General features: G+C 35.4%; 1 protein-coding gene across 2 annotated transcripts; it reads left to right on the top strand.

Moving 5' to 3' along the window:
- LOC109838093 lies at positions 16,701–44,942 on the top strand. 2 transcript variants are annotated; one of them, XM_020406562.1, is made up of 9 exons: positions 16,701–16,939; positions 17,070–17,221; positions 17,341–17,428; positions 27,267–28,041; positions 28,133–28,186; positions 30,928–31,025; positions 36,933–37,049; positions 44,172–44,261; positions 44,384–44,942. In XM_020406562.1, exons 1-9 carry the CDS (start codon positions 16,874–16,876, stop codon positions 44,516–44,518), a joined length of 1,575 nt encoding a protein of 524 aa, XP_020262151.1. In that variant the 5' UTR covers positions 16,701–16,873; the 3' UTR covers positions 44,519–44,942. The 2 variants fall into 2 exon arrangements, with proteins under 2 accessions (XP_020262151.1, XP_020262152.1); XM_020406563.1 differs by having other exon boundaries at positions 16,872–16,939; positions 17,051–17,221.

Here is a 72,089-nt window from a genome sequence, read left to right as displayed (position 1 = left end):
TCCTTTAGAACAAATCGTGAGCTCCTGTTTTGCGGTCGCTCGCTTGTGTGGGTTCTTTGCCAACGCCGAGGTTAATCCGTGGACCACCGCGCGATCTAGATCCGGTCGGATCTACACGATTCGACGGGTATTATTTCACGAAGGAAATAATAGCCGGGGGGATTAGTTCACCAAGGAAATAATCGCCCTTAATTCTCGGGATCAAAGGCCAAGCTTTGATCCGGAGTATGATCTCGTGTAGATCTCAGATCTGATATTTACCTCTCTCGAACTCCTGCCTTTTGTGACGTGGACGCTCGCCGAGAACCAGATCTGAATCTTCAAGTCTTCAAAACTCTGAGCTCAATCTTCAATTCGGCAGAGTAACGGCTCTCAAAGTTCCAACCTTTTCAAATAAACAAAGGGGAGCCTATTTATAGGCTCTCTGAACTGTGCCCGTGCACAGATCTGGGTCGGCCACCCATGGGTGGCCGGCACTAGGCCGAGCCACCCATGGGTGGCTCGGCTTTGGCCGAGCCCCCCTTAGGCGTTTCTGTTTCGTCGTTTTGTCCGTGATTCGGCTGATTCGGACTCTGATTTGTTGATCTGATTTGGCCGTAGATCCGATTCCTAATTTGGCAGTAAATCCACTTCTGGGTTCGAGTCCGAAACTGATCTTGATTCGATCGTGATTCGTCCGATTCTGCCCTTGGTTGGATGACTCGTTGACTCCCCGAACCGTTGGCTTGATTCCGCACGCGAATGGATGTATTCCGTTACTTGCGTGCGATTCGTCAACCTCGTCACTTCGTTGGTTCGTTGGTTTGTGCCGAGCTATGCTAAGGGACCTATAAGCAATTTTATATGCCTACACATATTATTGCTTATTTCTTTCCCAATTAAGTGGGAGGCATTTGATGAATCTATATGAAAAGAGTTGAGGGTCCATAGCATCAATCATAAAAAATTATCATAATATATCAATTTGATGCTTTTGCTTTAAATATTCTATTTGCTTGCTTGAAGTAAAATCTAAGCCTCATAAAAAACTTGAAATTAACTTGTGGATTTTTAAAGCTCATGTTGACGTCCATAAGTGGTCTATTTTTTTATTACTAATTGCACTGATTCTTCTTCTCCACTGAAATTATGCAATATTAGTTTCTATCCAAAATTACATTGGTCGTGTTTTAAATCTGGCAACCTTGAGTTTAGAAGAAAGGATAGCACAAACTGGTTATGCCTTAGTTTAATTTCTACTTGCTTGAGTTTGTAATGGTCATTGATCGTCCGAGCATTAAAAATTTTGTGTAAATTTTAATATTAGACTAGTTGTCCAGAAGCAAACATTTGAAAGATAACATTTATGAAAATCTTTAGAAAAAGGAGCTTAATGATTTTGATAATTATGTGTGATCTTATTAAAAAGTGAATATTTCTAATTTCTCATGCACTAATCTTTCGTCCCTATAATTAGTGCACTATGATATATGTTAGTAATTATTACTTGTCTTTGGCCTCAAACGTTTATTTTTACTAGACACCCTTGTGATTTTTGCATGATTATATCTCTTGATTCTTTAAGTATCTTTTCTCAGAAGGCAAACACTTTAAATTTTCTCTCTATCAATTAAGACGTGAAAAATTAATGTCTCACTGAAAAAGTATTCACTTTCTGGGCAATCCCTAAAGGATCACTTTGATCTATTGAAGCCAATAATCTTCCCTCAAACACAAATGGCAGACTGAATGAGAACTTTTTGGATTTTAAATACATGACTAAACATGATTCAACCATGTGCCATATTGTCTAGCGGGTGAAGCTCACAGAATTGATCGAAATTTTTTTCCTCATTCCATGCAAGTAGTATTGTACTCCAGTAGCAGTACATGACCAAAAATTATGCCAAGCATTCTGCTTTAATATCTACATTTAGAGTTATAGAGAATCACAACAAATTGTTAATGAGAAATCACAATGATAGACTAGTTGGCTTACGAGTTGTTGATGCAGCATAATTATGTACCAAAATTACAATTGCACAATTTATCAAGTTATAGTATAAAAAATATCAATCCTACGAGGAAGGTGATTTTAAGAGATTATTAGAAATGGTTTTTATGTTTTGTGCATGACAATTAGGAATAAAGAATAAGTGTGGTTGTGATGAGTGATTGTTGTGAATATATGCAAAAATAATAAATTGAATTTTAGAGGAGAGAAGGAAGAATCAAAGAATAAATGAAATCACGAGGCAAGAAATATGAATTAATAAAATCAAGAAATAAAACTAAGAATGAAAAGAAAATTTAAGAAAGTCAAGATGAAGGATTCAAAAGAGGTAAGAAATCTAGAATATAATCCACTAACCAATTTCAATTATAAAATATAAACTATTCTCTTTTTATCATATTTTAACTTAGATTTATTAAGCATAGATTATCAAACCATTTAAAGAAAGTGTAACCTATCAAATTATCATCTAAATTTATTAAGCATAGATTATCAAACCATTTAAAGAAAGTGTAACCTATCAAATTATCATCTAAGTCAAATTTACTATTCATGATAAGAACAACAACATGATAATTAATAATCCTAGAATTCATAAGCATAACCTATCAAACCATTTAAGATAAGCATAGATTATCAAATTCTTCTTCTACCGATTAGTTCTCTAGTTGATTATCCTAAACATGAACATTTTAAGTACAAGAGAATAATTCATACAATATAAAAGAAATTAGACTAGCTTCATACAATAATTAAAGTGCAAAAAGAAATAAAAAGATAAGAAAATAAATCTACACTACAAGCATGAATTTAAATCTACACTACAAATTAAAGTGCAAAAAGAAATAAAAAGATAAGAAAATAAATCTACACTACAAGCATGAATTTAAATCTAACTAATAAGTAATAATAAAGAAATTACTAAAAAGAAATAAAAGAGAAAAGAAATGCAAACCTTCAAATTGCTCTTCATCTCTATCCTCATCATTCAACAAAGAGGAGAAAGAATAAATTTAAAGAGGAAAAAATTATTTTTATTAATTGCAACTAAAGTTACAATTTTTGGAAGGCCTTCTCAATTAAGAGTAGCCCTCCTCTCCAAAAGGAGTTTACAAAATTTTCACACCTCTAACCCCTCACTCTCTACCCCTATTTATAGTAATCTTCAATGAATATGAGCCATTGGATTTGTCTTGAGCCCCAAGCAACAATCTCCACCATTGAATTTGCTTTTTGTTCTTCTCTACCATAAGAGGCCCAATTGATTTATCAAAATCCAATTACAAAAACCAAGTCCGGTCCAATTTTGTAAAATGTCCGGCCCAATTCTCCATTAAATGATCTGCAGCAGCCCAATGAAGTCCGGTCCATGAAGCTTGTGATTAAAATTCAATAGCAGGTCCGGTTATGAAATTTGATTGCAAAATCTCCAAGTTGCAGCACACATCCGACCCACTTCATCATGTTTTTTTTTTGTGATTATCAAACTGCAGCACATAGGTCCGGCCCACTCTTTATTTGATTTTCCAAATCAAAAGTCCAAGCAAGTCCGACCCACTTGAGAGAACAATCCAAGTTGCATTCATGAAGTCCGGCCCAATTTGCTTTAATTCTGCAGCAAATCAAATTCGGTTTTGATTGGAGAACTTTTTTGCAACCAAGTCCAATTCATTCCACTCTTTGCATCCAAGTCCATTTCATTCCTTGGTGTAATCATTTTTCTTGATGGGCTTTGGGCCTTTGTGGCTTCTTCTTGAGCATGATGTGTAGGAGGATTTTTGGCCTTGCTTCATAGCATTCATTTGTGGGCTTTTGCTTGATGGACTTCTAAAATGCTACAAAATAGAGAATAGAGATTTTTAAGGGGTTTTTACATTTAATAATATTTATTTATATTTTCATTCATTTATGTGCAAACTAAGCTAACAATAATTATTAATGATATATTTATTCATGTAAAATAGATAATGAGGATATAAAATTGTAATAAAAATATGATTATCAGTTGTGTTTGGAGCACATGCTATAATTCAAGAAATTACTTATACGCGTGGACAAGGGGGAGGCTATGAACATAGTAGGAGATCTTATCCTATAGTCATTTTTGTATTTTAAACCTTCGACTGAATATAATTCAACAAGTAACCTTGTACTCTTATAATAGTACAACTAAAAGCATTATGAACTAATACTTGCATTAGTAGTTGTTAAAAATACAGCCAATTGTTGTGATAAACCATAATTTGGAAAATTTAAAATCTATCAATTTGATCAATTATTACTTAACTCTATTAATTTAGCAAGTGACAATATTTTTATAATTTTTTTTTATTTTTTAACAAAAAGAAAGAAAAATATAACTAAAAAGGTAAAATAAAGAGGAAAATATGTATTTCTCACCCCCACACCTAAATTTTGCATTGTCCTCAATGCAAATTCGCTGAAGCACAAAGTAAAGCAGATAAAATTGAAGAACTTACAGTTATTCGGTTGACAATGATGATAAGGATCTGTAATTACTTTTAGTATGAGGATGAAGAAATCAAATAAGAGGAAAATTGTAAGTAATTATTTTATTTTATTTTTTTATATTTTTTTATTTATTTTTTTTATTTTTTTAAGAAACAAAAGAACTTTCTTTTTTTTAAGAAACAAAAGAAAAATTATTTTTTTTAAAGATAATGAGGTTCATGAAGAACCAACACCTCTTCCTCTCCGAGCGTAGAAAATTCTAAAAATGGTTTCAGACGTTGACCATTTATTTTAAAAATATTACCATTTTTAGGATTTTCTATCTCAACAGCTCCATGTGGAAAAACTTGTTTAACAAAAAATGGACCAGTCCATCTTGATCTTAATTTTCCCAGAAAAAGATATAATTTTGAATTGTACAATAAAATTTTCTGTCCTGGAGAGAAATTTTTTCGCAAAATTGATTTGTCATGAAAATTTTTTGTTTTCTCTTTGTAAATTTTTGAGTTTATGTATGCATCATTTCTTATTTCTTCCAACTCATTTATTTGGAGCAATCTGTTTTTACCTGCCGAGTCTGAGTCAAAATTTAACTGTTTTATTGCCCACATTGCTCGATGTTCCAACTCCACTGTAAGTGACAAGCTTTTCCAAACACTAGTCTATATGGTGACATCCCCAAATTGGCCTTGAAAGCTGTTCTATACGCCCACAGAGCATCACACAATTTTACAGACCAATCTTTTCTGTTATGATTAACTGTTTTTTCTAAGATTTGTTTGATCTGCCTGTTTGTGACCTCTGCTTGCCCACTGGTTTGGGGGTGATAAGGAGTTGACAATTTGTGTGTGATTGAATATTTCCTCATCAAAGCCTCGAAAGAACGGTTACATAAATGTGTACCGTTATCACTGATGATCGCTCGAGGTACTCCAAACCGGGCAAAAATGTTCTCTTTCAAAAACTTGACAACGACCTTGTTGTCATTAGTTTTGCAAGCTACCGCCTCAACCCATTTTGACATGTATTCAATGGCTACTAGAATGTAGACATTTCCAAAGGAATTTGGAAATGGTACCATGAAATCGATACCCCACAGATCAAAAAGTTCAACGGATAAGATGGGTTGTAAGGGCATCATATTTCTTCTAGTGACCTTCCCTAAAAGCTGACAGCGGTTACAGGTTTTGCAAAACTCGAATGAATCCTTGAAGAGAGTGGGCCAATATAGCCCAGACTGGAGAACTTTTTCAGCTGTTTTTCTCGGGCCAAAGTGGCCCCCACAGGCTTGCTCATGACAAAATGATAGAACACTCCTAGTTTCTTCCGTGGGAACACACCTCCTAAAGATCTGATCAGGACAGTATTTGAACAGATATGGATCATCCCAGTAAAAGTATTTTACTTGGGAGAGAAAACGGGATCTATCCTGTTTGGACCAATGAGAAGGGATCTGGTTCATGACTATGTAGTTCACAATGTCGGCGAACCAGGGAACAGATTGGATTTCTAGGAGTTGTTCATCTGGAAAATGTTCATTGATTGGAACGGTTGATGTTGGTGCATTTGGGAGTCGAGAGAGGTGATCTGCTACGGGGTTCTCTGTTCCCCTTCTGCCAAGAATTTGAATGTCAAACTCTTGAAGAAGGAGAATCCATCTAATGAGCCGTGCTTTAGCATCCTTTTTGGTCAAAAGATACTTTAGTGCGGCATGATCAGTGAAAACTTTGGTTAAGGAACCGATGAGGTAGGACCTGAATTTTTCTAAGGCAAAGACTACAGCTAAAAACTCTTTCTCTGTGACAGAGTAGTTTTGCTGGGCATCATTCAGAGTCCTACTGGCGTAGTAGATCACATGCGGTTTTCCATCAAACCGTTGTCCTAAAACAGCACCAATCGCAGAATCAGATGCATCACACATCAGTTCGAAGGGTAAGGTCCAGTCCGGTGCATGAATGATAGGAGCTGTGGTTAGCTCCTTTTTCAGATATTCAAAAGCTTTGAGGCAGTCGGGAGAGAAGACAAATGATGTATCCTTGGCTAAAAGATTGGTCAAGGGTCTAGCAATTTTGCTGAAATCCTTGATGAAACGTCGGTAAAAACCAGCATGACCAAGAAACGATCTGACATCTTTGACAGTTTTGGGAGGAGGGAGATTGGAAATGAGATCTACCTTAGCTTTGTCCACTTCGATTCCCCTATTGGAAACTACATGTCCTAAGACAATGCCTTGTTTGACCATGAAATGACATTTCTCCCAATTGAGAGTCAGATTTTTCTCCCTACACCGTTCTAGGACCAGTTTAAGATGATGCAAACATTGGGAAAATGTGTCACCAAAAATGGAAAAGTCATCCATGAAAATTTCGAGAAATCGCTCTACCATGTCGGAAAAAATACTGATCATGCAACGTTGGAATGTGGCCGGTGCATTGCACAGGCCAAAAGGCATGCGTCGGTATGCGAATGTTCCATACGGGCAAGTGAATGTGGTTTTCTCCTGATCTTCGGGAGCGATATGGATTTGATTGTAACCTGAATATCCATCCAGGAAACAGTAGAACTCGTGTCCTGCTAAACGCTCTAACATTTGGTCAATGAAAGGAAGAGGGAAGTGATCTTTACGAGTGGCTAAGTTGAGCTTTCGGTAATCAATACAGACTCGCCATCCAGTTTGAATCCGAGTGGGAATCAGCTCATTAGCCTCATTTTGGATCACAGTGATCCCAGATTTCTTTGGAACAACTTGAACCGGACTCACCCATGAACTATCAGAAATGGGATAAATGATCCCATGATCAAGACATTTCAGAATGTCTTTCCTAACGGCTTCTTTCATCACTGAGTTTAACCTACGTTGAGCATCTCTAGTAGGTTTGGCATCATCTATCAAATGGATTCGGTGTTGAACAATGGTTGGACTAATCCCTTTGATATCAGCCATGGTCCATCCAATGGCTTCCCTATTCTCTCTTAAAACAGCTAAGAGAGCTTCCTTTTGACCGGTAGTCAACTCAGAAGAAATTATAACTGGTAAAGACTCGTTCTCCCCTAAGTAGGCATACTCTAGATTTTCGGGTAGAGGTTTGAGCTCTAACTTAGGGGGTTCCTCCACAGATGGGCGAAGCTGGACTCGGGGTTCTATCTCTAAAGGTTCTCGTTGCCAGCCAACAGCAAAAACATGATTGACCAGCGGTTCTATCTCAAGTTCGTCATCAGAAAGCTCCTCAATCATTAAATCAGATGCATTTGAATCAGACTCACACTCTCCCTCTTGTTGTTCACTGGATATTCCTTGAATGAAATTCACTTCCATGGGTTCATCAGATGGATCACTAGGCTGTCTCCCTAAGTTGAAAATATTAAGATCAACAGTCATATTCCCAAAAGATAGTTTTATCTAACCAGTTCTACAATTTATCAAAGCATTTGAGGTGGCTAAGAACGGTCTTCCTAGAATGACAGGGATTTGACTTAGCATTTGAGGTGGCTAAGAACGGTCTTCCTAGAATGACAGGGATTTGACTTTTGAGATTGGAAACGGGTTGCGTTTCCAAGACAATAAAATCAACAGGGAAAATGAACTCTCCAACTTTGATCAGAACATCCTCTACCTCTCCTTTGGGAATTTTTACAGATCTATCAGCTAACTGTAGAGTGCATCTTGTCGGTTTAAGTTCTCCTACACCTAGCTGTTGATAGACCGAATAAGGAAGGAGATTGACGCTGGCTCCCAAGTCTAGAAGTGCCTTATCAATGTGAGTGTTACCTATGACGCATGGAATTGTGGGACAACCAGGGTCCTTGTATTTCAACGGCATGGGTTTTGAAAAAAATTCACTGAGGTTGGCAGCTAAAAAGACTTTCTTGGGGATGTTGGTGGTTCTTTTCTTAGTGCATAAGTCCTTCAAGAACTTTGCATAAGAGGGAATTTGTTCGATTGCATCTAGGAGAGGGATGTTGATCTTGACATGTTTAAACGTTTCTAGGATTTTCTCAACCTGCGGGGAGTTTTTCCTAGGTTTTCTTGACATGTTTAAACGTTTCTAGGATTTTCTCAACCTGCGGGGAGTTTTTCCTAGGTTTGAGTCTATTTGAAAAGGGGGCAACGGGCCTATACCTATCTAGATCAGGCTTAATCTCAAGTTCAGCATTTTGGTCATCAGAAGGAATTGTTTCATCGGAAGAAGTGTTTTGAATGGGAGAAGGGGTTTGATCCGGTAGCATTCTAACCTGATTGTCTACTTGTTTTCCTGATCTCAGAGTGTGAATTGCATTCAACTGGGCCGGATTGTTGGAACTGGATCCAGTGTCTTTAGGGTTTGCAACAGGTTGACTTGGGAATTTTCCTTTTTCTCTCTCACTCATGGCAGCGGCTAGTTGCCCAAGTTGGGTTTCTAACCGGGCTATGGCTTGTGTGTTCGAGTTGAGCACTTGGCCGGTGGTTTGCATGAATGAATTTAGAGTTGTGGATGATTGGGTCAACATGTTGGTAGTTTATGTAGAAGCTTTGATCATAGCTTCTAAACCCTTTTCTAAGACACTTAAACGTTTGTCATGATCAGAATTTGAAGGGTTTGTAGGCTGGTGAGGATGAGGATGTTGGTTTGGAAAAGGTGGGTTAGAAAAATTGTTCGGTGCATTGAACAGGACAGTGTTTCCCCTCGGAAATTAGTGTTTCCCCTAGGGAATTGTTGGTTCGACGCGGGAATGAAGTTTTGGTTTCCATGAGAATTTCCTTGGTTCCAAGCAAAGTTGGGATGATTTCTCCAGCCTGGATTATAGGTTGGAGAAAATGGATCATTTTTAGGATGCTGGAATGCAGTGTTCATCTGTTCTAAAGCATGGTTGTTTCCTAGAAGAGGACATTCCTCTGAAACGTGGGTAGGAGACTGACAGTTATGACATCCCGGGGCAGAAATATGATTGATTTGAGCCGGAGCTCGTTCCTTAACTTCTAAGGCTTCTAACCTCCACAGAATCGTCGCCATCTTCGCTTCAGACGCAATGTTTGACTCCAGGGAAAGACCACTAGACTTAGATTGAGAAACAGATGAACCCCTGTCATCACAGTTTTCCCACTGCATTGTTTTCTCGGATAGACTCTCTAGGAATTCCCAAGCTTCATCGGTATTTTTTCTCATAAAATCTCCCTGACACATCGATTCTAAAGATGTTTTTGAAGAATAGTCCAATCCTTCATATATGACTTGGCACAATCGTCATTTTTCTAGACCGTGATGAGGACATTGAATTAAAAGATCTTTAAATCGGTCAAAATATTTCCAGAATGGCTCCCCTGGGATAATTTTAAAATTCTGAATGCTGTTCCTAAGCTTTACCGTTTTGTGAATAGGAAAAAAATTCTTGAGAAAAACGGTGACAAATTCCTCCCAAGTTGAGATGGAACTTGTCGGTAAGCTGTACAGCTATTTTTTAGCTTTGTCCTTAAGGGCAAATGGAATAAATCTAAGCTTAATCACATCTTCAGTTAATTCCCTCATTTTAATCATAATACATACTTCATCAAATTCCGAGATAAATATATATATATATATATATATATTACCTAGGAATTTGGGAAGCATGTTAATGAAATGCGGTCTAAGCTCGAAATTTGCTCCATTTACTTCGGGGAGTCTTATGCAAGATGGAATTGCATTTCTGGTGGGGTAACACATATCCTGAAGAACTGGTTGATTTGCCATTTCTTGGATTGGTTCAACACGGATTAAGCGATGAAAATTATCCCGAACCCAAATTTGCATACACCAAAACAAATATATTTTTTTTTAAGGAAAGAAAGAAAATTAGTTTTTTTAAAGGAAGAAAGAAAGAAAATTAGTTTTTTTTTTAAAGAAAATTATTTTTTTTTAAGGAAAGAAAGAAAGATAATTTTTTTTTCTTTTAAGGAAAGAAAGAAATTTAGTTTTTTTTATATAAAGGAAAGAAGAAAGAAAATTAGTTTTTTTTAAATATGAGAAGATAAAGAAAAAGAAAAATCCTAACTAAAACAAATCAAGGCAATCACTTTTCAATCAACTCTAACTCTAGGGTTTAGCCTAACTCCACTAGACCAGCTCCTAACCAAAAATTCCTACAGTGAAAAGATCAAAGTTTTACCCAGGTAGTTAGCCAGGTAAGGATAGTACTAGAGGGTGATCAAAGATCAATTAAGTACCTCTTTCCTTGCGGAGCGCTTTACGCAACCCCTAAACCTTGCCTTAGACACCAACTATTCTGAGAAAACTTAAACCGTTCACTTAAGGATTTCTTGTTCCTTATTGAGCTCGAATCCTTAGGGGCCAACGTCTAATGAGTTTTAGAAGGCTTGGGTTTGTGAAGTGAGGAATTAGTGATTTGTGGGCTAAGGAAAGGGTGATGAAATCCCTTACCTTATCTTGATTGGGGTTTTGCCCTTAAGAATGTTTTAAGTGTGTGCCAAATCAAGTGCTACAATCACTTTGGTGAATTCCTACACTATATGAAATGCAACCCTAGAAATTAAAAGCGACTAAAAAGGATGATAAAAAGAAAATCTTTTTTTTTTAATTATGGTCAACAACAAGCAAATGTGAGAAGATGATTCATGTTTGAATTTATTATCTTGTTAGTTAATGTCCAAGTGAAAGATGAATTTTATTATGGTCAACAAAAATAAATCTTTTTTTTTAAATCCTAATTGTCTCTAATTGTGAAGCTAGCTAAAGAGGGTGAAATTGAAAACTAGAAAGAAGACTTACCCAAAAGCAATGCTCCAAATTCTTGATCTTCAATCCGAGATTTTCAAGCTCCAAGTGGTTCCTTCACAAGAAAATTACACAAGTTAAAGAACCAAATTAATAAAATCCTATTTTAGCACCTTCCCCGGCAACGGCGCAAAAAACTTGATGCGACATAATTATGTACCAAAATTACAAGTGCACAATTTATCAAGTTATAGTATAAAAAATATCGATCCCACGAGGAAGGTGATTTTAAGAGATTATTAGAAATGGTTCTTATGTTTTGTGCATGACAATTAGGAATAAAGAATAAGTGTGGTTGTGATGAGTGATTGTTGTGAATATATGCAAAAATAATAAATTAAATTTTAGAGGAGAGAAAGAAGAATCAAAGAATAAATGAAATCACGAGGCAAGAAATATGAATTAATAAAATCAAGAAATAAAACTAAGAATGAAAAGAAAATTTAAGAAAGTCAAGATGAAGGATTCAAAAGAGGTAAGAAATCTAGAATATAATCCACTAACCAATTTCAATTATAAAATATAAACTATTCTCTTTTTATCATATTTTAACTTAGATTTATTAAGCATAGATTATCAAACCATTCAAGGAAAGTGTAACCTATCAAATCATCATCTAAGTCAAATTTACTATTCATGATAAGAACAACAACATGATAATAATCCTAGAATTCATAAGTATAACCTATCAAACCATTTAAGATAAGCATAGATTACCAAAATCTTCTTCTACCGATTAGTTCTCTAGTTGATTATCCTAAACATGAACATTTTAAATGCAAGAGAATAATTCATACAATATAAAGAAAATTAGACTAGTTTCATATAATTCTAAACTTCCTACAAGAATTAAATTCACATCTTTAAGAAATAAAAACAAGAAAAAGAACTAATTACAAAATTAAAAAGAAAAGAAAAAAAAATCTAAACTATGAACAAGAAATAAATCTAATTACAAAGAAAATAAAAATCTAAACTACAAAATAAATTGCAGAAATTAAATGCAAGAAAAATAAATCTACTCTACAAATTAAAGTGCAAAAAGAAATAAAAAGACAAGAAAATAAATCTACACTACAAGCATGAATTTAAATCTAACTAATAAGCAATAATAAAGAAATTACTAAAAAGAAATAAAAGAGAAAAGAAATGCAAACCTTCAAATTGCTCTTCATCTCCATCCTTATCATTTAACAAAGAAGAGAAAGAACAAATTTAAAGAGAAAAAAATTATTATTATTAATTGCAACTAAAGTTACAATTTTTGGAAGGCCTTCTCAATTAAGAGTAGCCCTCCTCTCCAAAAGGAGTTTACAAAATTTTCACACCTCTAACCCCTCACTCTCTACCCCTATTTATAGTAAACATCAGTGAATGAGAGCCATTGGATTCAAATCTTATCCAAAACCAACAAAAATCAGCCATTGGATTGTAACTGCCTGGACGTCCAAATAAAAATCCAGCCCATTGTAAAATGTCCGGCCCAATTCTCCATTAAATGATCTGCAGCAGCCCAATGAAGTCCGGTCCATGAAGCTTGTGATTAAAATTCAATAGCAGGTCCGGTTATGAAATTTGATTGCAAAATCTCCAAGTTGCAGCACACATCCGACCCACTTCATCATGTTATTATTATTTTTTTTGTGATTATCAAACTGCAGCACATAGGTCCGGCCCACTCTTTATTTGATTTTCCAAATCAAAAGTCCAAGCAAGTCCGGCCCACTTGAGAGAACAATCCAAGTTGCATTCATGAAGTCCGGCCCAATTTGCTTCAATTCTGCAGCAAATCAAATTCGGTTTTGATTGGAGAACTTTTTTGCAACCAAGTCCAATTCATTCCACTCTTTGCATCCAAGTCCATTTCATTCCTTGGTGTAATCATTTTTCTTGATGGGCTTTGGGCCTTTGTGGCTTCTTCTTGAGCATGATGTGCAGGAGGATTTTTGGCCTTGCTTCATAGCATTCATTTGTGGGCTTTTGCTTGATGGACTTCTAAAATGCTACAAAATAGAGAAGAGAGATTTTTAAGGGGTTTTTATATTTAATAATATTTATTTATATTTTCATTCATTTATGTGCAAACTAAGCTAACAACAATTATTAATAGTATATTTATTCATGTAAAATAGATAATGAGGATATAAAATTGTAATAAAAATATGATTATCAGTTGTGTTTGGAGCACATGCTATAATTCAAAAAATTACTTATACGCGTCGACAAGGGGGAGGCTATGAACATAGTAGGAGATCTTATCCTATAGTCATTTTTGTATTTTAAACCTTCGACTGAATATAATTCAACAAGTAACCTTGTACTCTTACAATAGTACAACTAAAAGCATTATGAACTAATCCTTGCATTAGTAGTTGTTAAAAACACAACCAACAGTTGTGATAAACCATAATGCAAGTTTAATTGGTTCAGTCGTAGTGCCTGAAGTACATGTCATAATTCAAACTAATATTCATAAACTTAGACGAGGGAATGTAGTGGACATTGAAGTGGATCTTATCGAGGTGGTCAAGGTAAACTATTTGGTTTTTCTATATTTGAATTATATGCATTTGTCAGACAATTTTGATTTAACTTGAGTTTTCTTTAAACTCTTATGAACCTATGTGGTTTTTATTTATACACTTTAGAATTTGTATGACCTAATATACACCATGTTGTGATGATTTTTTGAGATTTAGGGACCCAAATTCTTTTAAATTCTGGCATGAGCTATTGAGTCATCTTGGGCAAAATATGATTTGTCGGATTTTCTTAAATTAAATGGGGCATTCAAACCAAATTCGACCAACTGCATATCACAATTTTCTCCTTTTATCTAATACGTGGTGAAGAAGCGAAACATTTTCCATCTGCGTATTCTTTATTTACAGTCCATGTTTCTATATCACCACCATAGCGTACCTCTATGGGATCTCGGTGAACGTACATACATTATTTATAAAACTCCGTCAATAATTTAATACCTATGGCCCACATTAGGGAATCAATTTACAATTTGGTACGCTGGCTGTATTTTTATTGAAGATCAATTCTCGACATTAGGGGGGAGATTATTGCCCAAAGTACAAAATAATGTCAAGAAATTCCATTGATAAAAAAGATCTTTAATATTTTTATAGCATGTCTGTCCTTGTGTGTATAACCGACTGAGTGAGTTCCTCCTGAAGAGGAGATATGTGGTATAAAAATATTAAAGATATGCAAATAATGTCAAGTAATTTATGTGGTATAACCGACTGAGTGAGTTCCTCCTGAAGAGGAGATATGCAAATAATGATGTCTGTCCTTGTGTGTTTATAAAGAAATTCGAAAATGGCTTCTATATCATCTCATTCTATATTGATGATATAAATGTTATTGAAATGCACAAGGAGCTTACAGAAGCTAGCTCATGCCTAAAGACGGAGTTTAAAATGAAAGACTTGGGAAAAACAAAGTTTTTTCTCGGCCTACAGATCGAGCATTTCCCAGAAGAAATTTTTCTACACCAGTCGACCTACGTGAAAAAGGCTTTGGAAAGATTTTATATAGATAAATCTCATCCACTTAGCACACTAATGGTCGTCCAGTCCCTCGGAGTGGATAAAGACACATTTAGACCCAAAGAAGATAATGAAGAAATGTGAGGGAGAGAAGTTCCCTATCTGAGCGCCATTGGAGCACTTCTCTATCTCACAAATTACACCAGACCTGATATTGTATTTGCGGTGAACTTGCTAGCAAGGTATAGTGCTTCTCCTACAAGGAGGCATTGGAATGACGTTAAAACATATCCTTCACTATCTTCAAGGTACAAAAGATCTTGGACTATTTTATAAAAGAAACCAAGATATGATATTGGTGGGTTATTAGGACGCTGGCTACATGTCTGATCCCCATAACGTCAGATCCCAGACTGGTTATGTTTTTCTCTGTGGTGGTACTGTCGTTTCTTAGAAGTCTGTTAAGCAGACCATAGTGACTACTTCTTCTAACCACTCAGAGATTATCGCTTTATATGAGGCCTCACGAAAATGTGTATGATTAAGATCGTTGATACGACATATTCGTGGCTCGTGTGGTCTAGTGAAAGATGATATTACCCCCACTATCCTTTATGAGGATAATGCAACTTGTGTTGCACAAATGAGCAGTGGATATGTAAAAAGGAACCACGACAAAACATATTGCGCCAAAATTCTTTTATTCACATGAGCTCCAAAAGAATGATGAAATCACCATCGAAAAAGTTCACTCAAGTGACAATCTTGCAGATTTGTTCACTAAATCTTTGCCTACATTAACTTATGAGAAATATATTCACAATATTAGTATGCGCAGACTTGGAATACTACCGTCTTCAGGGGGAGCAAATTCTTAAAGAACAATCTTGAAGATTGGGCCCTGAAGGTCTATCATCATATTTTGCCCATTTTCGCTAAGTTTTGTCCCACTGGGTTTTTCTTAGCATAGACTCAGAAGATTGTCATCATCAGGGGGAGCGAAATTTCAATGCAATCCCGAAGATTATGGCTTGAAGGACTATAGTTGTACTCTTTTTTCCCTTTGCTAAGTTTTGTTCCACGAGGTTTTCTTAGCTAAAGGTTTTTAATGAGGCAACTAATGCAACACAAGAATCTACTTATGTCGTGTACTCTTTTCCTCGACTAGTTTTTCTCCCACTGAGTTTTTCTAGTGAGGTTTTTAACGAGGCATTGACATCTCGAAGTAATGTCCAATGGGAAGTGTTAAAATCTAAAAAATATTTTGTTGAAATCTAAAAGGCAAAATGTATGTGAGCATTACTTTGCATGTGGACTATTAACTTGATGTCCTTTTATATTCCATAATGTATCAATAAATTATATGATGTATGGAAATAGAATTGATGAAGAAATATTACAATTTCTCTTCTTCTCTTGTCTCTTGTCTCTTGTCTCTTGTTGCATTTCTTTAGTATATTACAACAGAAGTTAAGAATAGACTGATTATTTCTTCATCCATCTTAAAAAAGCCAGTGAGGAAACATGTCATCAATTAGTCTTAACTAAACTCATATTTACTCATTTGAATATGTTATGTTCTCTCTTTATTTTCATGTTTGACAGCTTAATCTTTTCACTCTATATTTATGTATCCTATTTTGTGTTGGTTTTAAAGGTTAAAAAATCGTTATTTTTTCTTAATTTCTCACGTAGTGTAGTCTCATACCCGCTTTAACGATCGAGCCCATCAAGCCGAGTCGCATCGGTATCACATGAGAAGTAGGCCATGGGTCGTGAGGCTCATTCTCTCCCGTTTCCTAGACCACGACATGGGCTCCTTCTTTTTGGGCCTCAATGCATTATTTATCTGTCGGAAGTGGCTCTCACGGGTAATTTTCTCCTCCTCTTTGATTTCTCCAACCAAACATAAAAAAATGGGTAACACCCATTATTAATTCGAGTTGGATTCGGGTCGGATCGTCAAAGTTTTATATTACCCTCTTTTCTCGTGGAAGGGGAGGTGACCGATTCCTAAACAGGGAATCAAACTATCTTCTTTGTTTTATCTCGAATTCTCTCTCTCAAAATCTCTTTTTGTCGTCTCTTTAAACCTTTTTAATTATTTTTCAAATCCCCGCCAGCTCCCATTCGAAACCCTAGCGAAAAAAGAAAAAATGATGAAGCGAGGAGCGAAGGTCGCTGCTCTCTTCGATTCCGATCCGGATCCCTCCGATTCCGCTGTAAGCCTTACTCCCCCCTTTCAAAACCCTATCTTTTTCACTTCAAAACAGTGATTTTGATACGTAGTAGGTCTTTTTTGACTCAAAATCGTGATTTGATTTGATCGGAAGCTATCATTTAATGGCGCAGTTGAGGAGCAAGAGAGTGATGGACGCGCCGTCTTTTGATGGTCACAGGGCGGAGTCGTCTCGTCAGAATCGGATGGAGGGGATCAAATTGGATGCGAAGCGGGCGGAGTCGGCTCGCCAGCATGTTAGGGCCCTCAATACCCAGTTTGCAAGGTTGCAATTTTAGTTCTCTTCAAAAGCTTCACTTGTTTTCGTTTGATAAATTACAGGTTGGCATGAAATACGGTAGTGTGTTCTTGCGTATGTTGTTGACGGTGTTTTATTTTATGCAGTTGGATCCAGTTACAATTGCAAAATCATCCAGATGAGCTTTGGGAGGATGGCGCAAAAGATTATTTATCTCATGCATCAAACATATTGGTAATGCTGGTGTTATATGTTCATCTATCTTGTCTTTGTTATCAGCTGATATATCTGCCTTTCCCTGATAATTTAAAATTTTATTTTCAGCTTGATATCTGAAAAAACTGTTAAGTAACTTAAGGTTCTACCTGGTAATTCATTCAAATAACGGGAACGGGGTTAGTAATTTTATGTTTTTTTGTCAAGGCTTCTTCTTTTGAAGGCTGTTATAATTACTGACTGTGTGACATGACATCATTGATGAACCAGAAATTGACACAGGAAATTTTATATTGAAAGTCACATGCCTCACTCATGTAGTACATGTATATGTGACTTATTTTACTATTCTTGAATCAACGGTGATATCGATAATGCTGAATGTCATATTGCTATAAAGTGATACTCTGATGGTGGTTGTTGGGTGGCATAAATTTAACTTTTTATATATAGATGATGTGCATGGAACTGTTAGCATGCTTTGCACTTCCATTTCATAATCACGTAACCATGGACTTCAGTTTGTACTGTAATGTATTTCTATCATCCATTGCTTTCATTCTTTGAGAATCTATTCAGGGGGGAAAAGATAAAGAAAAAAAAATTGATGCTTTCGGGTGATACCAAAAAAGTCCGGAAATAGACACTAAAGAATATAGCTTTCGGGTGATACCAGAAAAGTCTGGAGATAGACACTAAAGAATATAACTAACCTGATTTATTCGGTTGAATCAATGGAGAATATGATATTACTATTATAGTGTTGCTTTGGCTGTCTGCTTTATTTGTATCCTTCCCTTCCTATATGGCACACGGTGAAGATTTTATGGCATAAAGTCAGAGAATGTGTAATAAAAAAAATCTTGTGAAAGAAAAGGTTAGTTGAAGGATTTAGAAAGGGGTTGATTAGACTACATAGGTAAATCATTTTTGGGTTTGGGTTCTACCCTTTTATTGAATTGAACTGAAATTTAATTTTATCATCTTAAGGATGCAATTAACTTGATACCCCACTAAATGGCACATAATTAAAAAAATTTGTTTTTAAAGGCACATAATTTGTCAAAAAAGTTTCTTGTATAATGAAAAGGAAGGGTTTATGTTGGGCTTTGATTATATACTATTAAGAATCTAAGATAATATTATTTTTGGGTTTGGGTTTTGTCCTGCCGTCAAAGTGGACTGAAATCCAATTTATCAACTTAACTATCCAGTTGATACATCCTCACAAGGACTTCCAGGAGTACAAATCAAAGTGCTAAAAGTGCCTGAAAGCACTTGATAAGGAATTCTTCCTCAATTAATCTTTGCTCAGAATGTTAGCTACAATTCATTGAGTCATGAGGGCTCCAATACCAAACAATTTCCTAAACACATCAAATGTGAGACTCTTTACTCTAAAAAGTCAGGTAAATGGACTTTCAGCACATGCACATATGATAGCATATTGGTCTAACCTTGCAGCCCTATGTCATTATCCAAGCACATGCTAAGCTAGTAGGACAAGAAGCAGGAAGATGCAAGGGAGAAAACTTATGTGAATAAATATTTTTTTGTTAAAACATTATGAAATCTATATTTCTCTTATGGTTATAATTTTGACTGTTAAATGTTAGAACTGAGATGAAGCATTGCCCTCTTAAGCGACTGGTATTGCCCATACTGAAATTGGAACTGGAACCTGAACTTTAAAATGTCCTACGTCCAACTTAAGTAAAGGTACAAACCCATTAGTTAAGTTCAAGGAGCAGGAAGGTGCAAGAGGGAAACATTATGTTAAGAAATATTTTTTGTTAAACATTATAAAGTCCATATTTCTCTTATGGTTGTATTTTTTGATTGTTAAATGTTGAAATTGAGGTGAATCTAACTCTCCTAAGTGATTGATATTACCTTTATCGGAACTGGAGCTGGAACCTAAACTTTGCAGTGTCCGAGAAAAGCTCAAGTACAAACCCATTAGTTAAGGACATCAAACTATAGGAACATGTTTTCTGCAGTCATCTTCTAGTTATTTAAATTGGATCAATTCAGTGAACATGCATATCTAAGCTTCAAAGTTTTACCATGAACCCACAAATTACTGAATTCACAAGAACAATTGAACAAACTTTTCCTTTTTCGTTTTTTAAGGAAGTATGGGCTGAGCAAAATAAATTCATTTTTTATAATAGATATTATTATTATAAACCATTGGAAGTTCATAAAATTTTCAACTCTTATTTTTTGTCATAACATTACAAATTTAAGTTGCAGTATGACAAGTGAGTCCATGAATGGAAAATGACATCATTTGACATGTGCCACTCTTTCTTCTTAGAGACATTTTCAAATGCCATTGCCAGCCCCAATGTCTCTCCCATTGTACTTACACGCGTGCACACACACACTCATGGTTTTAAATATCGGCCGATAATCCGAAATTATCGTCGAGTTATCAGATTTGGGAGCTTTCCGCTAGGATAAGTAGGATTTTTAATCGGTTATCGTTTTTTGGGGTTTATCGGCGAGTTATTGGCGATAAAGGTACTTATCGGTCGATAAGGGAGGCTCTAAATATCAGCTTTATCGGGCCAAATTTTGAGTTGAATTTTCGGGTAATGGGCAGTTATTTAGTGAGTTGTTAAACCTGACCCGACTCGCTTTCTACAATTGGTTGGTGATTCTAAGCATGATTATTTATATTTTGGTATGTTTATATTTCTACATTTTTTGTTATTATATTATATATATACACCATTTAGTATATCACTCTGATAAATACCACTTATCCCCGATATATCCCCGATTTCCGCTATTCGATATGGATTTTGACCTTCCGATAAATCCCCGATAACCGATATTTAAAACCTTGCACACACTAGGTGTGATGCACGTGCATGTGCATTGCATGTGGTAAAATATCTGAGTGTTCACTTTAGTCCTTCATTTACTAATAATCTTGTTTTATTTGTCAATAAAAGTCTCTTTTTGATATTTTAATGAAACTGCAATTACTTCTTAGTTACTTTTAGTAGGATTTGAATATCATCAATGTACCACTAACTTAATTGTGGCCACTAAATAGAATAATATTCGATGATTATTAGATCCATGAGCTCTCTTCAATTCCTTATTAGAGTTCATGTAAGAATTGAACTACTTTTTAAAGAAAGAGTTGAACTTGTAACATTGAAAATCATATCCTATCTGAAATTTGAGATCTAAAATCATATATATCTGAATTGGATCTCCTTAAATCATTTAAAGGTTAGGTGAAGATTAATTATAGTGAGAATCAAAATTTAATTAATTATAATATATTAATTAGGATAGGATAGGATAAGGTAACAATATAATATCTAAAAGAGACAATGATATTTTTGTCCAGGAAAAGTTTTTCCAAAAATCTTACTTTAAAGGGAGTCTGATATATATACACACAGACACACTCTTACACACACACACTCTCTACTTATAAAAGAGAAAACACATATCAAAAATTTTGATTTCCTTTTTTACCTTCTCAATTTTTTATAGTTCACGATTATGCTATTATTTATAAAACTAATAATCTATAATCTCTCATTGACTATGCACCTTTTCATTTTCTCAAAATATTTAGTCATCCATTAGAATATATTCAAAATTTATAATGATAATAAAATTCATAGATATATTATAATTTACTATAAAGAATTTATTAATTATTTAAGATAGTAAAATTATTTATTTATTAAATTATTATACATAATTATAATTATTAATAATAGTATAAATAGAGATTGATTCTTGTTGTAAGGAATATTATCATGTTCGATAATTAATATCTTCTTAGTAATAAAAATTTGGATGTTATAAATTAAAAATACTTTTATTTAGGAAATTTACTTTATATAAAAATATTGGATCCTTGAAATTTATGAAACAAATAACTTTCTTTTCATTTTCCTAGAATATTTACACATTCACTGGAATACATTAATAATTTACATGATAAAAAATTCATAAGTATATTATAATTTATTATAAAGAATTATTAATTGTTACAAAATAGTAAAATTATATTATTTAATAAATTATAATACATAATTATAATTATTAATAATAGTATTAATGAGGATTGATTCGATGTTATAATATCCTATTAGTAGTAAAAATTGGACGTTATAAATTAAAATTACTTTTATTTTGAAAATTTACTTTGTATAAAATTTATGGATCCTTGGAATTTATGAGACATACACTTTTTGTTGGGAAGTAAATGTCTCATAAATTTTAAGGATCCAATATTTTTATATAAAGTAATTTTCATAGATAAAAGTTTTTTTAATTTATAACATCCAATTTTTTATTACTAAGATGATATTAATTATCAAACAAGGTAATATTCTTTAGAATATAAATTCATATAATATTAAGAACTAATGCAATTGTTTAATAAACATTGTAATAAAATATCTATATTGTTACTTAATAATATAAATGGTTTAATTATTTCAATACGGTTACTTGAACTAATGATTACATTATTATTTAAAAATTATACTCTTAAATAAATTGTTTAATAATATAATAATAAGAAAATTTAAATAACTATTAAATGTAGGTTAATAATAGTATAAGTACTAATAATACTAGAACTTAAATTTTTTTAATAGTAATGTAATAAAATAAATTTATAAAATATTTATATACAATTTATTAAATAATATAATATTAAATAAAAATATATCCATTTGCAAAGCACATGCATTATACTAGTGCCTACACACACATATTCAAATCACATTGCTAAAAGATAAGTAGTGTGTTGAGGCCTAGGTCAATATTATAGCAATGGAGTCAATGGTGGAGAGAGAAATCTATAATAGTACTGTCACAATGTGTGTGTGTATATATACACACTGTTTAAAAAAACCTCCGCCTAGTCCGTTTAGACGTACGCCTAGGCCTAGACGATACCTAGGCCGCCTAACTAGCGCCTAACGCCTAGGTGGTATTTAGGCTGCCCATCTAGATTTTACGAACGTTTAGGGGAGCATTGTCTGCTTACGTGGATTGCACCCTGTAGGCCTTAATTATGATTTTATGTATCATAGCCTACACGTCCTCCAAACTTCATTAACCTCCAAATATGAACATCTCTACTATCTCCTCCGACCTTCAGCAAAACCTCATCGATCACCACTTAAATGAAGGGAAAAAACGCTCAGAAACCGCTTAAGCGCCCGCCTAGACGACTAAGCGCTGGGCGCAATTCTTATGTTAACTTAAGTGGATGATCCACCAAAGTTTCTATCCATTCATGTTGCCTAGGGATCCTTGCATGATATGAAGAGTCTTTTTATATATATAAATGTGGATAGAAACTTTGGTGGGCAAAGGATTGGTGTCCACTTAAGTTGACATAAGACACACACACACACTCTCTCTCTCTCTATATATATATATATACACACACACACACATACATCTCTCCTACAGTATCGTCACCGCAGTAGAGTTTAACCATCAAGTTCGGGATGGATTGATGTGGTTCCTCTACGATTAGGATACCAGAATATCGAATCATGAATGAAGAAAGGTATGAGAGAAATGCATATTGGTTAGGGATTGTGAGACCCCAATTCTTGACTGGATTCAACACCTACTTTATAGGTGTCGACTGGTTACTGTGGGAAGGATCTCTTTAGCATTAAACAAGAAAAGATTGGTAGCATGACGGTGGCTACGTGATCCGATGAGTTATGAAGGCTATCGGGGCTAGAGGCATGATGCACCTGTCATGCATTAAATGCGATGCTAATACGTTGTCAGTGGGAGAGGTTCGAGGTAGACGTCCTTTAACTTCGTCGAGAAGTAATACCTTTCGAGTTGTCCTCAAGAGGCGTCAAGTATCTGATCGAGTGAGCTCATGGCGAGTCGTTTTCGACAAGAGGGTCGATTGATACCGCTTTTCGAGTCGACATTAAGCAATGTCGACTCGACGAGTCCACAATCACTAGCCAATATGCTTTTCTCTCATGTCTTTTTTCGTTCATGATTCGATATTTTGGTGTTCCAGGCGTAGAGGAACCACACCAATCCATCCCGAACTTGGTGGTTAAACTCTACTGTAGTGACGATACTGTAGGGGAGATATATATACATACATATATGTATATATGTACATATATACAGTGTTATCGAGGCGCAAGGCGCAAGGCGAGGCACAAAAATTGCTTACGCGCACTACGCGCAAGGCGCGTCTCACTGAATTGAGGCGCATAACTCAAACTAATATTTTCCAACATAAGACAAAGAAGCATATAAGTAACATGTTTATAAATTATCACATAAAAAGACTAAGAAATATAATTTCACCTACTAAATCACGAAAGAGTCTTAATTAGCATGCATAACATAGAGAAGTTCATAAGTTTTCACAAATCACAAAGTAAGATACTATCCAACATGAACAAAAGTCTATGAAATAAAATAAGCAAGTAGCAACATAACAGAGTGTCTAGTCATCCTCCTCCTCATCATCATCTAACTAAAGTGGAATTTCCTCATCCTCAGTTTCCTCCTCTTCTTCATTAAACTTTTCTTCATTCTCCGAATCCGGCTCGCCCCTCCTAGATGACGAAACAATATCACTTGAAGATCCTCGAACCCTAGCAGTAGACCTTAAAGTTGGTCCAAAATTTTCTTCAACATGAACAAAAGTTTATGAAACAAAATAAGCAAGTAGCAAAATAATAGTGTCTAGTCATCCTCATCATCATCGTCATCCAATTGAAGTAGAATTTCCTCATCCTCAGTTTCCTCCTCTTCTTCATTAAACTGTTCTTCATCCTCCGAGTCTGGCTCGCCCCTCCTAGATGATGAAACAATACCACTTGAAGATCCTCGAACCCTAGCAGTAGACCTTAAAGTTTGTCCAAAATTTTCTTCAACTCATGTTGCTTCGCCTACAACACCCCATCTAAGGTCATCCTCCTCATCCATCAAGCCATTCTCCGCATTGTCGCCCTCTCCAAATTGACTTAATAACCACTCGTTGCTTTCATCTATGTCAATCAACTTGATTGTATCAACAATATCCTTGCAGTCAAATCTTTCCTTCAGAGCTTGATTATATTTGCAATATACTAGATCCTGCAACTTATTATGATCCAACCTATTCCTCTTCTTGGTGTGTATCTGCAACTCATATAAAGTCAAATAATCAAATTAGTACTTGAAATTAGTCGTTAAATTAACTTATGTTTTGCATTTTTATGATATAAGAGTGGTCACAAATTAACATATGGTTGGCAATTTCATCATATAGGGTGGTATCACTTGACACCACCCTCTTATATATAGATTCACCCCTAGATGGAGTTTTGGATTCAAGTTGACTACAATCTTGTACCAAATTGTCAAGGTTTTAAATATCGGTTATCGGGGATTTATCGGATGGCCAAAATCCTTATCGGATAGTGGAAATCGGGGATATATCGGGGATAAGTAGTATTTATCGGAGTGATATACTGGATGATGTGTATATATAATATAACAATTAAAAAATATAATCTAATCATGCTTAATGAAATATAAACATACCAAAATGTAAATCATCATGTTTAGAATCACTAACAAATTATAGAAAGCGAAACTTGCATCATAGCCTTGAAAAAATATAATGTTAGTCAAAATGGGCCGATAATCCCGATAATCCCGATAAAAAAGTCTTACTTATCGGCCGATAAGTGCCGATAACGCCGATAAACCTACAAAAACGATAACCGATTAAAAATCCAATTTATCCTAGCGGAGAGCTCCCAAATCCGATAACTCGGTCGATAATATCGATTATCGTCCGATATTTAAAACAGTGCAAATTGTCAATAGAGGGAAATGAATAGAAATTATGGACAAGGACAGAGCTTCCACCAAAGCATAGCCATTTCATCAACTTTGGATAGGTTGCAATGGGAAACGGTAAACAACAAAAAGAGTTATTTCCGGTAGAAAAGACATCATGTGATCCAAAATCATTTCAAAACACTCTTTTTATAACCACTTAATATAGAAGTAATTTTAAAACTAAAAAAGTAAAAGTTTGTTTCTTGGGAAAAAAAGACGTAAGACATTATGATTCATGAAATTGGTAAAATCAATAATCTTTAGCGTTGCAAATGGATACATATTTATCCGATCCAGTGCACAACCATATCCGCTATGGATGCGGATACGATCACTAAATTTTGTAACCGGACAAATATGGATACAAATATGGATACAAATATTGGATACAAATATGGATATAGTTTAAATTTTTGGTTGGGTGCAGATACATATATGGATATTGCTAAACTTTCGGTGGATATGGACATTTCGATTTTATTAATATGGATATGCATAGTGATATGGATTCAGATAGAGTTATTGTCAAGTTTTAAATTTTCTTGATGACAATTGTGTTTTAGGATGTGCATGTCTTTTTTTGGGTTATAGAGATTTTACTTTGTTGAAGTAATCAATTGTGCATTTTGCAATTATTTATGGTCAAATTTACATTATACTATAATCTTATTATTTTATTAATAATGGTGATTAAGAAAAGTTAGCCCCATGAGTAATGGACGCGGGTTATGACCATTTGAGAAGTGAATTATGTTGGTTGTATTATATATTGTACGTTACTTTTTGAAATTGATATTAGGCAATATATTGCAATGTTTAAGTTGTGTATTATCCCTTTGATGCAAAATAGAGCTATTAATATATGGTTCTTCTCGTATACTGGAGAAACGAATAGGGATGCAGTTGCAAATATGAACCAGATATTTGGCAGATGGATCCCTTTTAAGAAAGCGGGTACGGATATGAATAGCGTCCATATATGATCCATTTGCACCCTAATAATTATTCACCAGGAAGGCAAGGTATAAACTATAAAGATAAAGAACAGGTGGGAAGAGAGTTCAATGCCTTCAGTCGCTGACCTTCTGCCTTTCAGGTGTGTTTCACCACCTAATAAATGCCGTCATTTCTTGGGATACTTTCCTTAGGGTTTCTGAAAAAATAGAAAAAAGGGAGTCTAAATGGTTTGCTACGATATTTGGATGTTGTTTTGAGTCTAAAGACTTGAAGCTCATTGGTGTGTTTAATTGTTCTTCACTTCTTCCAGCATTTAGTCTTGAAACCTGTTCAATTATTTGCTCTCTCTATATTATTTGTATTGTGTGCATGTAGCTCAAGAGTCAAGACACTTGTTCTCACTTCTTAAAGCGGGTGGTAGCACACATCTCCCATCATTTTCTCCATAGCGGGTGTTAGTCTGAGCTCTTTGTTTCCACCAAGTGGACTCCTCTATTACTGTATAGGCTTATAGAATAGAGAAATAAAACCATGACATGTGCTTTTGGCTTTTGAGAAATGTTTTTTTAATTTCTGGGAGTATCTCTCTTTGAATGACTAATTTGAAGTTATCATTGTTATAGCGAACAATACGGAAAAAAAACTTTGAGCACTAACGTACTAAAACTCCCATTTAGCATCAAGATATGTAGGTGCTTTTATAAGTTCCAGTCAGTGTTTTTCCATTATAAATTTAAGTCTGGTACACTTTATATACACTTGTTTGTGTACTTTAAACACATTTATTTCCATCGTGACATTGTAATTCCACCTTTTAGATTTGTGAATGCAATGCAGGATTGTATACGTTACATGTTCTCTGCTACTGGTAAATAAAGATGTTCTCATAGACCCAACTGATAAGTTATTCTCGCTTTTACTTATTTTTTCTGCATAATTTTTTTACTCCTCTTCAGTATAAGTTGATGGTGTATTCATTAGTTACGATTACTTTATTAAACATAGATAGCTGTCTCTTTCCTAGGGAAAATTCAAGGATGTTGTTGATTGGCTTAAAGCAGAAGCTGCAAAATCACAAACTGGGGCAACCAAAGGCTTTCCTAGTGATCATAGCAAATCTGTGGCTGTATTAGGAAACTCTTTACCCATTGTGAAGCCTGAGGTAAACAATGGTTCTGCACAAGAGGTTAGAAGTTCAAGTTTGCAAATCCCAAAATTACCTAATTCGCATGGTTCAGGCGTCTTTTCTGTACGTCAACCATCGTCTAGCTCTTCATCTTTGCAAAACTCAGGCCTACCAACTTTACAGAATTCAAGCCCCTTCCCTTTCAGTCAAAAACCAGCCAGCTCAAATTTTCAAAGTTCAAGTTTATCTAACACACAGAATACCGGTTTATTTGGTATCAGTAAAATATCAGACTGTTCAAGTCTGCAAAGTGCTGGGTCTTCTACTTCCCAAGCCTCTGGTTTCTTCAGTTTTAGCCAAACACCAATACACTCAAGTTTGCAAAATTCTGGATCATCTGGTTCCCCAGCCTCTGGTTTCTTCAGTTTTAGCCAGACACCAATGAGTTCAAGTTTGCAAAGCTCTGGTTTACCTAGTTCACAGAGCTCAGGATTGTTTGGAATTAGTCAAATACCTGCTAGCTCAAGTTCACCCAGCTCCATGCTCTCTAGTTCACAGATGACAGGTTTTTCCAGTAATCAGAAGCCAGCCAATTCAAGCTTGCAAACCTCAGGGTTAACCAGCTCACAGAGCTCAGGTTTCTTTTCCATGAACCAAACACCAGTTTTTGGTGGTATGTTTGACTCCTGACTAGTTGTATTGAGATGCTCTTTGCTTTCCGACTTGAGCTGATGCAGTCCCAACAATTGATGTTTATTTCTCAGGAACTCAAAGTTTTACCACGCCGAAAGTAGGAACCTCAGAGGATGTTGATGAAGGTTAGATATGGACAACCTCTCTCACCAATTAATTTATATCATCCATATTATGAATTCATCTTATTTAAGCTTCTTTTGTTGGTTGGTTATATTTTGCCACTTTCTGTAAGTGGAGCAGCGAATGAAATGTTGTTTTAAAGCGAAATTATGCACTGCCTTATCTTTTATGGTTTTATTTTGTATAGCAATTGTTATCTTCGGTTGACCTACAAAACTTATCTGGGTTTTATTGAGTGCTCATCCAAGTCGCTCTGGCTAGGGATAGTTTTGGATTAGTGATTTCAAGATTTTGATTGATAGGTCGTAAGCTGAATTCTACATGAAGCTAGTGACATTTTACTGTGGAGCTTGGTAACATTATCTTCATAAAGTCTGTATGCTCAATCTTGTAGTGCTGTATGAAGATGTTACAGGTCATTTATCATGTATTTACTGTATTTGGGTGAATGGTCCAAGTGAACTTGATTTGTCTTCTTAGTTTTGAGAGACATACAATCAGTCATGTCTCACTGTATTAACCTTTGCAATATCAGGCTATGAAGCAACCTAACTCACAGGTTCGGTTTATATCATATGAACCTAGGTAGAGCTTTTATATAATTGCATCCAATCCTGTCTTGGTCACTCCCCCTCCTTCCCTCTCTCCCTCTCCCTTTCCTAACTAACCCTAGTCTGAGGGGGGTGCGACTGTATCTTATCAACATGCTTAAAGTACAATATGGTAAGGCTAGTAGGTATTACTTATTAGTAAGGCCAATAATGCTGCAGCAAGAAGCTATAGTGAAATAATATATTTTCTCCGAAAAATTGAAAATTGGCAGGGGTAACATTAGAAATCTCCAAAGGCTATGAAGTTGGGAAAAGTAGTGAATTGATGACATGTGGAATGTATTGGGCCGAAATTTAAATGATCATCGTTTATACTATCGAGATTAGCTAATATGCATGATTTATTGATCATATCTTAATTCCCAAACTTAAGCAAATTAGTTCCTAGTTGGTCATGCATTACTTAGTTCCTGTGATTTTAACTTTGCCTAAGGGGGTGTTATTCGTTTCGGATTTTGTTGATTTGGACTCAGACAATTGTCCATGAATCTGACATTCTTGATTGGCACCCGGATTTAGATTTTATGGTTAGAGCCACAGACTCTTGGATTGGATTTTTATTTTTTGAGTAGAATTCTTGAACTTTTGCTTTGGATCGTCGCCTAAGGGTTGAATTCTCACACTAAATTTTATATTCCTGGATTATTTGCATTAAGAGTTTCAAATAAATTTGTCATGTTAAATAATAATTATTAGTAAAAAATGGACATTAATTTTAAAAACCACCCTCATTTTGATTAACAGATGGCAACATCAAAACTGAATACATCTTAAATAGTTTAAACAATGCCATATAAAAGAATATAACTAGCGTTCAAGCACATAAAAGAAAATAACTAGTGTTTAAGTACATAAAAGAAAATAACTAGTGGTTTGACCATATAAAAACTACTTTGTAATTTAAATATGTAAATAGTAAATACATTAGAAAATTTTATATTAAACATAGACATCAAAAACATTTTAATTATTATTATGTAATATATTAATATATTTCATATATAACAATAAATAAAAATGAAATAACATAATATTAACTATTTAAAAAATTTATATACTCAAGACAGGTCAAAATATATTTCATTTTAAATGAATTAAATAAATTTACAGAAGTTGATTACAAGTATTTTGAAAGTAATTACATTCGATGTTAATATATAAATAATTTATAAATATGAAATACTTTAAAATTAAATAGAATTAATTTGAAATATGTTAAATATTTAAATAAGTGAAGATATGAGGAGAGATAAATTCCATAGAGTAAGATCACAATCCACCAATTTTATCTGGGACTTTCTTTTGAATTTTTTCATTAAAAACTATTTAGTTGTAATGGAGTGTGGATTTTGAAATCCTAGTCCTATTAATAATCCTAGACAACTAATAACATCTTAAATTCAAATTCAAATTCAAATCCTAGTCCTAAACCAATAACACATTAAATTTAAATCCAAATCCTAGTACTAAACCAATAACATCTTAAATTCAAATCTGAATCTTAGTCCTAAACCAGTAACACTTTAAATTTAAGTCCAAATTCTAGTCCGAAACGAATAACACCCATAATAGAAATCCAAGAAAAAGTCCAAATCTGAATCAATAATCCTCAACCAATAACCACCCGGATTGATTATTGGTATTAGTGTATAATATGATGCATTTGTACTTTATGAGAAAATTTACTTTTTCCCTGTTCTCCTTTGTTGCATCGCTTACGTGTATGCTTTAGGTAGGTGATAGATACATACTAAAATATCTAGCTATAAGACTGACTCCAGATTTGTGCAAATGCAATGTATGTTATGTTTGGCATTTCCCAGTGCATTAGATGCATGTAAAACAAAGGTATGAGCGCAAATTTATAAGGCTTAAATGTTTACATGTTCTTTTGAAGTCGAATAGTCAAGCACTGTATGTAATCTTTCTGGATTTGCTCTACATACTAGAGTAATAACATCATTGTGCATGTCTTCCCCCCTCGATGTCAATTAACAAGTCAGATATGTGGCATTTTCCTGCTCTTCTTACGTAGACTATATTAATTTCACTAAATTATGTTTTCCATAACACAAAACAAGGTAGTATACTGAAAGATATTTTCTTTATATTCACTGAAAATATATAAATAGGAGATGAACTGGAGCAGCCAAGCAGTCCTTCCTTGAAGAGGACTGAAGAGAAGGGAGTCATCATTGTCCATGAAGTCAAATGCAAAGTCTACGTGAAGGTAACCATTTTTTAATTGTTTCTTGGCATTGTCTTTTTATGGCCTACTTTTATTGCTGAATCTTGCAATTACAGCTTATAAATGCATCGATGTGCTTCGTCACATTTATGGAAGCTTGACATGCATACATGCACTCTGCATAACTATACCTATACAGGTATACTACCTTTCCATAGGTGTGCCAGCAAATGCTAGCACACATGTGAAGCGCTTTGTTGTTATTTGTGAATAAATGTAAAGTTAGTTCCCGCCAACCAAACTATGTGGTACCCCATCTACTAAGCCGTGTCCGAATCTTGCATATATGTTATCAGACATACTGACAAAAAAATTGTGTGTTGGACATTTTAAGCTTTTTACTGATGGTTACTTTTGTCAGTTATCAAATAACCGCTCATTTTACAACTACTAGTGAGGTTGGTTGGATATCTACGCAAGACGTAATTCTCAATGCATTTTTGCTTCATGATGCCTACAGCCATTTGGGTGGGCCACCATGTAGTTTTGTGGGCAGGAACTAATTTTATTTGTGTCGCCGGGAAGCTATACACACACACATGGAAACTTTTCTAAAACTGTTCTCTTGGTCTGTCCTTTCAATGATTCACATCTTTTGTGTTTACGCAACCATAAAGTTTTCTGTATATCTACAAGAAGATGAAGAACTAAGGAATTGTATCAAGAACTATGTACTAAAAAAAGGGAATAGGAATTGCATGTTGATCTACACATCTTAAATTGTTAAAAAGAGATACATAAGTATGGTACAGATTTTCTACTTCTGTAAGGAAATAGATCCACCCATTCGATTACGATTATGTTATTTGTGTTCATTGTTTTAAAAAGCCTCTGCCTAGTTCGCTTGGGCATACGCCTAGGCCTAGGCAATACCTAGGCTGTCTAACTAGCGCGTAGTGTCTAGGCGGTACCTAGGCTGCCCATCTAGGTTTTGGGAGTGTTTAGGGGAGCTTGTCTGCTTATGTGAACTGCACTCCGTAGACCTTGATCATGATTTTATGTGTTGCAGGCTCCACATCCTCCAATCTCCTTCAAACTCTTTTAACCTTTAAATATGAACACCTCCACTATCTCCTCCGACCTTCAGCAAAACCTCCTCGACCGTCACTTAAATGAAGAAAGAAATCCGTCTAGACATCAGTCCGCCACCTAAGCCTTCTATAACATTGACATTTACTGTCAATTATTATAATTAAAAAACAAAAAAAAAGAAAACCTCCTAGGCTTTAGGCATCGAGTCCAACGCCTAGGCCTTGTAACGCTTTCTATAACATTGTTAGTTATTATTTTGGCTATTTAGTATTTAACTATGCATGATTTATTGTGGATTTAAGATTGCTATTTTTTTACAAATTCATATGAATTTAATACATATTTTTATCAATTGTTATAATTAAATAATTTTAAAAATAGCCAAACGCTAGGCGAGGCGCTAGGCGCGGGCTAAAACGCCTAATCAGCCTAGTGCCTTCTGTAACATTGTTTGTGGTGAAAATTCCACTTTCTTGAAGTTGGTCTATGTTATTTGGATCAATTAGAAATCAAATTTAACGGTTTTTTTTGTCACATATCAACTTGATGTCAAGTACATGGCTAAAAATAGCCATTCTGTTTCATGTGTGGTTTTGAAGGTAGCAATTAAACATCAAAACATTGAACCGTGATGCTAGCAATTAAACATCAAACATTGAATCATGATCTAAACAATTTATTGAAACCCTTACAATAACATTTTCATTAGTTTGAACATTTTAAATCATGCAACTTTAGACATGGCCAAAAGATTCACAGCCTTCTAAATTTGGTTTTAGGCACTTAATATAAACTTCAATCTGGTTTTTAGGGACTTCAAGAAATATATTTTTTAAGAGAGAAACATCAACTTGGATGCCCTGTTATTGAATTTCAATCTAGAGGTTTTGCATCCAAGTCTTTTCAAAAGTAGCTATAATTCTATCTCTCTTTCTCTCTCTCTACGAGCTAGTGTTGAAGTACACCTTCTCCGATTTGACTAACACAATGGTGTTCACCACTACGTGTGTTGTTATCTCACAAGGACCTTTTGCTTCATTTAAAATCCACCACAGACCACTGTATTCCTCCATTTAATGTGATATAATTCAAATGAATAAACATGAATAGCTTCATTCTGTTTGTAAACTTTACATGTATGGTGTTATGTATGTCTGCTTTTTTTTTATGGCTTACTGACAAACTAGTACCAAAGGTTTCATTAGTGATTTAAAAGTACGAGTAATCAGTTCGAAGAACAGGTTGGATTTGGACTAGTTTCAATACAATGTATTTTGCTGTTCTATTGGGATCTTGTAGATTTTTTGATATGTTTAGGCTTTTTGTGATAGGACAGCGTTGTAATATCTTGTTATTTCACATGTTCAAAAATGTTCAAGATCCCCTTCTTTTTGTAAGCTTTTAATAGCCATTTTTGCCGTCAATAAATGAAAGGGTAAATTACACTAAACCCCCATGAACTATCAGCATTTTGCAGAAAACCCTTATGAACTTTCAAAATCACACTAAACTCCCAATAACTTTTCTGTTTTGCAGAAAAACCCCAATAAGTTTCTATATTTTGCAGATAAGCCCCATAACTTAGAACTAGAAAGCAACGTAACAAGGTATTTTGAAAGTTATCAGGCGTTTAGTGTAATTTACCCAAAAGATATTGGGAGTTTTCTACAAAAGTTATTGGGGTTTAGTGCGATTTTGAAAATTCAGAGCAGTTTACTTAAAAACGCTGAACGTTCATTAGGGTCTATGTAATTTCCCCTAAATAAACTTGATAGCCAACTAGAGAGCTACATAGATTCCCGAATAAAAAAATTAAATAAATACCCTGGGCTATCTTTTCTGCAGATAAAATATCGAATAACCTTTTTTAAAGTTACTCGTATGCAATATTAAAATAAAATGTAAATTACACATTTTGAAACTTGAGGGTTCAGATTTTAGCTTTAGGGCTATTTAATTTATTGCAAATCTTCTTTCATGGGTAAGAAGCTTAGTTTGACCTGAAAGTAAAATATTAGCTAGTCACACATTTTAGTTTTGGTTTATTTTTTTTTTACAATAATAAATTTTTAGATTGAAGAAAATCACAAATTCTATATTACCATTAAGAAAATAATCATATTAATATCCAAGTCGAAGAGGTAGTGATAGATAGTGATGAATTGAGGAGGTGGTTGAAATTTTTGCGGTTGGTTTGACAAACCCTTAAAAGCCACGCTGGGGTTGATCCTAACCGAGTTTTATGCTCTTTAGGCTAGAAAAAAACTAGGGATGATCTAGATTTAAATTGGTTTAAGGGCTACTTACGGGCCTAAAAAACTAGGACAATCTTAGTTGAGTTTTTCGCCAAATGCAAAATTGTCTAAAACTGGGCTAGGATCAATCATGACCCAATTTTTTTGGTTTCCAAAACACACTTCTAGATGTGCATTTTGCGAGGAGACAGATTTTGAGAGATGAGTTAAGACTTAGGATAGCACTAAAAAACCAACAAAGGTTTTCTTTATGTGTCTTTTTATCTTCTTTGAGGGGTGGGTTTCTAATGGTTTCTCCTTTTCTTTCTTCCTACATATAAGGGTCGATTTTTATGGGTTCTCTGTTCTTCATCTTTGAAAGCTAACATTTTGATCAGTTGCTTTTGAGAGGCAAGTGTTATGAGCTTTTACTATTCTCATTCCTTTAAGTTTGTTCTTCAGTTAGTTTCTTCTTCTGAAATGTTTGTGTCTGGGTTTGGTGGGGAAGAGGATGAAGTATACGCGAAGGAAAGAATAAATGGGTCTACAAGTTGGTAGGGGGTAAATTTTCTCAAATGAATGACGTGTGGGTACCATATATATTTTGTGGAGTATGTTGCATTGACATCTCTATCATAAAGTTATATGTGAAGTGGACACCGACACTTCTTGGGCAGTCTGAGCATATACATATGTTTATTCCTACATGTTACACAATACATCTTTTTATCTAAAGCACTCATCATACACTTCTTGGATGTATATCCTACACTTCATATCTGCTTTTTTAAACTTGTTTGAAACGTTCTGATTCATTTGAGCGCATACTCGGTTGAAAAATATGATTTCAGAGAGTCGTTCGCTTATCTAATACAAAAATGAGCTGCTATCAATTTAGGGTATACATAATGAAGTATAAGAATGTTATGGGAGTTGTGTCCCAATACCCTAACTTGTACAAATTGGTAGTATATAGTACCCGTACCAGCATCCTCACCTAACGCATACCTATGCAACATAATCTGTGGTAATTGGTATATATCCAGCAACATATATTCAGGAAAAGCCAGTAAGCTTGTCGAAGTTGCAAAGACTTTTAAGGTATTTGTCTGCCAGGAGCATGTTGGCGCTATCTTGTAAAGAAGCCTAGCCTTTCTCTATTTGGTACATACTACTTTGCTAAATCTGCAAATTGGGTATGTCAATTTGCACATTATATGCTTATGCTGACCAACTACCAAAGATAAGCCCGAAATAGCTCCTTAATCATTTGCTGTAACATGGAACTAAAATTATGGAGCAGTGTTGATTGAATCACATAAGAGAGAGCCTGTGGCTGTGTACCAGAGGGTTATGTGAACTCTTACCGCATGGAAGAATACTCTTTCGTTAAATCATTTACCTAAACTCAGTTTGTTCTATTTAAATTTGAATGTATCTTTTGTGTGAAGTATAAAGAGTGATGAGTGATGGATTGTTTAGATCCACTGTACCATTATATTAGAAATGTTTGACCGTATAATTGGGACTTGATCATGGGGTTAGTTGGAGTAGTTCATATTATGAATAATTTGATTATACAATTCGAGTTTGATTGTAGAATTGATTGGAGAGTATTGTTATGAATATTATGTGCTTGTATAAATAATGTTTTATCTATACCTTGAAAAAAAGAAAATGTTATAGTTCATATCTTTTTACAATAAGAAATGTGGAAGCCACCATGTGGATTTGTTAATGAACCAAAATGTGGATTATTGGTCAGGGAAGTCGTAACCATGCTTTCTTATACAAGTTTGGACCTTATGTCAGGAGAACAACTGATGCTTGACAAATAAATTAATTACATGACATAATAATAGGATAAAATATTCCATTCTGCTTTTTACCTGCAAAAGGAAGCTGCTCTCATTCACCATATATATGCCAGAATGGACGTCTTGTCTTTATTTCATTGCAAAAACATTAAATCTACATCATCAGCCTTCACTATGTTAAACTTTGTTCTGTAGAATGTATTATGTTTTCATGAATAATTAGGGCTCGCTCCCTCCCTCTTTTTCAAAGAATGAATAAGCCGCTCGGAAAAAGCCTTTTGACCACTTAATAGGTCCACTGTTGATGGTGTATTTTCTTGCTAGAATATGTAGGACACACTTATTACAGTAAGAAGGGCATGTCAAATACACCGTTTGGACATCAGATATTTGTCCATCCATGTCCGTCACACAAAGTTATAAACTTCTGTTTACCTTAAATGTTATATATGAGATGGATTATGTTATACATGGAAGTTGACAAAACTATCATTCTATAGTTCGATTTACTGACATTAGGCCCTTTCTTACACAAATAGTTGCAAATACAGATTTTACATGAATCAAGTACCAATATACTCAGAAACAATTATACATATTTAGCTGTGTTATGATGTTTTGGGTTTTGGATGTATCTAGTGTTCATGTGGGTCCAGGATACTAATAATATCTGTTATATGTCAGATTATGTCTTTCCTGTGAACCGAATTGCTTTATCTCATAAACTCATATATTATTGTCTCATGATATATTTCTAGTGCCTAGTGATATATTTGCTTAACCTTTCCTTTCCTCATGATGTGCAGCCAGACAACTCTGCAGCCTGGAAAGATATTGGTGTAGGTCAATTGTCCATCAAATGTCAAGAAGGTGCCGACAAAGCTGCAAAAGAGTCAAAGCCTACTATTATGATTCGAAATGATGTATGTTCTAGTCCTTGTTATTTTGTGATGATTTCAAGCATGAACATTGATTTTAGGGCCAAATCTAACCAACCAATTCTTTTTAAAATTATGATTCATGTATGCAGATCTGAAAGGATAAAAATTTATGCTTTAACTATGATTTTTACAATGCATTTTTTATATAATGCTACAATATAGCTAATTAATTGGTGACTAACGTGATTAGAATTGTCTACCAATATTATTAGGATAATGATTCCTTTAAGTTTCTAATGTCATAAATTCATAACATACCTTATTAGATAACTTTCTGCCAATATTACAGAAGGCGCTAGGTGGACTAGGCGTTTGAGCCGGCGCCTAGCGCCTAGATGCCTAGGCGTACGCCTAGGCGTTTGGCTATTTTTTAAATTATTTAATTATAATAATTGATAAAAACATGTATTAAATTCATATAAATTTGCCAAAAAAAGACAACAATCTTAGATCCACAATAAATTATGTGTACTTAAATGCTAAATAGCTAAGATAATGACTAACAATATTATAGAAAACGCTAGGAGGTCTGGACTCGGCGCCTAAAGCCTAGGAGGTTTTTTTTAATTTTTTAATTACAATAATTGATAATACATGTTAATGTTATAGAAAGCTTAGGTGATGGACTGGTGTCTAGGCGGATTTCTTTCTTCATTTAAGTGGTGGTCGAGAAGGTTTTGCTAAAGGTCGGAGGAGGTAGTGGAGGTGTTCATGTTTGGAGGTTAAAGGAGCTTGAAAGAGGTCAGAGGATGTGGAGTTTGCAACACAAAATCACGATTAAGGTCTAAAGGGTACATTCTACATAAGTAGACAATGCTCCCTTAAACACTTCTATAATCTAGGTAGGCAGGCCTAGATCTAAGCGTACGCCTAAACGGACTAGGCGGAGGCTTTTAAAACAGTGCTTTTTGACCACCGTACTAAAGGAATAAAGGACATACTCAGTTAATTAGCTAAATATAATAATTGCTGCTGATTCAGTTAATTAGCTAAATATAATAGTTACTATTGGTGTTGCCCTATCCTAACTAATAAGCAACTTTCCCTCTGTTTGTCCCTATTCTGAACCGAACTCAAGACTCTTTATCCCTATCCCAATTTTTTATTCCCGAAAGTTCCTCAGAATTTTAGTACTAACCTTACTGCTATCTATATATGGTCCACATTTACATTCCTAATTGCAATTAAAATACTATATCAAATCCCGAAACATTTACTATCATACTATGTTAATCTTACACACTGTGGATCAAATATCTAAAACCTTATTCAAAATAGACATACGGAAAAATAAGGTTTGCTGTTGTGGTAGATTCCAGCTATAGTATAAGCGCATTTCAAAGTACCAGTTGGAGACTATTATAGTATGAGGTATGTGTTAGGGATACATTGTCAAACTTAGGGATAGGTACGTCTTCAGGCTCACACTCTAATTAGGAATGGGATGTACAGGCGTTAGGGATACACTATCAAAGTTAGGCTAGAGATAGGCGTAACAACTGAATGAGGTATTGTTTCCGCCTATTTTAGGATTTATGGAGTATATTTGCAAAAGACACAAATTGCCATAAAAGTCGTCTTTTAGATGGCAGCCAATTGTAAAATCAAAGTACAAACATAGTTAAGGTATGGGGTGGTAGAGTGTTGCTAATGATAAATTGTGGCCGCTACTTTTTGAAACACGAAGGGGATAATTGTAATTTGCCCTTTAATATTTACTTAATTTTGCATTTTATTTTGAAAATTTTATGTTGGACAGTCTAAATTGAAACTTTTTTGCCTTATTTTCTGCTTTATGTTATGGGTATGTTGATTTCATCTTATATTGAATAACATTTAGGGACTAGACTTAAATTCCATGTATGAAACTATAGTACACAAACGGTGAAGAATGGATTACCAACAAGAAGTTTCAGTAAATCTTGCAAAAGAAAGAAAAACTACTTTTTTTTAAAACAACTGCAAACTTATCATTTGCTTGCTTTTCATGTAAGCTGTTTGGCCAAATAATCTTTTATCTAATAATTAACTCCCTCAGGTCTCAATTAATTCCAATTGGTAATTATTGGGAAAAACTAGCTATTGGTAAAATATGGCATTTCATCAAGAAGTTAGAAAAAAAAAGTCTTCCAAATTCTGACATATTTTCGATGCACCGCTTATGATTCGAAAAATCCTCTTTATTTTCCACAATTAATAGTATAAAAAATGATTAAATGCGCAAAATTATTATTTATTACTGCAAACATGTGATTTATATGGGAAAAGAAATTTTGGGTAGTTAACATACTAAATCAAATTCACACTATTGTCTACCGTTAGTGAAGACCAAATCAGTAGTTTTTATAATTTAGCCAATAAATAACATAATCAGTTAAGATATTTTATTAAGCAAGGTTTTAGTTTATGATATAACCATTTAATGCAACCAATGCTTTTTAACCATTGTTTCTTATCCTTCTGTGAGTGCATTATCAGTAATAATGCAAGTTCATAATATAGAGGCGTGGCATGTATTTTTTCACTAATCCAATATGCCCCTGATCCAGCTTGGAGAATTTGTCTCCTCTATGGATATCTTGACACTCGGTATTTACACGTCTTAATATAGAGGTCTGAGTTGTTACAATGTGTAATTTGCATAGAAAATCAGATATAGGAAAATTGGTATGTTCTCATCATGGTGCTTTCATGGGTGTTGAAAGGCTTGCTTAGGTTGAGTTTGATGGATATGATCTGAAGAAATCTACCCTGAACCGAAGACATAGATAGTGTTCTTTTCAATCTTATTTCTCCATCATAATCCTCCTATCACTTTCTTTCACTGTTATTTCTTATGTGCATTTATGGAATGAGTTGTGTTTTTTTATTTTTTTATTTGGGGGGGGGGGGGGGGAATGGGAATTCTCATTTATTACATTGCTGTGGTTTTGGGAACTTCCCGTTACATAAATCGTCCACCCCCACTTTCCTTTGCGGAACTGGTTCGGTCATTATTCTCAGTTACCTGATCGGGTTATCCTTAAGAATATTAGCGTAATATTCTCCAGGAACTTCCCGTCAAAAGTGGGAAACAGTTTAGACTCATATACCTATTGGAGTATCAGGGAACAGTTTAACCTCTTGTACCGGTCGGAGGATTGAGAAACAGTTTATACTCGTATACTCTTTGGAGTGTTGAGAAGCAGTTTATACTCTTATACTTATCGGAGTCTCAAGGAGTAGTTTAACCTCTTATACCGGTCGGAGGATCAGTCCTTGGTGGGATGGACGACCCTCCTGTGGTACGCACAGTACTTTGGGTCCGTAGTGTTGTCAGCTTCCTCCTGATTTGTGATAGGTGGTAGCTTGATCTTGTTACCTTCAAGGAGGGATTCGAAGATGGCTGGAATGTCTTCGTCCTTGAAGGAATACTCTCTTTAGAGTCTCGGACCCGAAGTCTTTTGCTGCCTTCGGGATTGCTGTTGTGATGCTTGATTAGCACCACCAGCAGCTACAGGTGCTTTGCCCTTACCACGAGAGGCGAAGTTCACGTTCAGCGGATTAGCCGTCGGTCGGTTCCTCTCGGCCTTCTTCCTTCGGAGGAAGCGTTCGGCTTGTTCACCGTGCACCTTCAAGTCTTTCCAAGTGTCAGATGGTGCTGTTCCCATTGCTTCCAACACATACAAAGAGAGGTTGTTATGGCAAGTCTGGATAATGAACTCCTCAGTGATCGGGTCCCGACAGTTCATCGCTTTGTTCCGTAATCTCTTGACGAAGGTATCGACTAATTCCCCGTCCTTTTGTTTCTCGTCGATCAACGCTCCGATGGATATCTCGGTGTCGTCGTCGAAGAAATTAGCGAGGAATTTGGTCTCCATGTCATCCCAATTATTCACGCTTCCTGGCTTGAGGCGGCAATACCAATCGAATGTGGCTCCGCGAAGAGTGCCAACGAAGGATCGTACCATCAGAGGCTCATTACCAGAGATAACACCCAGGTGTGATTTGAAATAAATCAAATGCTGAGTGGGGGAACCCTTCCCATCGAACGGCGTGAAGTTAATCAGACTGAACTTCGCCGGATAGGGGATCGATTCCCATTCTCGTGGGTATGGACAGGGAATGCCTGTTTTCTTCGTCTCTTGAGCGGAGATCAATGTGTTGATTTTGCTCTCGAGATCTTTGATCTTCAAGTCTTCACTTGTATCTTCGTTGGCATCCTCGTTACCACCCCCTGTATTGACAGGAGGGTTATTGGCATTGTGAGCTTCATCCCTATCTGCGTGCTCCTTTTCCTGAATAATCTGGTTACGGCGGTTCGATTCACTTTGCTGGTTCCTGAATGCATGGATTTGCTGCTCATGCATCTCTCTCATCTGCTGCATGGCCATCTCCATCTCGAATTTGAAACTTTCTTTCTGCTTAGCCAAAGCGTCTTCAAGCATCTTGGCCATTTCTTCCGCGCTTATCATAAATGACTCGCGGGGTTGTCCTTCGCTGGACACTGTATTGTCCGATGCGACAGCAGAGCAGGAATCCGATTCTTCATCTTCCGAAGGCAATCTTGTCCGAACCCTACCATAAGTTCCTCGTGCGATGGCTCCGGACTGTGCAGACGGGACCCGCCGAGATGCTTCCAGAAACGACTTGAGATTAACCTGTGTCGATGTCTCTTTGCTGGTCATGTTGGCGGTGACCCTCTGAAATTCTCCGTCTTTAACCACCGTTCTTCTTTGCCGGAAACGCCTATACCTTGGTTTTGGCGTTTCGGTGCCGAGCCTTTCGAACACTGAAATTCTCTCGGGGACTACCTTGATGCAGTTGCATTGAGACAGTACCGCCCGAATGAGCTTTGAACAAGGGCACTGAGTTTCCTGTTCTCGGGGACTCCTCTTTCTGGTTCTGTTCGTACCCCCAGCACGATAGTACAACTCGTCATTTTGACAGTCGGAGTAACCTATCGTGTGTGGGCACGACTTCTCAGGTATAACATTATCACTATCAGATGATAATGTTTCCATCTGAGGGCGAATTGCCTTCCTTGGACTTTCAAGAGTCACGCGCCTTGAGACATGCCTTTTTGGGCGTGAATTCTCAGCGGGCTCTTGGACCTCAATGCGCAAATTAGCGCGCGCAGTTGCCTTGAGCTCCTTGTCATGTTGGAGGTAGCGGTGACCCCCAGCGTGTTGATTCGTTCGGGGTTTTCTTAGTGGGCCCAAACGTTCTTGGATCGGAGCTTTGCTTCGCTCATCGGGAATTGGACCGAGGCGCTCCAAGACTGGCTTTCTTCTTCGGGAGGATTCTGCATGATCTCCCGGAGTAGCTATGGGAATTCTCGGCGACTTAGCTGGGTTCGCCGGAGGTTGAATTTTGGTTGGAGGCTGCAAAGGTTGCTCCTTAGCCTGAATTGCCGCTTCAGACTTTGGCCTCCAAACTTTGCGAGTTGGTGGCGGCTTCTTGGCCACTTCTTTCTGCAACTTTCTACGGGCTTCTTCGGCTTGAGCCCGTGCCTGCGCTGATAGTGCGCGGCGTTTGCGGATGCGTTCTTCCAGCGTCGAACGATTCCGTTTGACACGGATCCATTCCATTGTTGGCGGCTTGGAAGAGGTGCCGTTCATCTGTTGTTGAGGCTGTTTGCCTCTCTTGTTCTTCAGACCCGCGTTGTAGCGGACTCCGTCGGTGGACTCCATCGCTTTGGCGAATTGTTTGGCCAAGCGTTGGCGTTGCCTTTGGCGGGCTCTCTTTGAGAGAGTCACCGCTCCTTTGGTGACGGAGGAATTGGTTGGAACCAGCTTGATCTGGTTGGAGATTGGTGGAGCCTCATCTGACGCAACTTTGGCGTCAATCGAGATGAGGTCGTCGTTGGTAGCTTCAACTTCTTCGTACCAACGCACCTTTCTGTTGGAAGAGAACTTGGACTTCTTGGACTTGCGGGGGGAGGTTGATCTAGACGAGGATGAAAGGTATTCCTCGAACTTGGTCTGATCGAACTCGTATTCGACCTCCTCCACGACTGGGATCAAGATCCGCGGCTGCGACGCTCCGATCTCGGCAGCGAGATCGGTGGCTCCCACTGTGGTCGCCAGATTGTTCGCTGGAAAATTCGTGTCTTTCTTTGTTATTGATTCCATTGTCATCTTGAGTTACAACTCTGACTATGGGTTTAGTGGTTGGACTGCTAATTGCTTCACAAAAAAATAGTGAATCTAGAAGATTAGGTTATGCTGCTGCCTTTTTTTTCCTTTTTTGGTTTGTTTTGGGGTTTTGTTTTTCGTTTTTCGTTTTTTGTTTTCCTTGGTCTGGCATGGATGTTGTTGTTTCATTAATATTCTTGTGGATTGTTGTCATCTTTGTTCCTTGTTTTGGTCCATCAAAAGTACAGGAATTGCTACTACACTTGTTCCAGATCCATGTCTTAAAAAGATTTTCCTTTCAGAGAAGAGTTTTCTTTAGTCATTAGGACTCACTTTCCTTTGTAATGATAGATACGTAGAATTGTAGGAATCAAGATCAGAGAACTTATGTTGTAGATACTATCCAACTTAAGATTTGGACACCTTGAAACCACAATATTTTTAATACTATCTAACAATCAAAATATCATGTGAGGGTCTATGGTTTTCATCTTTCTGCTTCTAACCCCATAATGTCAGCAGCAGGTGTCGTGTGCATCCTAACAGGGCATTCTTAATGTGCACATTGCTTTATTTTCCTGCCTGCCAAAATAAAAAGTAGAAGATGCCAACGGATAACCTAGACACCATAAATAATGATTGGTAGAACAATATGTGATATGAATGTCACTTTTAAGCAAATACATCAATCGGTTGTAATTGTCTTCTATTTATTGAAATGATGTTTTGCGCTCATTAGGGGTTACCGAGGGAACTGTCCTTGATACCTGATGAGTGAATTGGGTCGTCCTTTAGATTATAGCATTTAGAGTGAGTGCATATAACATTAACCTAAAACTTTAGTCATAAAGCCTTCTCTTAGAATGTTTCCAACCTGTAATTGTTTTTGTCTGGATGCTTGCATCTAATTGGAGTATTTTGGTTACCTCTGTTTCTGTAACTCTACACTTCGTGCTTGAGGCTCTGATACATTTCTGCTTCTTTGCAGGCTGGAAGAATTTTGCTTAATGCTTTGATATACCCTGGGATAAAAATGAACATTAAGAAGAATACCATTGCCACGATATTTCATACTTCAGTAAGTTGTCATGAAGTCTAGAACATGCATCTCTGTTTCTTTCCTGGGAGAGCTGTACATATGTAGCGTATCTTAAACATAAAATATCTGTAAATTCTCTAATTTTCTATTTACTGTTTCAGGATGGGGGTCCAAATGATGGAGTTGAAGCTGGCAAAAGCAATGTAGTGACGCGAACATACTTACTGAGGCTTAAAACTGAGGATGAGACCACAAAGCTTGCAGCTGCAATCCAGGACTATGCTCCATCAGCCTAAGCGACATTTAATCAATATATCTCAGTCCATGCTTGATGTTTTTGAGAGAAGCAGTATTTTGTAATGTTAGGTGTAGGAACATGGCGATACAAAGCATGAGCATGACTGCTCATTGAGAGAAAGAGGTCAGCTTGTGAAGTCATACAACTGTTTTCCTTTGCGGACCGTTTGAAGCTCTGCCCAATTTTTGTTAATGTATTGTTAAGCTCTCAGTTTGTTGCTCGTATTCATGTATTTTCTCCCTCCGATTCTCACATGATGTAAAGAGCCAGTCTTTGCAGATTTATGTATGATTTGTCCCGATGTATTCTAACACAACTGCAATCACTGATTACAATAGCAGTAATTTAGTCAAGATTTAGTCGTGTATGAATTGGACTGCATATCTTCAAAGTTCATAAACTTCATATTTTTAGAAGGGAAACCTGAGAAAGTACTGTTTATTGGGATTCTCTGAAAAAGTTTCACTAATATTTAGCTAAATAGCGCTAAATGTTCTCATCTTTGATAATGGGATGTTATTGATTCTATGTGCCTTCTGTTGCCAAATGAGGATAACGCTAATAAGAAGAAAGTGTTGCCGACTACAAACAGGAATGAGATGGAATGCAAGTAATAGTAGTGACTCTCTCTCATCTTTGATAATGTATTGTTGAGTCTCTGTTATGAAGAGAAGTTTTGAGGTAGATATTTCATATCGGATGGAAATGATTCAATTTATGGGTTGAAATAGCTGAAATAATCTTTTTCACTTCTGAGTCTACAGAACCAACTGAAATATATTGTCTTATAAAATATTTCTCTACTTTCAGATAAAAACCTTATTCCGTATTATATAGAGATGATCACCTTTACTTAACTAGAAGAACTTATGAGAATATGTTCATGTAGGAAATCAGAGGATTCAATTCCAATGATCTGTTTGATGGCTGTAAAATTGAAGTTGTTACATTTGGTAATGTTTGCTCCCTCATATTTCCAATTGACTATATTTTGATAGTTTACTTAACCTCTCAATATCACTTGTCTTCTCAATAAACAAATTAGTTTTCTCAATCAAAGCTGACAAGTTATCCTCTTTATGCCACCACTTCAAGATGAAGAAATTCTCTTTTTTTTTTAAACAAAAATCATGATCAAATATCAAGACTAGGACCTTTTATATTCCAATGCTTACACACCATCAACGCTACTTGGCAAGCGGCCAAGATTAGCCACTTAAACGTTAATTATAAATAGTATATGATCTATATTACAAGTTGTATACTACTGGCACAAAATTATGGTTGTTACGCCACGATTTGCTGTGCGCGAATTAGTGAGAATGGAATATTCATCCACACTTCTTATTCATTGACTTATTCATGTATATCAAGCATAATAATTCTTTAGAAACTAGAATGATTATTCCCACTTCTCATTCATTCCCAATTTATGTGGGAATGAGCATTCCTAATGAAATAGTAGGAAATGTGTGTTCCCACTTAAATGAGCATAAAAGTTTAAAAAATAACATATTGATTGATTATTAATTATACATACCAAAACTAAGAAAATTGACATTCCCACTCTATTCTCTAATTGCATCTAAATGTTAGAATGAGAAAGAACATTCCATGTCCATTTTTTTTTTATTTCATGCCTTATTTCATTCTATTCTCATTTGATTCCAATCTAACGTACCAAACGAGGCATTAGAGACTCATAACTTCTGTAGCAATGTAGGATAAAGAATTTCATACTTTTATTTCTTGTAACATATGTCATTTTATAGCCTAGTTAGTATTACTCATAATTTAATAATGAAGATTTAGAGGGTGTTTGGAGGGCTATGTTTTTTTTTTAACTTTAAAGCTATGCTAGTTTTTGGTGACTTTTGGCTTTTATAATGAAAAATATATATGAATTATTTGGATAAAATATTAATTTGTTTGGTCAAACCTAGCTTATTAGGTGAGCTTATAAGTTCTTTTTTCAACAATTAGAGTATACCAGCTTTTTAAAATTAGACTTATAAGCTAATTTAGTTGGCATTTTACCAAATAGTTAGGTATAAAAAAGCTAACTTAAAAGTTAGTTGGACCAAAACATAGGCCTCCCATCCACATAGAGTTTCGGATCCTCTCCACTAAAAAAATTAGTGGAGAGATCACTACATTATTAGTACCCATTGATTTGTTTAATAGATGATTGTGATTGGTCTTCAAGGACAAATTAGAAATAAGTGTAATTCATGAAAAATATAATAAATATTAAATTTAGAATAAATCACACACACATTGAGTAGATAAAATCAATGTCTATTAATAAGATAACGATCTGTACATTATGGTTTTTTTAATAGCGGAGAGGATCCAAGTTACCCACATGGGCCACACGCTCTTGAAACACACTTCGTTTTATGGACACGCTGCCAACATAAAATTCAGTTGCAGGCCGTCTCAATAATGGGCCCTGGGTGAATTGATACCTTACCATTATTTATTCATCTTTATTCACAAATGCCGGGCGGGGCCCACATGTCATTTTCTAATAAAGATTCCCTCAAAAAACAAATTCTAATAATGTCAAGTTTATAAAATCCCGTTTGTTTGGATAAAAAGTTGGAGTTAACGTTAAAAATTTATTTTCTCTCTCTCATATAGTAATTTCTGACGTGACAACTAGTCTATCCACTCTTTTCATCAAATTTTCAAATTAAAAAAGAATTAACTGTGGCTAGACCCTTTTACTATCACCAAGTTGCTAATATACCCCTTTTAGTTCCTCTTAAATAATTTTTTTGAGCTCTTTTATCATCAAAGAAAAATAAACTTGTTTTTTATGACAATAAACCTGTTCGCAATTGAGCGATAATACGTAAGGTCTACCCACAACAATAGAACTATAATGAGTCTATCAACACCGCAACTAGCCCAATAAAAATATTGATAAGGAGTTTAATTATGAAAGAGTTATTGATGTGAAACCTACTTCGTTTGTGGAATGAGTAAGAAATTGATGAATCACCAAGCTTGCAATCTCTCAGTTTTCGGTAACCACACAATACAGTCCTAACTCTATTTTAAAATAGGATTTTAATAGGTTTAACGATAACTTTAATAAAAACAACGACAACAAAACAAGGTTCAAACTATATTCTAACATAGCAATGTGAGTGTCTCAAGAGAATTTCGAAGGAAAATTCTCACATTTATATAACAAAAACTACTAAAGTGCAACTTTTGAATACTCTAGGCTATTTAACTACTGAAGCAAAATACAATTAGAGGTGCATATGTGCAAAGTAGGCGAAACTATACGGTGTTTAAGTGCAATCAGTCCCTGAGCAATCCACTATATCATATTGGCTTTTCCGTAGAGGTTTAACCTTCTTAGTGGGTCATTAATTTTAGTACCAGCACATGGAAAAATATCGAGTGAATTTAGATTCATAATATTAAATATGTGTTAATAAATATGAATCTTTATTATTAGATTTTAAGATTCATATACAGATTTAAAGATTATTGAAGATTATCTTCAATGTACCTTTTACTACCGTAGATCATCGTCCCGACACTTCTATAAAATCGTGTTAGTCAATTGGGACATTTTCATGCAAAATTGGATAATTGTTAAATTAGAATAATCTTTCGTTAATGTGATATTTTAGTGGGATAAATAAGAACAATTTTGTGAAAAGCGAGATATTTTGATAAAATAACAGGAGATAAATTTTTATAATCATGAAATATATATTTATACATTTTGAAGATATAAATACTATTTATATATTTTAAACTTACTATTATTGATTGATAATTGCTTACAAGAATGTTCTTTACTATTAAATAACTTTTGGTTAGACTATAAGATATTGACAATTATTATTATAATGATGGTGATAACCATAATAGGAAAGAAGTAAAGAAAAAATAAAAAAATAAAAAAATAAATATGAGTTCTAGTTTTTTACCACCTAGTTCCAAGCTAAAACTTGGAATAATTTAAGAGACTAAAATAAATATGAGTTCTAGTTTTTTACCACCTAGTTCCAAGCTAAAACTTGGAATAATTTAAGAGACTAGAACTCTTATTTTTGTATAGAAAAATAAAAAAAGATGGGATAAATTTGTGCCATTATCCTAATTCTAGTTTTGTTAGAGTTCTACTTGACTAACACTGTAAAATTTTATTCTGATTTTAGTTCTATGTGACTAACACCTTAAAAATTTATCCCACAAATTATCCTAAGTTCCAATCTTAAGTTCTAGGTGAGTAACCCTCACGATGAATTATAATGGACTTTGGTTTAGCCCCGCAGCGTTACCAAAGCTCCCTCGGAAGAGTGGGGCCCAGGTGTCAGAGTGGCGTTTCGGTTGAGGTTTGTCCGCAGCAGGTAGCCTCGATGCTCCCGTCGTCTGACGAGCATAACGCCAATGCCGAGGACACGAGAACATCGCTCGAGCGCGCTCGGGACCTGAGTTTGTCAGTGTTCGACTCCGTGCTCTCGCCAGTTTCAGTGCACTCACCCAGTCACCCCCCTGGCGCTTTCCGGAAATACCCCTGCATGGCCGCTTAAACCACGACCCTGCCCCTCCGTGTGTGGAGAACCCTGCATTTTTATTTTAAATAATGAGACTATCTTCAACTTCAAGTCTGAAAACCCCGTAAGCGAAGTTATATTGAAAAGATTATATTTTTTTAACTGAGCCTCTAGCTTAACTAAACATATTGGTTGAGCCCTCATCTCTATATATTAACTATTCGTTGCTAATAACCTCGTCTTCCTTTATTTTTGTGCGAGTAACCACTTCATACGAGCTAAGCTAAGTAAACCCTAGGAGTTGGTCCCTTTTTTACAGTCTAGACCTAGATAAATAACACAAATATTTTAATGCCCAATAATTAAAAAAATTAGAGATATGCATGTCATAGACTAAGATCAATCCACAGGCCCTTTAAGCACCGCTAGGCCACTTGCTAGGAGGGTACTTTATCTTGCTTGAACAACTACTATTGTAGACAAACCCCACCAAGATCGATCATTTCTCTCACACTCTCTCACCCGGGCCCTCCCTAGTTTTCCATACTTCACACTTTTTTTTTGTTGGGTTTCGGAAGAATAAACCAAAGAATATGAGGGTACATTAGCACTAAATAGCCAACAAAGATGAGGATGCAAATGAATATACTTGGTTAAATGCTATGCATATATAACCAAGACTTTACATTTAAGCTAACCATACCACATGAGGACAACAAGTTGACTCGGTCAACTAGGTCCGTACTTTAACTCGCTAAAGTGTGGGATATTTCCATTTAACATACAACCTGATCACGACCAATGGGCATCACCTAAAAGCCCTGATAGAGTGGTAAACGTCCATAACTACTGAACTCGTCTCAATTCTGTTACTATGATTGGACCCAACCTGACCATATTTATAGAGGTCTGTCTAATTGGAGATGATTGATACGGATCATATCATATCCTCAACATACATATAAGGAGATATTGATCTGTCCCTCTATTTATCAACCTCCATAACTTATCAGATCTACATATACGTTTGTTGCACCAGCCTACATCAACAATGAACTGCCACGTGGACTTATGTGCAAGCTAAGTAATTACTATAACAACCTTGACCGTCAGCATAGTGACATGTGTAGAGGCCAATCTACTATGTGCAATTAGTATAAATGCCCCTCCTACCTAAAGTAAATGGACAAGACCTTATACAAGTGCAAGGCTCGATACCACTGATCGACCTTCCTTTTCTAAAACCCTAACCTGGATAACATATTGCTTTGAATTCATAATCAAGAGTCTAGCTTCGGCATCGAAGGGGCATTGATAGATAGCTTGTCATCATGAATTTGAAGCTATTTTTAAGTATCTCAGTTTGTAATCAGCAAGACCTCGCCATCAAACATTAAATTAAGAAGATCACTAGCCCTCATCATTGAGTCTAATCTTACAGACTCAATCCTGTAAGTTATTCTCAACGTCAATTGTTAAAATTAGGGGATAGAGTAATGATTTACATCTTTGAGAATTGATGAGCTCTGATTCTATTAGAACGAGCTGCATACGAGAAGTAGACTTAGGATTGTTCATGGATAAAATAGGAGAGAAAGTTTGGAATCTCACTGTCTACTTAGAGGTCAGAACTCATCATTCACACGCGGGGAGTTCTAACAGGATAGGCACTCAAAATTGACATGAGACAACTTACATGATGTGAGAGATATATTTAAAATATGTGTTTTGGTATACTTATTTTAAAATAAATTAAATTTGGGGAAGATGTCTAGAAAAACCCTTAAAAATTCATTCTGGATGAATTTTGTTATTTTTTTTAAAAATGTTTCAAAATCGACGTTAATTATAAACTTAATATTATATAGCATATTATCTGTTAAAATTGGAAATAGCTTGTAGTCACATTTTTTTTACTAGACATAAGATAAATATTTTAAAGCTTAAATAAAAGTAATACTTCTCTAAAACTAGGTGGGTGATTATGTTAGGGGAGGCTAGGATCAATTTTTAATTTAAAAGCTTAAACTATTAGTTATTAGTCTTAACTTATACTTTAAACTCACAATTCTTTCTTTCCTTATTGTGGGGCGATACTTAAGATATTATTTCTTAACATTCTCCTTCATTCATTTGTGAGTAGAGCCAACATCCATGAATATGTGACATGGCTACTAACCTCCAGGATCTTTCTGACATGAGTGAAAGCTCATATGCTTAACTAAACCAATTTTTACATCGGCAAACTTTCATATTTTTTTTACAAACGAAACAGAGTTCTTCTATTCTCTCTTCTTTCTTTTCTCATAATTCTTCTTTGCTATTTTAAACTATTTTTCAGGCAACGCATCCATTGAGCAAGAGGCTTGAGATTCATAGTAACCTCAAGTGCTGGCTACCTTGGGGGGCTTTTACCGTTAGTTCAAAGCTGCGCTGATACTGTCACGCCCCGCTTCCCAAAATACCGGGGAATCGGAAGGTGAGCAAGCCCGCGACGTATTAAACTGAGAAGAGATAAGTGCTAGACCCCGTCTTCTCAATCTAATACGCTAAGCGTCAAGAAATACAAACGAAGGCACAGGTCCTCGATCACAGTAATGAGAATATAATAAACAACTCAGAACCAAAAGATACATATCACAACTGAAATGATCATCCAGACATAATATTCGGGCCAAACATGCCCTTATACAACTATCTGAATGAAATACTGGAGAATATAAAATACAATGATCAGGCGGAAAAGGAAATGCTAACTGAAAGGAATAACTAAGCTTCAACTCTTCTTCTGCTTCGTCTACAAGACACTCCTGCTGAGAATACTCGGCTCTGGCGCATCTCCAAGCTGAACCTATTCTTTTCTAAGTCTGACGTACACCAGAGAAAACATGTGTACGTCAGGGTGCAGGGCACACGGCAAGATCCCAAAAGGAAGAATAGAACGGTCGTGCGACAAATGCAAATAATGATAATAACAATGGATACATGCAACTGAAATACTAATGATCTAAATATAATTTACTACTAGAATAGAATAATCATAATAAATTCCAGGAAATCAACCAAGTAACAAGTCGATCATGCAGATAGCGATCAGAATAATCATCCAAGTACAGGGTCATACACTAGCTGGAATTAATACTTAAAGATCTACAATTGGAGACGTAGTACGTCGAGCGAAATAATCCAAACAAGGAAACCCTCATGTATATACCATATGTCTTAAATTGTAGATAATTAAATATTAACACCGATCTATGTATGAAAAGAACACAACTGGCCTACATCTCACAAGAAATCATACCTAGCCAAGAAACGAGGTCATGTAACTAGCCATTACATATACACATGTTTCTAAGTCTTAAATATAACACCCCAGACCACACTAGTCATGAATTTCTAACAGTTCTCAAGCATAACAAAGAGTAATAAATGCGACTAATCATATACAATAATATCATAGCATATCCCATAATTAAAATTAAGAAACATAAATCATGAATATTTCATAATAATCTCTTTTCTAAAATAAATCCTTTAAAAGATATTTATAAATGTTCTAAATAATTCCTTTTATAAAATAAATCCAAAAAAATATTTATAAATGTTCTAAATAATTCCTTTTATAAAATAAATCCAAAAAAATATTTATAAATGTTCTAAATAATTCCTTTTATAAAATAAATCCTAAAAAAATATTTATAAATGTTCTAAAATAATTCCTTTTATAAAACTTTCTTAAATTACTGAAATTATTCTAAATTGATACTTATTCTAAAATAAATTCTTTTAAATTATTTATAATTATTCTAAAATAATTCTTTTGTCAAATAAATTCTATTAATTTATTATAATTACTCTAAAATGATTTTTCACCAAAATAATTTACTATAATTATTTTAAAATGATTATTTTGTAAAATAAATCCTTTAAAAATCATAAATTAATCTAAAATAATTTTTTTCTTATTTTATCTTTACAGTATTTATTATCAAAATATAATTTTTAATATCATTCGTCAAATAAATCCGTACAAGTCATCACAGTATATGTATTACAACGTGAATGGTCATACGTTATTGTTCTCAGTCTGTTTCGTTCATGACAGTTCTGTACGTTATAGTTCTCAGTCCAATATGTTCACGACAGTTCCGTATTTGTAACGAATAATTATTCGGGTAACGAGTTCGTATGCATAATAAATTTGTGATTAATCTAAAATTGTACTGAGTAAGAATAGGGGATCTTGCCTCGGGGTTTTTGTCAAACGATTCGACGTTGACGGGCTAGTCTGCGGGTCTGATCTAGCGCGGGTAGGAACGACGGGCTGCTGTCAGGCTGGCACGGTGCTGTAGGCGAGCAGCGGGGTTCAGGCGGCGGTTTTGGAGGCGGTCGGAGTGGCTGGAGGTTGAAGGCGGCGTGGACAGGGGTCGGGGGAGCTCGAGGTGGTGCGGCGGCGAGGTGATGGGGGTTGGAGGTCTCTGGTCGGCGGCTGCTCAGGCGCGGAGGTCGACGGCGGTCGGCGGTTCGCCGGAGCTACGTGGAAGGAGGAAACGGAGGTGGTTCAGGGGGCTGAGGCGGAGGGGCTGGCTGGTGGAGCTGCGGGGCGGCCGGAGTGGAGGGCGAGGTCGGAGAGGCAGCGGCGGGCGGTCAGAGTTTCGACGGCTGAGGAGGTCGACGGCGGGCAGGCGACGAGCGCCAAGGACAGTTGCGGCTGGGTCGGAGGAAGGAGGAGATGATGGTACGGTGGTGTTGAGCTAGAGAGGAGAGGCGCGGCTCAGCTGGGACGGCCGAGGCTAGTGCGGGGGGAGGCCGGAGAGGCGCGGTCGGAGCAGGCGGCGCGTCGGTCGATGGAGCTCGAGCTCAGCCTCGGACAGCAAGAGAGAGAGAGAAAGGAAGAGAGAGAAAGTGAGAGAAAGAGAGAGAGAGGCTGAGGGGGTTTAAATAGAAAAAAAAGATTAAAAAATTAAAAAAAAATAAAATAAAATATTGAGTGAGATGCGCGTGCAGTCGTTTTTTTTGAAAAGAAGAGGAGGGGGAGAACGGGGTTGTTGGGGTTTGTCGCGGGAGCAAAATAATGTTGGGGTATTTTCAAATAGTTTTAGGTATTTAAACAAAAATAATTAAAATAAATAATTTCGAGTACTTAAAAATTAAACTAATTACATAATAATTATCTACAAATAAAAACGTACATGTTGAGCTAATACAACAGTTGATACGAAACTGTCAAAATATACCCATATTGTACAATTAAACGAAAATAATTAATAATAAAAATATATTTACTTACATTTAAAATCAAATAATTATGTGACAATTATCTACACAATAAAACATACCAGTTATGCTAATACGACAGCTATTAAAATCAAATAATTATGTGACAATTATCTACACAATAAAACATACCAGTTATGCTAATACGACAGCTAATATGTAATAATATAATAATTTACACAAATAATACGTAATTAATAATTCAATATAATGCAAGAATTAATACGTAATAATAATAATAATTCCACGTATTATTCAAAATAATACGTAATAGTATCGGTAAACCAACGGATAAATCCCAGAAATTTTCATTGCACTAAATTAATTTATAAATATAAAAACCATTTAAATAAATATAAAACTTAGACTTTAAATCATAGAAAATTCTAGAAAATCGAGAAAAATACAAATACTCTTTTAAAAATCATAATTAAATATTTTAAAATTCTAAAAATTTATTTTAACTAGTATCAAAATTTTACGGTCATTACATTCTACCCCCCTTAAAACAAATTCCGTCCTCGGAATTCAAAATATGTGTGACGCACAAAGAACCCAAGGACAAGAATATGGAAATGAGGTCATAGCACGTCATGACAAATGTGTGAGCAATGTTGAATGAGAAAATGGATGTGTATATTATAAGTTATACAAGACATAATACATAATAATTCAAACGAATTAAAAGTGAATAGTTAATGCAAATATATAAAGCAAATCAAGGTCATAAGAAAGTCTGATATGTAGTATAAATAATAAGAATGGAATAAGCATAACATAAAGAGAGTGAACACATAATTGAAAGAGATTGCACAGACATAAAGAAACATGTATAATGTAAATAAATAGTTAATACGTATCAAATTATAATATAACGCAACATCTAGGCATAGGCAAAATAATAAGTTTCAGTCAACATAGTTAATAGCAAGAAGTCAACAATAAATATACAATTATAGAAAAATATAATATCAACACGATATCATTGATATAGTATCATAAAACAACACATCACAGTGTTAAAATATAATCAATAACACAAAATTGGCAAAATATAACAAATATAAAAGCATGAAAATTATGATATGAAATATAAATACATAATTCAAATAATTATCAATCACTAGAATATTTGATAAAACATATCAACTCAACAATATAAATAATAAAGAAGATAAAAGATAAAATCTCAACAAAGTATAAATAATCATTCGTAAACAGATGATAAACATGATAAATCACAAAAACACAAATATACAATAATAATAATAGATGAATCATATACAAGCAAAATCAAAAGAAACAATTGAAGATTAGGTAAGCAAAGTAAAATAGTAAGGAATCAAACGTATATATATTTTAGATAAACATAATGTATAACATAAGAGACATGAAAATAATAATAAACATATCAAATCACAATAAAAATATTATACAATCAGTTAGTATAATAGATATTCAACTATACAAAATATAGTCACAACAAAAACACAAGACTATAATTAACAAATCATATTCAACCAAATAAGACATATAAGACAAATTTCCAAAAATAAAAATTTGTAATTATGTTAAAAGTTCAAATATAATATTACATCAACATATAGCAACATAGGGTTAAAATAGTCAAAACATAAACGCACGTAAGGAAGCATAGATATAAGAATCAAATATAGTAAAGATAGAACATGATAATAATAACAGCGAAAGTATAAAATAGAAATATACAAATAAATAAATTCAAAGAGTCATAAACAAATGTATCATGTAATATTACTAGAAAGTACAAGATATAAGGCAAAAATGCATAATAAATCAGGCAAACGGACAATAAATATTATAATAAGGTATACACAACACACATAATCACAATTGAACATAGTATTAAGTAAAGAAATAAACATAGATAAAAACACATCAATACACAAAGGCAAATCATAATAATAATCAATAGCATAATAAAATGATACACAATAATTATTAGCATACAACAATTATATAGCATAAAGTAAATAATACGAAATCATAGACAGGTTCAAAGAAACACAAATAAAATTAAAACATAAAGACAAAAGATATCAAGCAAAAAGATAAACAAGATTCAGAAACATATGATGTGTACAACAATATAATCATCATCTATAATAAGCATTAAAATAAAAACATATACATAATAATAAGCACATAAAAGTAATATACATAAACAATGATGTATAATACATAAAACATAAATTATAAAAGATAAAATAGATATATAAACAAATAAAAACATAAGAAGGGCATATATTCGTATAAAAACAGCGATAAATTTTAGATAAATATATCATGAATGATTAATGAACATGTGAACATAAACACTGATAATAAATGAAACAGAACATGATTAGATAAGGTTAATACTAGAAATGATTAAGGACTATAAGTCAATAAAAATATACATCGTAAATATAATAATATACGTGAATACACTTATAATAAAAAGAATAGTAATTATAAAAGAATGAAAAAGTAAAAAAAAAACACAAGTAACGAAAACAATGAATAGAGAATGAACAACAAACAATGACACAATAAAAGACATAAATATCTAAAAATACCATAAGATAAATACTAAAAATAACACGCGTATACAATGTATATTGTTATAATGGTAAAACAACACATCTCAAAAACGAAGCAAACAACTACAAATATGTAAATACACTATAAACAAACATAAATAAATACTATACATACCCACAAACGCATATTAGAATTACCTCTTATATTAATTATAAAAGGATAATAATTAATTTAACAAAAGAACTGTATATTTAGTAACTCAACTCTAAACATATCAATATAAATAATACCTAAAATAGAAATACATGGCTCTTAGAAACAACGAAACTAATATGAACATACTAAAACAATCTAACAAGACAAGACTATCTGATAGAAACTATATACTGAAATGTAAATGATAAGAATATACTGCATATGAAAAATATTAAAATCATGAATCTATTAAAGTATATTACTAAAAATATGAACAATATATAATAATCTAAAACATAAGTAAATAATAAGTGGTATGACAGAACAAGTGCACATATACACCATATAGATATGCCAAAGTATATTTTAAATACAATAAAATAATCTAAATATCAGATATGCTACGTAATGTATATATAGAGTCTAGAGCAATGCAAAACACTTAATATCATGATTTGAACAATTGAAATTTTATAAGTAATGGTATATATTTTTAATAAAAAAACACACAATATAACATTGTGTATGACACATAAAATAATATAATAAATAATACAGAAATTAATACAATTAAACGATATATAAGTCAAATCAAAGAAAACATAGTTGTAAAAATAATAACACATAAAATAATGACCGGTACGAGGAAAGAGAAGTTATACGAAAAGAGTATGATGAGACAAGAAACAGTGGGAAGTTCCGGAGTCAAAAAGTGATAAGGTAGGGACTAATACAAGATTGGTCAAGATACTAGGATAAGGGCTAAGGTATAGTCTTACGGATAAAATATGATATGTATCTAATTTATCTATTATATTCTCACTGGTAGGAAATCGGAATCGTGACCGGGACCTTGACCTGCGTGGGCCACCACCAAAACCTGTCACGCCCCGCTTCCCAAAATTCCGGGGAATCGGAAGGTGAGCAAGCCCGCGACGTATTAAACTGAGAAGAGATAAGTGCTAGACCCCGTCTTCTCAATCTAATACGCTAAGCGTCAAGAAATACAAATGAAGGCACAGGTCCTCGATCACAGTAATGAGAATATAATAAACAACTCAGAACCAAAAGATACATATCACAACTGAAATGATCATCCAGACATAATATTCGGGGCCAAACATGCCCTTATACAACTATCTGAATGAAATACTGGAGAATATAAAATACAATGATCAGGCGGAAAAGGAAATGCTAACTGAAAGGAATAACTAAGCTTCAACTCTTCTTCTGCTTCGTCTACAAGACACTCCTGCTGAGAATACTCGGCTCTGGCGCATCTCCAAGCTGAACCTATTCTTTTCTAAGTCTGACGTACATCAGAGAAAACATGTGTACGTCAGGGTGTAGAAAACATGTGTACGTCAGGGTGCAGGGCACACGGCAAGATCCCAAAAGGAAGAATAGAACGGTCGTGCGACCAATGCAAATAATGGTAATAACAATGGAAACATGCAACTGAAATACTAATGATCTAAATATAATTTACTACTAGAGTAGAATAATCACAATAAATCCCAGGAAATCAACCAAGTAACAAGTCGATCATGCAGATAGCGATCAGAATAATCATCCAAGTACAGGGTCATACACTAGCTGGAATTAATACTTAAAGATCTACAATTGGAGACGTAGTACGTCGAGCGAAATAATCCAAACAAGGAAACCCTCATGTATATACCATATGTCTTAAATTGTAGATAATTAAATATTAACCCCGATCTATGTATGAAAAGAACACAACTGGCCTACATCTCACAAGATATCATACCTAGCCAAGAAACGAGATCATGTAACTAGCCATTCTATAACAGGTCACTGGTCACATCTCACACAGAGCCAACGCTCATATCACCGGATAACAGACTGTTCACAAATCCCCTACGTGCATCCAAACCCGCGAAACGGTTCGGTGAGAGGACTACACGCAATCCGATTTCGGCCTGGTTCGAACTCAAGCAAAACTCGGGTGACGAAACGATTTCACTAACCAAGTGCGAAATGGTTCACTTGGCCCGCATTTCTAACGATTCTTAACATAACAAAGAGTAATAAATGCAACTAATCATATACAACAAGATCATAGCATATCACATAATTAAAATTAAGAAACATAAATCATGAAAAATTCATAATAATCATTTCTCTAAAATAAATCCTTTAAAAATATTTATAAATATCCTAAAAATAATTCCTTTTATAAAACTTTCTTAAATTACTGAAATTATTCTAAATTGATACTTATTCTAAAATAAATTCTTTTAAATTATTTATAATTATTCTAAAATAATTCTTTTGTCAAATAAATTCTATTAATTTATTATAATTACTCTAAAATGATTTTTCACCAAAATAATTTACTATAATTATTTTAAAATGATTATTTTGTCAAATAAATCCTTTAAAAATCATAAATTAATCTAAAATAATTTTTTTCTTATTTTATCTTTACAGTATTTATTATCAAAATATAAATTTTAATATCATTCGTCAAATAAATCCGTACAAGTCATCACAGTATATGTATTACAACGTAAATGGTCATACGTTATTGTTCTCAGTCCGTTTCGTTCACGACAGTTCTGTACGTTATAGTTCTCAGTCCAATATGTTCACGACAGTTCCGTATTTGTAACGAATAATTATTCGGATAACGAGTTCGTATGCATAATAAATTTGTAATCAATCTAAAATTGTACTGAGCAAGAATAGGGGATCTTGCCTCGGGGTTTTTGTCGAACGATTCGACATTGATGGGCGAGTCCGCGGGTCTGATCTAGCGCGGGTAGGAACGACGGGCTGCTGTCAGGCTGGCGCGGTGCTGTAGGCGAGCAGCGGGGTTCAGGCGGCGGTTCTGGAGGCGGTCGGAGTGGCTGGAGGTTGAAGGCGGCATGGACAGGGGTCGGGGGAGCTCGAGGTGGTGCGGCGGCGAGGTGATGGGGGTTGGAGGTCTCTGGTCGGCGGCTGCTCAGGCGCGGAGGTCGACGGCGGTCGGCGGTTCGCCGGAGCTACGTGGAAGGAGGAAGCGGAGGCGCTGGAGGTGGTTCAGGGGGCTGAGGCGGAGGGAGTTGGGGCCAGCAGCGGAGGCGGGGAGGAAGAGGAGGAGATGGCGGTGTTGCGGGCAGCGGCGGCGTCAGAGTTTGAGGCTAAGGAGGTCGACGGGGGGCGGCGACGAGCGGCGCCAAGGGGCAATGGGCTGGCGGGGAAGAGGAGAATAATGGTGCGCGTGGCTGTTGCGAGGCGGTAGAGGAAGAGGCGGCGGGCGGTCAGCTAGGGGAGCGGCTGAGGCTGGCTGCGGGGGAGGGCGGAGAGCCGGGGTCGGAGCAGGCGGCGTCGTCGATGGAGCTCGAGCTCAAGCTCGACAGCAAGAGAGAGAGAGAAAGGAAGAGAGAGAAAGTGAGAGTACGAGAGAGAGAGAGGCTGAGGGGGTTTAAATAGAAAAAAATTAAAAAAGTAAAAAAAATAAAATAAAATATTGAGTGAGATGCGCGTGTAGCCGTTTTTTTTAAAAGAAGAGGAGGGAGAGAACGGGGTTGTTGGGGTTTGTCGCGGGAGCAAAATAATGTTGGGGTATTTTCAAATAGTTTTAGGTATTTAAACGAAAATAATTAAAATAAATAATTTGGAGTACTTAAAAATTAAACTAATTACATAATAATTATCTACAAATAAAAACGTACATGTTGAGCTAATACAACAGTTGATACGAAACTGTCGAAAATATACCCGTATTGTACAATTAAACAGAAATAATTAATAATAAAAATATATTTACTTATATTTAAAATCAAATAATTATGTGACAATTATCTACACGATAAAACGTACCAGTTATGCTAATACGACAACTAATATGTAATAATACAATAATTTACACAAATAATACGTAATTAATGATTCAATATAATGCAAGAATTAATACGTAATAATAATAATAATTCCACATATTATTCAAAATAATACGTAATAGTTTCGGTAAACCAACGGATAAATCCCAAAAATTTTCATTGCACTAAATTAATTTATAAATATAAAAACCATTTAAATAAATATAAAACTTAGACTTTAAATCATAGAAAATTCTAGAAAATCGAGAAAAATACAAATACTCTTTTAAAAATCATAATTAAATATTTTAAAATACCAAAAATTTATTTTAACTAATATCAAAATTTTACGGTCATTACATTCTACCCCCCTTAAAACAAATATTACAGATACGTCTCTACAAAAGCGGCAATTGTTATTCCAGATTGTTGCATTTTTGTATCAAAAGAACTAATAATTGTGAATAACCAATTGTAAATAGGAAATTTGCAGAAAGAATTTGCTGGCCAAATTGTGAATAACCAATTGTAAATAGGAAAATTGAAGAGAGAATTTGCTGGCCTGTATGGGGGCAATCATGATGTCATTGCCTAAGAAAGATAGTTACAGCCTTCGCAAAGACATATCAACACAATCGTGAACTAGCGGTAAAATGCACCTAAGGTAGTCGACACTTGAGGGTACTGCGAATCTCAATCCCCTTATTCAATGAATATGTTGCCCGCGAAATTAGTTTAAATGGCAAAGAGGAAATATGGGGAAAGAGGAGGGGGGAGGGGAGAGAGAGAGAGAAGAGAGAGAGAGAGAACTCTATTTCATTTGGGTGGCACTAGGGACACACCCCCCACCACACATCCAACCACACATCCTCTCTCATTTGCTACAGTGCCCCGGGCCCCATATGGGATTTTAAATTTTTAAAATCCCATGTGGGGCCCGGTGCACTGTAGCAAATGAGAGATGAGGTGTGGTTGGAGGTGTGGTTGAGGGTGTGCCCTTATCATTTTCTATTTCGGGTGGCACTAGGGACACACCCCCAACCACACATCCAACCACACATCCTCTCTCATTTGCTACAGTGCACCGGGCCCCATATGGGATTTTAAATTTTTAAAATCCCATGTGGGACCCGAAAATATAACACATGTTTAACGACATAATTAATAAAATAATTAAAAAACAATATAATAATCATCATTTAACAATTGTAATTTAAACATGATTTAATTCATAGATTAATGACATTAAATCATGAGTTATTGCCATATTAAAAACCAAGCAAATAAACATGATTTCATTTATGGATTAAAGACGTTTATTTGAAAAATTATATGTTTACGGATTTAAGACTTGTTTATACCATTTTATATCTTTTCCTAAGTCTATGAATCCATTCAAAATGTTTTAAGAGTTTGTTTAAGTCATTTTGTCAAAAACATGTGTAGTTGTGTTTTCATGTTTTTGGACTATTTTGAAAAATGATGAGTTTTCACAATTAGGAAGTGAGATTCTAAAATTTCTTTTTCTAACATGTTCATTTTTATGTTTACATGCATTTCTCAAAGTTTTACATTTTTTAGAATTTATTTGCTATTTTTAAAAGGGGTTTAAAGTTCAGTTTTACTGTTCATTTCAGGCTGATAATCTGTTATCAGTCGACTGATGAATCTTATCAGTCGACTGATAAACTCGCCTGGAATTGCCAAAAGTTTTTATTTTTGCGACTGATAAACTATCAGTTGACTGATGAGTTTATCAGACGACTGATAAGGTCTTCAGTCGACTGATGTGTTGGCCTTCTTGTTTTGATGATGTTTAACAAACAATTTACAACTAATGTTGTTTGTCTAGTGTTTGTATTTTCGTATTTATTCTAGGCAAACAACGAGTTGGAGGATGGATGGAATAGAGCTTCAACGATGATATCCAAAGGAGGTTGGCGGAATGTCGGTGAAGCCTTGCAATTCAAAGTTAAAGATCAAGTTCAAGCTTCATCCGCATGTGTACCAAGTTGAGCTTCAATGAAGATCAAGATCAAGCTTGGGTAATCTAGTTTAGATTTTATATTATGTGTGTTAGATACTCTAAGCTCAATATCATATACACACACAGTTATTGGTTTCTTCGTATATCTATATAGTTATATAGATATACATAAGTTTTGGTTTCTATGCATATATATAGTTATATATATACATACATAGTTTTTGAGTTTTCATGTTTATAAATATGAAATCATATATTTCATATTTACTATTGTGTTTTGAAATCATTGCATAGAATATGCAATTTTGTGAAAATTCTGTATTCTTAGTTTTTGGACTTAACAATAATCATATACATATTTTATTAAGTCTATATAATCATTGTGAAAAGTTTCAAAACATAGTTTAGCCTAAATATCAAAATTCACATGTTTACTTTTTCGTGTTTTGGACTATTTTTACAAAATGATGATTTTTTCACAAATGGGAAATGCAATTTGGAAAATTCTTTTTGTAACATGTTCATTTGCATGTTTATATACATTTCCCAAAGTTTTATTATTTTTGGATTCATTTGTTATTATTAACAATTTTCCAAAGTCTCAAAAATCAGGTTTTAAAAACTGTTTTCTGTAGTATCAGATTTCGGTCGACCGCACCGGTCGACCGCTCAAGTGTTTATTCGTTAGTGGGCAGCAGAGAGTCTATCGGTCGACCGGTGCGGTCGACCAAGAGCTAAAAATTTCCATCGGTTGACCGCACCGGTCGACCGACGAAGTATCTGCGAGTTTTCACAAATTGGGACCTAGATCGCGGTCGACCGCGAGAATTTCCGGTCGCCCGCCGCTCAATCATTTTTGTTTCCAATGGCTAGTTTTATTACCGTTGTTGGGGCTGTTTTTATCATTTGGCTTGGGGTTTTGACTGAGATTTAGAGTGGGTATAAATACCCTATTGTTGTTCTCTTTCAAATGATCCAAGAAGTTTTTAAACAAGGGTTTAAACTTGTTTAGTGTTTGTTTAAGTTTGTTTTAAGAAGATTTTAAGCATTTGAGTGTTTCGATTTTGTGAATCAATTCCACAAGAGCTTGAGGAGATTATCTATTGAAGTTTGAGCTTCCAACTATCCTCCCTCCATCTCTTGTTATCAATTGAGAAGTTTTCTAAACTCAAACTCGAGCTTTACATTTATATACTTGTTTGATTATCATTGTTCTTAAGCTAGATTTTATATTTGAGTTTAGTTTGATTTTGATTTCACTCATTGTTACACACACCCACTTTGAGCTTATTGTATTTGCATACATAGTATATTAGGGTTATGAGAGATTGTAACATTAAGTTGTGCTTAATTGAGTTCTCATCTATTGTAGAGAACAGATTTATATTTGTTACATTGTGAGTGTTGTAAGGTTTTCGGTGAGCTAGAAAACCGAGTGTGTTATGAAGTTTTCGGTGAACTAGAAAACCGATTGTGAGGAGTGACGTTGTTCGGTGAGCGTTGAAAACCGACACTGTGAGATGTAAACGTTATTCGGGTGAACGTAAAAAACCCGGTTGTGATAGTGAATTTCTCCACGGGAGTGGGGAGTGGGGAGCGGAGACGTAGGACGGAAGGTCCGAACTCCGTGATCATATTGTGTGTTTGAATGTGCTTTGGCGTTTATTCTTATTTGTGCTCATTGCTCATTTCGCCATTGTCTCATTATTTATATGATCCACTATCTAGTTCATATTGTTTACCCCTTGTGTTAGTTTTCATATCCTTACATATATTATATTGTACATCGCTTTTGGAAGGATATATCATCTTGTGCTAGTTTATATATCCTTGCATATATTTCATCATATAGGATAAATACCTTGTTGTTCTTATTGCTTATCCTAGCTTATATATCTTATTGTATTTCATATTTGCTAGGATAACTTGTTAATTAGTTTTAATTGGCATTTAATCGGATTAGATTAACATAAGACCCTAATCACCCCCCCCCCCTTAGGGTCCCAACCCCCCCCCCCCCCTTAGGGTCCAACATGATGTGCTGTGAGCTGCCTGTAACGGTCAGCTCATCAGTTGACTAATCCAACCCGTCAGTAAACTGACGCATGTAACGGCTAGTTTTCCAGCTTTTTTTTGTCTTTTTACTGAGTTTTCTTAGTTTTTGGGCTTTGATTTTCATCCTATATATACCCCTTTATCATAACTATTTTAAACACCCAAAAAAAGAAAGGTTTAAAACAAGTTTACAATAGTTTAAGATTTGTTTAAGTTTATTTTAGTGTTTGTTAGGTTTGTGAAGAAATTTTCACAAGAGCTAGAAGAGATCATCATTTGGTGTTTGAGCTTCATCTCATCTCTCCCCTCCCCCCCCCCCTCTCTCTCTCTCTCTCTCTCTCTCTTGTTTATTCATTGGAGAAGTTTTCTAAACTCAAACTCTAGCTTTATATTTATATACTTGTTTGATTATAATTGTTATTAAGCTAGATTTCATATTTGAGTTTAGTTTTGATTTATTTTCTTTGTTACACAAACCCACTTGAGTTTTTAGTATTTTTATACATAGTATATTTGGGTTGTGAGAGATTGTAACATGGAGTTGTGCCTCATTATTTTCTTATCAATTGTAGAGAATAAATTATTTGTATTCGTGCTTAATTAATTGTGAGATACATTTTGTAATACATTTGTACACCGAGAGGAGTGTGTGGTGAGAGACGGGGTCAGTTTCAAGAGTAGTGGCGTTGATAGTAAAGCCTAGAGAGAGGTCGTAATTCTGAGCACTTGAGGAAGGACACGTGCTAGAGACCAACACTTAGAGGGTGTAGAGTGTGATTGCAAGAGTGTGGGTTGTAAAGTTTTCGATGAGCTAGAAAACCGAGATTGTGAGGTGTAAACGTTTTCGGGTGAGCGTCGAAAACCCGGTTGTGTAGTGGATTCTCCCTGGTAGTGGGGAGCGGAGACGTAGGTCGGAAGGACCGAACTTCGTGATTATTTTTGTGTGTTTGAGTTTTCCTTGGCGTATCACTTGTGCTCATTGTTTATTTCATTCTATTTCGCCATTGTCTATTGCTCTTTGTTTATATTGCCTCTATCACATTTGCATCTTGTTTATTTCACCCTTGTTTATATTGCTTATCCTTGCATATATCTCTTGTACATCATACTTGCTAGGATAAATTGTTAATAAGTTTTAAATTGGCATAAAATCGGATTAGCTTAGCATAAGCCCTATTCATCCCCTCCCCCCAAGGGAATTTTCACTAATTTGATCATCGGAGGAATCACCAGAGAACCCAAACTCCGGTCCTCTAACATGTGACGGTTTTGCAGGACTCTCATCACATCAGAGAATCGGCCACCAGAGGGGACAAAGAGACCCCCAACATCTTCGTTGTTGAGCTTAAACCCTGCTGTTGTTCGGGATTACCCCCTAATCCCGCTGTTGAGAGCTCAAACATCAACAAGTACCTTAGAGTTGGGGGTTCAATACTATGAAAGAAAAACTTATTTTTTTTAACTACGAACTTAAACCAAAATTTCATAATGCGAAGTACCTAAAAGGTAGAAGATCTTCCATGGTCTATCTAAAATTAGAAGGAAAACTTATACATATTGTTTCAAATATGATTTGAAATACGATATTTTTATCTTAAATCACATGTTATTTTCCGACTCTAAATACATTTCTCCCTTTGAATTACTGTGGCAGGAGCGTGATTCCTGTTGGTAAACTAAAGCTTTGACATTCACATTATCAGAGTACATAAAATTTAGAACCGAAAATATTTCCAAAGCTAAAGAGAGAAAGAACTATAAACATCAATCCACCGTTGACCAACCTCCCGTTTAAAAAAAAAATACAGTCTTTTCAATATAACTTTGCTTATGGGTCGTATGTGTTTCCAATATAATTTTGGTTATGGGTTTTCCCATAAAAGTCCCTTTTTAATGAAAGGTATGCAGGGTTTTCCACCAATGGAGTGGCAGGGTCGTGGTTCAAGCGGTCATGCAAGGGTATTTCCGGAAAGTGAGAGGGGCTTGAGTGCACTGAAACTGGTGAAAGCACGGAGTCAAACACTGACAACTCAGGTCCCGAGCGCGCTCGAGCGATAGTCTCGTGTCCTCGTCATTGGCGTTATACTCGTTAGACGACGGGAGCATCGAGGCTGCCTGCTACAGACAAACCTCAACCGAAACGCCACTCTGACACCTGGGCCCCACTCTTCGGAACTTTGGTAATGCTAAGAGCATCTCCAACAGCTTCCCCATCTTCTTGAAATACTCAAATTTGGAGAATATAGAGCTTTTTTTGGTCCAACAGATTCCCTATCTCATTCCCCAAAATAGGGAAGGAGGAGAAAAAATAGGGAGCCTTCCCCAAATCTGCAGCATTCTCCAAATTTTTGGGGAGAGCTTTATTATTGTAATAAATGCGATTTTTCAAAATGGGGAAGCTGTTGGAGTTGGAGCAAAAATAATTTGGAGAATATGACTTTTGTTTCTCCATTTTGGAGAAAATTTTGAGGAAGCTGTTGGAGATGCTCTAAGGGGCTGTTTGGTTCCCTGTTTTTGAGGTAAAGACTCTCTTAAAAGTCTGTCAAAAAGTGACACTTTGACAGACTTTTAAGAGAAAAAATTTCTAACCAAACAGGTCTTTAAGTGGCTAAACACAACGCTTTTCTCTCATAGGCCGGAGAAAGTATCGGGATAGACTAGGACAGACTAGGATATTAAAAGGTGAATTCAAAGTATGATAATCTTTGAGACTGTGCAACAATTTTGATATCTAATAATCTAATAGTTAATATTTATTAATTGATATTTAATATCATGAATTTGAATGTATTTGATATTTTTTTATTTATTAGTACTTAAATTAATGAGCCATTAAGAAAGTTAATCCTCAATGAAAATGCCAATATGACACGTAGGCCCCACATTTCCAATAAACTTAGGTGATGCTAACCATATAGTGCATTCCTCAATTTTATGGGTAAACTGCAGTAATTTTATGGGTAAACTGCGGTGTTGAAATATTTGTATAGTTTTATTTATGCGGATAGGTTTTATGTATTATTGTTCAATTACGAATAGGTCTTTTTTACATAAAAACAAATTTACTTTTCTTTGATGATAAAAGAGTGAAATTTTTATTTCAGAAATCTATTTGCAGTCTTAGAATTATAGAGGGTCTCTATTAGTAACGTGGCGATAGTAAAGAAGGTCCATCCATGATTAATTCTTTTTTAATTTGAAAATTTGCTGAAAAGAGTGGATGAATTTCTCGTCACGTAAAAAATTACTATATGAGAAAGAGAGAAAAAAAATTAACGTTAACTTCAATGTTTTATCCAACTAAATAAGAAGTTAAAAAATTGACTTTATTAGAATTTGTTTGAAGGAATCTTTATTAGAATAGTTAAAGGAAGCCCCCTTTCTCAAAATGGCATACAAAATGACTAGAAAATGACACGTAGGCACCGTATTTATGAATAAAGATGAATAGATATCAATATATCTAGGGGCTATTATTGAGACGACCAATAATTGAATTTTATGATGGTAGCCTATTCAAAAAAAAAAGTGTTTAAGAGTGTGTGGGGAATTTGGCTCCTCTCCACATAAAAAAACATAATGAAGTGATCATTAACTTTGTCGGGGGCGCCGACACGTCCACCTTGCCGTGGAAGCGAATCACCTTGAGAGAAAAGTCATGGCTTTTGTTTTCACAAAACACAAGCCAATCTCGATGTTCCTGTTTCGCGATGGAAACAAGAACAGAAGTAATATATCGTTCCTGTTTCGCGATGGAAACAAGAACAGAAGTAATATATCTCAGCAATGTGAGATATACACTCTTCTCAATATCAGATCTAGGTCTAACAAGAACAGAAGTAATATATCTCAGCAATGTGAGATATACACTCTTCTCAATATCAGATCTAGGTCTAAATATCTAGGAAACCAACAAGCAATAGCCAACACACAGAAAATAATAAAGACACAAGATTTACGTGGTTCAGCAAACTTGTCTACGTCCACGGGGATGGGTGAAGGGAGATTCCACTATGAAGGAGAACACCGACGACTTGCACAACCAGCAAGCTCGTCCGAAAGAGAAGAGGCTTCGATTTTACCCAAGAAAACTAACATCTTTCTTGTATAATCACTCCAAGTTCTCTCTCTTTTGTTTCCTCAAGATCTCACCTTTTGATCTGAAAAAAACTCTCTCTGCAACCGCCTAAAACATCAGAAACCCCTCTGAGAAACCCTAGGAACGAGTTCCTATTTATACCAAGGAAACATGGCCAATACAAGGCCCCAGTACCCACTGTTCGGATCCGCACGAGACACCAAAAGGTGTCTCGCGCAGGAGACACATCAAGTGTCTCGCATGGGCCGTCGAGACACCTTTTGGTGTCTCATGGGTGAGACACTTTTTAGTGTCTCACGCGCGAGACACCTTTTTGTGTCTCACGATGCGCCGACGCACAACTGTTCATAATTCTCCACGTCATACATCATTTAATAAACCTTAAATACGGAGTCCAGAAGAATTCTGTGAGCATCACAAGAGAGATCTGAAATACCAAACTAGGCCAAAGCCTGCTACACCATTATACCATGACTGCCTACGTATTCTCTGTCCGGGATCAAGCTAATTGTAGTTCTGAATAGTCTCCATATAGTCTCCACCTTACCCCGTCACCGTCCTGAAGGGTCATGCCCTCTTGAGCAGATCAACACGGGCTGATATGAAGCAAGTCCAAGCAATGCTAAAACTTGCTACCCGTCACCACTATGGTCAACATGTCTGCGGGATTCTCATGTATGTGCACCTTCATGAGAGAAATATTACCTTCCTCTATGACATCCCGCACAAAATGATACATGTTGTCGATATGCTTGGTACGAGCATGATAAACTTGATTCTTAGCCAAATGAATCATACTCTGACTATCGCACCACAAGTTCACACACTTCTGCTCAATCCCCAAATCATTTAGAAGACCCCACAACCACAATGCTTCCTTTACTCCCTCTGTCATGACCATGTACTCAGCCTATGTAGTATAAAGTATCATTGTAGCATGTAACATTGATCACCAACTAACTGGAACACCATGTATTTTGAACATATAACCAGTAGTAGATCACCGTCTGTCTAGATCGTCCGCATAATCTGAGTCAACAAAACCATCAATCTGACACGTATCTTCATCAAAGCATAGACCCATATCTACGGTACCCTTCAAGTACCTCAAGACCTATTTTACTGCTTCCCAATGTATCTTTCCCGGATTCTCCATGAACCTACTGACAACACTGATTGCCTGTTAAAAATTTAGACGTGTACACACCATTGCGTACATTAAACTGCCAACTGTACTAGCATAAGGTACACGCTCCATGTGTGCCTTCTCTTCTGCTATAGTGAAAGATTGTTTACCTGAGAGCCTGAAGTGTGAAACCAATAGAGTCATCACTGACTTAGCACTTTGCATCCCAAGCCTTGCGATAACCCGTTCAATGTAGCCCTTCTAACTCAAGAATAATCGCCGATTTGCTCGTTCTCTTCTAATCTCCATTCCTAGTATTTTCCTAGCAACACCAATGTCTTTCATCTCAAACTCTTTACCAAGTTGAGATTTTAACCTATCTATCTTCACCTTACTTCTCAAAGTAATAAGTATGTCATCCACATACAAAAGAAGATAGATATAATTACCTCCACGAAGCTTCCGAATATAGACACAACAATTATAATCACTTCTGGAGAACCCATGCTTTAGCATGAAGGAGTCAAATCACTTGTATCACTACCGAGGAGATTGTTTCAATCCATATAATGATTTCCTCAAGCGACATACATAATTCTTCTTATCCTCAGCCTTGTAACCCTCGTGCTGATGCATATAGATTTCCTCATCCAAGTTTCCCTGCAAGAATGCCATTTTGACATCAAGTTGTTCCAGCTCAAGATCACCATGAGCAACAATACTCAATAGCACCCGAATAGAAGTGTGTTTCATCACCAGAGAAAAGATCTCATTGTAATCCACACCCTCTCTTTGTGCAAACCCCTTAGCCACTAGTCTAGCCTTGTACCTTGTACCGCCAAGCTTGAAAAGATCCTCCTTTCTCTTGTACACCCACTTACAACCAATAGCTTTCCTCCCTACGGGCAATGGGACTACCTCACATGTTTGGTTCTTCCGGAGAGATTCTATCTCTTCCTCCACTGCAACCAACCAACTCTCACTATCCCTGTCTTGAATAGTTTCTTTGAAGGTGACCGGCTCATCATCCTCCACCGAGAGTGCGTACTTAACCAAATTTACCTACCCATAGTGCTTCAGAGGCTGATCTGGCCCTAACTTCTGAACTTGCTTGTATGCTCGTCTTGGCCTAGTGGAAGCCAAACTGTCTTCAAGCTGCTGCTATTATAATATCTATACATTTTCTTGCTGAACCTCCTCTTGTTCAAGCTCATCATTACTCATTTCCCGAGTGTCTCCATGATTTCTCACTTGAACATGACTAGAACCTGGTTGGTCTTTAGGTTCTATCTCAATCATCTTGGATTTTGAGGTCCTAACAGTCTCAACACCATCGTCCTCGGGTGCCCTAGCTTTTGATAAAGCTATCATGGATTTATCATCAAAGGTAACATCTTTGCTGATCACGAACTTGGAATTTTCTGTACACCAAAGGTGATAGCCTTTTACGCCCTTTATATACTCTAAGAATATTGCCTTTTTGGCACTCGCGTTAAGCTTTACCTTATTAACGTGATACATCTAAAAATCCTGAGCCTATCGTAATCTACATGCTCCCCTGACCATGCCTGATAGGGTACATCACCATCCAACGTCGAATGTGGAAAATAATTCACTATGTAATAAGCTGTAGCAACCGCTTCTGCCCACCATCCTTTGTCCAAACCAGCATATGATCGAATACTCATTGCTTTCTCCCGTAATGTACAGTTCAGTCTCTCTATGACTCTATTCTGTTGTGGTGTAGACCTGACTGTCCAGTATCGAGCAATACCCTTCTGATCAAAGAACTCCTTGAAAGCACCATCTATATACTCTGTACCGTTATCAAATCTTAGTGTCTTCAATTTCCTGTCTATTTTGTTCTCAACCATTGCTTTCCACTTCTTGAATGTCTCAAATACCTCATTCT

This window comes from Asparagus officinalis, chromosome 4, assembly GCF_001876935.1.
Source record: "Asparagus officinalis chromosome 4, Aspof.V1, whole genome shotgun sequence".
Lineage (NCBI taxonomy): Eukaryota > Viridiplantae > Streptophyta > Magnoliopsida > Asparagales > Asparagaceae > Asparagus > Asparagus officinalis.
Note: the sequence above shows the minus strand (reverse complement) of the source record. Positions and strands in the feature narration are given on the sequence as shown.

Excerpts from the sequence above, each read along its gene's own strand:
- LOC109838093 (XM_020406562.1), top strand. The coding sequence starts at position 16,874 with ATGATGAAGCGAGGAGCGAAGGTCGCTGCTCTCTTCGATTCCGATCCG. Across the intron at positions 17,429-27,266 it reads CTCATGCATCAAACATATTG|GGAAAATTCAAGGATGTTGT; the intron begins GTAATGCTGGTG and ends TCTCTTTCCTAG. Across the intron at positions 37,050-44,171 it reads CTATTATGATTCGAAATGAT|GCTGGAAGAATTTTGCTTAA; the intron begins GTATGTTCTAGT and ends GCTTCTTTGCAG.